Here is a 72,089-nt window from a genome sequence, read left to right as displayed (position 1 = left end):
AGACATTCCCTTACTATCTTAACCCTTTGGGAGGCTGACTGAATCTGTCTTGAGGTAATAATCTATTTTAAGCTTTCATATTTTCATAAGAAAATGCCAACTTTGCTACTCCATACAAATAAAATCTAAACTATATGGGGATTGTTTAATCGACAGCACCAACTGGCTGCACTATAAGCAAAAGTAAAGTAAGTAAATCTTTACTTGATAGTCAGTTGTCCATTGTTCAAGAGGTAGCATTTTATCTATTTCTTCTTTAATTCTTTCAGAGAATTTTTATGCATATACAAACAATCTTCACATGTATGTAGAATCTTCCTTTTATATAACTAGGGTACACTATACATTCTGTTCCTCAATATACCTTTCTAGAATACCTTTTCATACCAACACATAAAGATCTACTTCATACTTTTTAATGGTTATGTAATTTTCCAATGTATATTTGTGTTGGATGGTGTCCATGAACATTTTTTAAAGTAACCCAGTCTACACCTTGATGAGATCTTTAATTATGTGCCAAAGACTTTTGGTCTGAGGTCTAAATGTCATATTTAATCATTCATATGAGTTAAAGAGATATAGAAATCTTCACATGGATTGAGTTTAAGGCAATATCTATAAAAAGGAAAATACTCAATGGTTTGACTGTTGTAGTCACAGGTCATAGAGAGGATTCCCAGATTGACTGGCAATTTGATTTGGTACTAATAATGGCCTAAATATTACATCCTTTGTTTTACCAAAACGTGGCAACTGTTGGGACAATACAAGGTCTTATGCAGGTGTGGACAAGAGCAAACAAAGAAAATCAGTTTACTTCCAAACATAGTGAAAGACTCTAGACACAGGAGTCAGTGTTAACTGATTAACACTGCCAATCAGTTCTTAAGCTTTTGCCCATGTGCAGTACAATGAGAAAAATAAAGATGGGGCAGTGAGTCTTCCATAAAAATCAATTTAGTTATTTAAGTTAATTATTCAACTTGAACTGTTATTTATTCTGAGATTAAGTCCTAAATATATTGGTTAACATATCTCTTCTATCTTCTGTGTAGTAAATTGTACATTTTTAAAAACAAAAATGTGCTTGTAAAATTTAAATACTAGGAACTACTGTTCTGATTATCTTCTATTCCCCCTGCTGGCAAAGGGGAGTTCTTCTACTCTAAATAGGATGAGGTGACTAAATGATGGCCTAAACTGGGCAGATGAGATGGACAAGAGTTTATCAGTCACCCTCATCACCTGGAGGAGGATACTTCATGCTATTCAGGGCCACACAGGGGACCCAAAGAAGCTGTTGGAGCTAGGTTTTGTCGTAACAGGAGGAGGGGCGCCCCCTGATTCCTGAGGGAGGATGCAGTTGGATGTTTGAATCACTCCATGGGCTAGCAGGGAAGTGAAAGCTGTTAGGTTGAAGACTGGGTGGAGTGCAGCTGGTCTGGTGTGGGTGGAGTGCAGCCAGGTGGGAAGCCTTCCCCTTGAGTGAGGAGCATATCTGGGGAGAGTAAGGGAACTTGCATTTAGGGGTTTGGGGCTCTATAAGGCTCAAAAATGTCAAGGCAGCACTTAAGATGTTAGGACTTATAATAAAATCACTGACTGAAGTTGTGACACAATTCAATATACAATGTCAAATAGGTGGTTAAAGAATTTGAACAAAGCAGTCGTACACATTTTGAGTTGTTGAGTCTACACCATTGCCTCGGGTATTGCTTCAGAAGGGTGAGAGAAGGGACTTAACAAGGGTCATGTGTGGGGATCAGAGCATCTCTTAAACAAGGACAATCTGAAGTGGCTTTGTGACACTCAGCAGTTGAGGCTCTAGAGCTGTGGGCAGTGTTGGTGTTTGTTCCAAGTTAATAATCCAAGCTCTGTGAAGCTGTAGGAGGTGTTTTCTTGCCACACACACATAATAAAAGCTGTAGGAGGTGTTTTCTTGCCACACACACACATACTGTCCACTGTCATGCTTAAAGGAGGTGAAGGGGAGGAAAAGAGAAGATACACACACCCCATTGATAACAGAATGGAAAGAAGGGGCAATTTTGTATTTGCAACGGAAATGTACCATAACAGGTATATAACCTGTGTGCTCAATATTGGCAAGTCTCATTTGGATAAGAAAGTTCATGGGCTTTAGAAGCAAGAGCAGTAACTCAACCTCTTTAAGTCTTAGTTTTCTCATGGACAACACTGTGATTGATGCTGTCATCTACCTCATAGTGTTGTCATAAGGAGTGGATCAAACAGATCTGTAAAGTACCCTATGAGGCAGGTTCACAGCAAGTATTCAATAAAAGTGAGATTTAGATAATGTGACCCAGTGGCAAAGTGACACTGATAACTTGGATTGGAAAAGTGCAGCTAAATGTTCAGGAATATTTCTGTTCTAAATTTAGAGGTTATGCCTAAACCTTTTACAAAAAAAAACCCTCTAAAAAGAAGAGGTGACTTAATGAAAACAAGTCACCAAGTATCTATGTATTTATAAAACTGCTCAGATGCTCATTTCAAAATGCGAAATGTAACCAGGGTAATTCAAAACAAACTTTAGAACTTTTCGGACCATAAATTCCCTCGGCCTAGTTAATGACTCTATCACTGTTTGTCTTCCACTTAAACTGGATTTTGCTAAATACATTTTTTAAATAGAACAAAGCATCCCGGCTTATTTTGGAATAAACTTACATATATTTTTAATAAGAATTAAATTGTCAACCATCATTTCCCTATCCCAATAATTTTCTATGGGCACAGAGCAATAGCTACCTAGATGTCACATGTATGCTTTGTTACAGTTATAGAAAATATCTTTGAGTTATACATTCCTTCTAATGTACCCATAAAGAATTTCCAGTTGGAGTTTACATTTTATGGCGTAAATTCAAATGACATTCTGAATTGCATTAGGTCTCCAAACTGTATTTCAAATTCTTTATCTACATGTGTCAAAAAGTGTTGGATGAAAAGATGAAAAGAAATTATGATTTCTATAATAAAAAAACACTATGAGAAACTACTGCACATTATTATTGTAAAGGGGGTTAGTATCCCTAGAAGATACTCCTTCTTTTACACATGATCACAGAAGGGTCAAATGTAAAGGTTGAAATGTAAAGGCTAGACATATTTGGATTTTTATGCTGAGCAAAGAGGAAGTGGAACTAATCTGAGACTAAATACCTGACTCTATGTTAAACTGTACTATGCTTTTTTAATTTTTATTTTTTTTTGAGACGGAGTCTCGCTCTGTTGCCACTGGAGTGCAATGGGCAAGCCGATCTCGGCTCACTGCAATCTCTGCCTCCCAGGGATTCAAGTGATTCTCCTGCCTCAGCCTCCTGAGTAGCTGGGATTATAGGTGTGCACAACCACACCCAGCTAATTTTTATATTTTTAGCAGAAACGGTGTTTCACCATGTTGGCCAGGATGGTCTTGATCTCCTTTCCTCGTGATCCACCCACCTCAGCCTCTCAAAGTGCTGGGATTACAGGCGTGAGCCACTGTGCCCAGACATTTATTTATTTATTTTTTTGAGATGGTGTCTCACTCTGTTGCCAGACTGGAGTGCAATGGTGCGATCTGGACTCACCGCAACCTTCGCCTCCCGGGTTCAAGTGATTCTTCTGACTCAGCCTCCTGAGTAGCTTCGACTATAGGCGCCTGCCACCACACCAGGTTAATTTTGTATTTTTAGTAGAGGTGGGGTTTCTCTATGTTGGTCAGGCTGGTCTTCAACTCCTGACCTCAGGTGATCTGCCTACCTCGGCTTCCCAAAGTGCTGGGATTACAGGCTGAGCCACCGCATCCAGCCTGTACTATGGTTTTTAGAGTCATAAACTTATCTCATACCTCAGTAACTCTCTAAAGTAGGTACTTGTGTTAGTCACTGTAGGCTAACTGACATAACAAATAACCAAATATATTAGTGGCTCAACATAATAAAAATTTTCAGTCATGTCACAGTCCAATATAGGCCAGTGAGGCATGGGTGGTGGGGACCAGAACATTGCAAATTTTGTTTATTAGAGTCATTCAGAATCCAGGTTTCTTTGATCGATGGCTCTACCAACTAAGATCTTGAAGTCCTTCACTGGAAAACTGATTAGCAAGTAAAGAAAGTATGAGAAAGAATGAATTACACATAGGAGGTTTTAAGGATCAGGACCAAGCTGATAAATGGATTATCTGCTTTGTACCACCATTTTATTAGATAATTCAGTCAAATTACTCCAACTATTGCAAAGGAGGCTAGAAAATGTAGTAAGCCAGTCTTCCCAAGATAAAAATGACTCTGATTTTTGTGAACATATTGCCATGTCTTTGCTGCAATGTAATTAAGTTAATTTTATATACTGAGAAAACTGAACCTTGGAGAAGTTAAATAACTTACGTCAGTGTAGCTAGTATGCGAGAGGACTGGTTTGTCTACCTAGAAAGTCAATGTAATTTCACTACTTGAGAAACTTCTTTAGAAAAATATGAGAAAGGTACATTTTCAACCTTAACAACTAATGAAACTGTATAAGGATGTCTTGACAGCCGCAGAAAAAAAACAGAATATTTTATCTTTTAGTGGACAATTCTAGTCAAGTCTAACATACGGTTTAAGTCTAAAGACTGAAATATGTATGATACATACATATCTTAAATTATGTATGTCTTTATCTGGCATTCATTATTTCCCCTAAATCATTGTATGGCTTTTTGGAGACATTATGAATTAGGTTATTAAGGTGCTCAGCCAACTTTCTCACAGTGTTTCCGTTTATGTAGCAATTGGATGGATATATTATCACCATACTTTCTTCCTAATGTCTCATGATAACTCAGGCTAGGTTGTGGGTTTTATGCTGGCATGAAATTCAGATATTATAAATCTGAGCTGTTCACTCAGTAACCTTAATGTGGAGGCAAAGATGCTGACTGATCACTTGTGTAATGATCTACTGCATTCATTCTGCATGATCCATTTGTTTGACTCCTAAAACCAAAATCTTTTTTTTTTTTTTTAAAGGAATCATTTGACACTAGCCAATGTTGAATTTCAGCTTTGCAGTTTTCTGTGACTTGAGACTGTATAAAATATACAATGAAGAGTTATTAAAAATAAATCAAACATCTTGATCTGGAAAACAGTTTTTCTCTTTACATCCCAAGAATGTGAATAATATATTTAGACATCTACAGTCTGTTTTGATAGTATTTTGGCAGAATGGAAAGTACTGTGCAGTTGATTTGAGAAGTCCGAAGTGTGGGTTCTGGCTCTGTGAGCATTGGCTATAGATTTTGGTGGACTGAGTCATTCATTCATTTATGCAAAGCAGTTCGTGCATTAATTCATTCAGAACATGTCAACTGAGTTCCTACAATGGATCAAACACTGTGATGTGCTGCCAGTATACAAAGAACTTAGAAGCAAAGAAAATAAAAAAAGTTTTTTTCTGTTAAAGTAAGCATCTTAAGATCTACAAACATGTAATAGACCAGAGTAGAGCTATGTATATAAACGTTAAGCAAATGTGTTCTCAGGCATATTGATTAGCAGAAAGAATGAAGTGCATACATAAGGAAAAGGTATAATATGCAATTTTATATAACTATTCTTATCTTTAGCATGTTGAATCTGGGCTGAAGGGAAGAGGTATGTGTCAAAACATCTTAAGCCGTTGAATTAAATATGAAGGCCATAAAAGCATATCCTTAAGAAAGAGGAAATTATAAGATGAGAGGACAACATGGACAGATCAATTGTATCCACCTCTATTATCTTGGAGTCCAAAGTTGTAGTTTGGGAAGTTCTGAAGGGTGGGTAATAGTACATGGGAATGACACCCATCAACTTCTAGAGAGTGTCTCCTGGTAATGTAGGCCAGTATGAAAGGATACCATGTTACAATTTAGCTATATTTATAGTTATTTACTTGAAAACCATACTTAAATAAAATACATTTTTATTATCTAATGCCAATGGAGAGGACACACATGTGGTTTATGGGTTTTTTGGAACTTCTATACATATCTGAAGTTTTTCGTAAGTTGAAAAAGTTTATTAAAAAGATTTGACATAAAATGGAATAAAATATTGGCTTTTTAACTGTCTATTTTAGCTTATGTTATGGCTCAAAAGCATATCTTTGCTTCTAGCCAGTTGAAACGTACTGAAGCAACAGAAAAATGGGGACATAACGTGAGGTGTGAGCAATATAAATGAGTGATGTATTTTGGAACAACAAAGTTTGTAATGATTAACATTTAATGAAGATTCCTGCTATTAGATCGTTCCAAGACACCAAGTATGTTTTTCTCAATATCTAGTTTTTCCTTTGTGCTGCCCTTTCTCTTCCTTTCTTCCTTTAATTTATCTCTCTTTCTAGTCCATATTTGTTTTATTCTCCTTTTTTAGGCATGATCTACCCTTATCTTTCTACTTATTTGTGACTGTTCTTGCCCTGTGAGCTTCCTGCTCTTATATTCACTCTCCAAGGTCCTGAAAATCTGTGCCTATACTTCTTTTGATACTGAGCCTTATCCTTCACCTAATATTCAATGGTAATGACAAAACACTGCAGAGCCATGTGGTCAGGAGACGTCATGATTTCTACGAAGAGAGATGAAAAGATGATAATACAGCTTACTCTCTTTAACCCATGAAACATTCACACACTTCCCGCTGGCTCATTTTTCTTAAATTCCAAATTGGAGAGAAACTCTGTTATTTCTCTTCCCGACTTTCAGCCTTTGTAGGAGAATGAAGTGGAAGAGGCATAGAAATGTGATCTAAATAACTTTTCATGTTAGATATATTCAGTAGTACACTCCATTAAAACTCCAGGTGGGAAAATAGTTTCTTAGGACAGCTGTGTCATGAATGCACTATCACACAGTATGCAGATAGGTTCAGTTTTTTTAATGAGTGTTTTGAAGATTGAAAGATTATGTTCACTGTGACCTTCTAAAGAAACACTGTAAATACTTTCTTTAGAATTTTAAATCTCTAATTTTTATCGTACCCTTAAATAAATGGAATATTCACTTATTTAATAGAATGTCTTTTCTTTCCTTATCCTGAGAAGAGGTATGAAACAAAGGAGAGTTGTGCAGAAAATAGAGAACAAAGTAAATGTAAAATGACCTTTCCATATAGAAAGCTGTTTGATGTAGCGAAGAAGCATGGTTACCAGGGTCAGAAACTTGAGTTCAAGTGTCTTCTCTAGCTGTGTAAGGCTGTATAGGTTGCTTGTTGTTTCTTATCTTAGTTTCCTTATATCCTTACATAGAGGTATTTAATAATCCCTATACCTTGGAATGCAGTAATAATTAAATGAGAAAATATACACAAAGCATCTTATATAGGTATTGACTCATTTTAGTTGTTGAACTATGTAAGAATTCTCTCCCTTCTTCAACATTCCCAATTTTACTGCACAGATTGTTGTTGCCAATAGTGGTTTGAAAATTCATTTTTTAGAGACTTACTTTTAGATTGTGTGTTGCACTGCCTTTAATGGCATTGTTTATAGGGCAAATTGTTGTTTTGTGCTTATGCATTCATTTTGGTCACTTATAAAGAAGAAATGCTAAGAATTTTATATGGATGTCTGATTTAGAAAGCCTCAAGTAATAAAATACAAATTATGAGGTGTTAAAATGGTGAGAGATTTAGACACCATCGGTTTAACCATCTAATCTTGAAAATGAAGAGGTGAGGCCTAAAAATAACAAGACATACTCAGGGTAACACAGCTAGTTAGGAAAGAGTTTGGGTATGAACTTGGTTTTTCTGATCTCAGTCATGCTCACTTTCCACCACATCAGTCACCTATTTGAAATGGGAAGTTGAACACCATATGATTTTGTTGCTTCTCCATGAGGGGATGAATCATTGTATTACTGATTCCTAACATGGTAAATGACACAGTGTAGATATTCAATAAATTTAGGCTAAATGAATGATTTCTGAATAATGGTATAAGCTGGTTCCCTTTTACATCTTGACTAGACAGAATATCCCATGTCATGTTCACAATGCTAGTTATAAATATGAGTAGTGATTCTGATAGATAATATCTCCAGTTCCATCCCCATGATCAATCTTATTTCTGGCTCTCAGTCCCATAAGTGATCTATGTTTTCACTTTTTCTCAAGCTCTAGATTAAATTGGGTTAAAGTCCTCCCACCAATTCCATGACTTATTTAATATTTCTGAATATTCAAAGGGACATTTTCATGACTACCTTGGTCTCATGGCTCTTGTTTCTATTCAAGTAAACTTTAATTCTATCAACCCTGATGCAAAATTCTGTTTGCTTTGATATATATTCAAACACGAACCCATATACACAACTTTACTCACAAAAAGTTATTTTTAAGTGAAGTAGCCTTGTTGAATATTTAGAAAGGAGGAAACAGTTCAATAATGCAAATAACTTTTAACAATTTGGCATTATTATCTTGTCCTTAAAAGTCTTTTAGTCATCCTATACCATGGAATTTTACTGGCCCTTCTACTCAATCTGCTTAGCCACTTTCCATCCTAAAGAGCCTATCACCTACAACTTCTCTATTCTCCTTCTACTTCAATTCTAGAATCAAAATTAGCAATACTCAGATTTGTCTTTTCAGTTGACATCTTGAATATTCTATAATTCAAATCCTGGGAGGGTTAGATGAACAGAGGTGGTGCATGTTATCTTCTGTACCAAGTCATGCTTTCTGCTTTCTCATATTTCTATATGAAAGGACTTTTCTGGAGTACCACTCTGTCTCTCTGTCACCCCTATTCATTCCACCCCTTGGAGGAGGAGTGAGTTATCCAATTGGTGTCTCAAAAAATAAACTGAACGTGATTGGCTATTTTTCTTTCTCTTGCATCTCCTAGGGTTGGCTGCAGAGAAAGGAACATATTTAAACATAATTATGAGCATATCACACACTTTTTACTATTCCACCCTTTCATTTAACATAATCGAGGATATATATATATATATATATTTTTTTTTTTTTTTTTTTTGAGACGGAGTCTTGCTCTGTCGCCCAGGTTGGAGTGGGTCACTGCAAGCTCCGCCTCCCAGGTTCACGCTATTCTCCTGCCTCAGCCTCCCGAGTAGCTGGGACTACAGGCGGCTGCCACCACACCCGCTGGTTTTCTTTTTGTTTTTGTTTTTTTTTGTATTTTTTGTAGAGACAGAGTTTCATCGTGTTAGCTAGGATGGTGTCCATCTCCTGACCTCGTGATCTGCTCGCCTCGGCCTCCCAAAGGACATATTTTTTAAAAGGATTCTTTTTAACGTTGACTTTTTGAAATTAATAAAGGATAAAATTGTAAGGAATTGATATTATATCAAACATCATCTTACCTTGAGAAGTGATAAAAATTATTAGCTTCTATAGGATTTAGCATGCTTTCTTTCCTATTACGTGTTGATGAGTCACATGTGCAAATTAATATATACCCATATGCCCATTCCTTTCCTTTGAGAAGGAAATAAACATATTTACTATATACCTTTTTATTTCTACAAATTACATTCTTTCTCTCTTCTTACTTCTGCCTTCTTCCTCTTACATAATATCCCTATGAAGTCAGTCAGATGTAGAATGCCAAGGAGAGACGGCTGTTTACTCTGGGTTAGGAGCAAACTTTTCAACTTTGAAATGATTGACAGACCAAGGCTCAATCAAGCAAGCAAGGAATAGGGTGTAAAATAGTTTAGCATATTGTAACCTAGATAGGCTGTTCCCAAAGGCACAACAGGGAGCTTATCAGGAAATAGGCACTGGGAGTGGGGGACAAGGGCATGTGCAAAGGCAGTCCTGTGCAAGACCATTGCATTATATAGCTGAGAATTCACTGGATTATAGAGCTGGACATAGAGGAAATATCCAGCAGTTCCAACTACTCTGAGGGAAGAAAGTGGTGGGCTCAGACTTGACCTGGATCTATACCTTATCCAGGAGAGTCCAACAGGGCAAATTGTAGTTAGAATAGGAGTTTTCTGATGGTGAAAATAATTGAAGCCAGAAAGGCATCAAGGTTCCTCATAATCTATTTAGTTTGAAACCACTTGCTGGGTAGTAATGAGGGATATGGGATCAAGATCTGCTTTCTAACAGTTCTGTGCTGGGAAGGACTAACAAAGTTGTTGGGATTCCTGTTGAGAGGGCTAAGCTCCATTTAGTCAGAGCACAAATAAGAAACTGAGGTTGAAGTCCAGGTATACCTCATAAGTACCCACTTCACCTTGTTAAGTACAGGCAAGGATAAGGGCCTTGAAAATTTTAATAATGTTCAGTAATTTCTGTGGCCTTGGCACATACACCTAGAATTCACCCTAGGCACATAACATCCCATGATTGAAGAAATACTGTTCCTGTACTCTAGAAATTTAACCTCCAGATATTGAGTTTGCTTATCTCCAAACTCAGTATCTCTTTCTGTTCCATTCTTCTTTGGATTCTCTGAACTTTCTGATTGCTTTTCTTCTAGCCTAAATATTAAAAATAAAGTTAAGTATGGAGGTGTAAACAAGTGTCTTGGATATATGTTACAGGTAAAAATTCAAACATTTTCAAACAAAAAATAAGACATCTTCAAATAAAGTACCAAGCTATCTTCAAAGAAAGTACCCCAAATACAAAGAACTAGGTTGTATGGAAGTAAAATGGAATGTTGTTTTGATCACATTAGTAGAAAAGGGCCTATAGAAGCAGTCTTTTGTGTTAATCTTAGGCATAAATGTCAGGCTCAAACTGTAAATAGTCTATATATCATATGAAAAATACACACATTTGATTTTCTTTTAGTAGTTGGTGTTCATCAGAGAAAATTCCATGTATTTATATTTTGCACCCTTGAGAAGCATGCCATGTGACCATTTCAACCATCTATAGATCTTCTTGTCATTTCCACTCATTCCTTGAGAATTTTGGCAACTGGCTCTTCCAGATTTGAATACCCACAGAGAAGATGCTTCTCATAAACTGATCTCTGAGATTTTTGGAGCACCTCATGTTCAGTAATTTTCTCTAACACTTCACACTAGCTATATTTCTTTCTTTCTCCAGGGTTTATAAATTCCCTATAGGGTCACAAAGAGTAGAGTTTTGGACTGGGAAACAGAAGAATTATTAGTAGCAATGCTACTAACAAGTTGTGTGATCCAGATAAGTTCATTCTACCACTTTGCGTTAGTTTTCTGTTTTTTGTTTTTTTTTGTTTGTTTGTTTTGTTTTTTTCTTGAGACCGAGTCTCCCTCTGTCACCCAGGCTGGAGTGCAGTTGCCGGATCTCGGCTCACTGCAAGCTCTGCCTCCCGGGTTCATGCCATTCTCCTGCCTCAGCCTCCCGAGTAGCTGGGACTACAGGCGCCCGCCACCTCGACCGGCTAGTTTTTTTTGTATTTTTTTAGTAGAGACAGGGTTTCACCGTGTTAGCCAGGATGGTCTCGGTCTCCTGACCTCATGATCCGCCCGTCTCGGCCTCCCAAAGTGCTGGGATTACAGGCGTGAGCCACCACGCCCGGCCTTTGCATTAGTTTTCTAAGCCATCAAATGGGGCTTGAAATATATTCCTCTTTATCCTTTACTAAATTTGACTCCTTGTATATTCTGAGAAACTAAAAAAAGAAAAACATCAAGGTACAGGATAAAATATTATACATCCACTGAGAGATCTTGAAGAAAAGCAATTCCATTTTTCACATTCTTTACTCTGGCTCTGCTTCCCTGTGATTGCACAATTTAGTACCACAATCTGACGTCCAAAAAGTAAACTTGTACAGTGACTATTTATCCTGCCACTCTCAATAGCAAAGTAAAATATAATCCCACCAAGTTAGTGGGCAAGGGGAGACCTGTGCGGGAAAATTGGAGGAGGAGGAGAACTATTTGAAGGATATTCATATCAAAGACTTAATTTTGTCATTTTGCAGAGCTGAGTTAATGGATTAAACTTGTGGCTGTTTTATGTAGTTTTGTCAGAAAGTGATGTGTCAGAATTTTTACATCTGAGATAGTTGCTCTTTTAAGCTGACTGGAAGCATCAATCATAGGTAAAATTTTCCCGCTGATAGTTCTCTTTTCTCTTGTTATCAAAAAAGAGGAATTTGTATGTGATTTTTCAATAGAAATATGAGTAGAAGAAAGCCAGTTCATTTCAAAGACACTTTAAAAAGCCAGAATTTCTATTTAACTTTGAAAGCAAACTTAAACGGATATTCTGAATTCTATTAACAATCATGACTGCACAGGCCCGCATTATCATTCCTTACACCTTGACTTAGGCGATCTAATATAAAACCTTCCAAAGTATGATGCTATGGTTATTTTAGGGCTCAATTCTGCAGATTCTTGGAGAAGGAATGGAAGTTAACATTCTACAGATTCACTAGATGTCAAGAACTATTCTAATTTGGCTCTCTGCATTCATAGTTTATCTCACATATAATCCTTATGATAACCATTTGAAATAGGTGTTACATTTCCCATTTAATAAATGAGGTTATTGGAGCTCAAAAAAAATTAAGTGACTTGTTCAAGGTTATTCAGCTAATAAATAGCAGATTCAGGAATCAAGCTCAGACCTTTTTCTTTCAAAACCTGAACTCTTTGGCATAATATATTTGCTGTTAAGATTGACTTTCTGAAAATTACGAAGTAACTCTAACCTAGATTTAGATATAAATTTGGGGTCATTAGTTTTGAACTGAAACACACGAGTAGAAAAATAAAAGAAAGAGATAGACAAATACAAGAAAAACCTACCCAAATTTTTGTGCCGTAATACAAAATGACTTAAAGTGAGATTCAGAAGACATTCTTTTTGGTCCCACCTTTCTCACTAACTAGCTATGTGACCTGAGGCACCACCTGGGACCTGAGATTTCTCATCTGTAAAATGAGGATGTTGAACTCAATGATCTTTACATCCTTTCCAGCAAAAAAATATTCTGTGTTTCTGAGTGAGAACTAGTTGAAGTGTATTTTCATCTTTTCAAAGTCGTATTAGTAGGGCAATCAAAGGAAAATAAAAATGGGAAAGGGTAACAAAAGTACATGCTATGCATTTATGCCATGTCATGGTTTTCTTTACATAGTCTCGTTAAATTCCCACAACAATCGTGTGTGTTATTCACCCCATTTTACTGAAGGAAAAAGACTCAAAGAAGTCAAACAGTTCACTGAAGTTTGCTAACAAGATACAATATCTAAAAAGTATTTGAAAAGCTTAGCTGGAGGAAAAAAAACCCACTTTTATCGTTCTTTAAAACAAATGCAGTGCTTTGAAAGCTATTTACTTGAACTAGAACATTTGATCACACAAAGTTAGGTAAATATGGACTGTAACATAGCATACCTCAACATTGTATAGTTTTCTTTTCTTTCTTTTCTTTTCTCTCTTTTCTTTTCTCTCTCTCCTTTTCTTTTTCTTTTTTGTTTAGACAGAGTCTCACTCTGTTGCCCAGGCTGGAGTGCAGTGGCGTAATCTCGGCTCACTGCAACCTCCACCTCCCTGGTTCAAGCGATTCTCCTGCCTCAGGCTCCTGAGTTAACTGGGACTACAGGTGTGCACCACCGCTCCCAACTAATTTTTCTGTTTTTTAGTAGAGACGGGTTTCACCGTATTGGCTAGGCTGGTCTCAAACTCCTGACCTCATGATCTGCCTGCCTCAGCCTCCAAAAGTTCTGGGATTGTAGGCATGAGCCACTGCACCCGGCCTAATTGTGTAATTTTCATATGACTAAAATGATTTTATGCTATAATCCTGCAATGAGGAAATGAACTTTTTATACCATATGTTTTATGTTGTTTATGAATACCCAAACTCCGTTCTCCAACCAGTAAATCAAATTTATTATTTTGAATGTTTATTCAAAGTGTGTGCCTTAATTGGCCTACTGCAAAGTAATGTGGACAAAATAAACTTGTTCCTTACAGTGTAAATATACATTATTGTTAAAATCCATACAGAAGGTTAGGAGGGAAATAAAGCCAGATAGAGGATGGACAGGTATGCAGATAGAAATAATAAGGCTTTGAGAGAATTGGCCAAGCTAAGGATTTTTATCTTTTCCTTAAAAAAAAGAGAAGTCTTTAAGAATTGCATGATCCGCATTGTAATCCAAAAAGATCATTTGAGCTGCAGTAAGGAAAATGGATGATTGCAGTGCTGGAGAGGGAAAATAAACTAATTGTGATGGTATCGTAGTAAACCAGGTAGGAGAAAAAGTGACTTATATTAGGATGGTAGCTATGGAGATGGTGTGAAATGGATTGGTTTGACAAATATATAGAAGATAAAACTGACAGGACTTGGTTATAGTGAGAGAGACAGAAAAGATATGAGGAATAACTCCTAGGTTTCTCTTGCATACAACTGGATGGTAGTTTTGGAAATGGCCCATGTAGGGGGTTGACAGTAGTGGGAAATGGATATTGCAATAAATTTATAAGAGAGCATGATGCTTTGCAGCTGAAATTTCTTCTAAAGAATGTTTTCTGATATATCCTCTTGTTCACGATACTATCCTTTTTAGAACAGAAAATTCCCAGGAACAGAATAAGTATAACAAACATAATGATTTATATCTGAAGCAAAAGTATTTTGATAACTGATTATTATTCTCTATTTTAGACTAGCATTTGTACTTTCCCTTTAATAGTCTTGTCACAAAATGTGAAATTTTATTTATTGTGGATAACAGCTGACATTTTTGAGAAATGAGAGAAATACAGGTGACTTTGGCTTTATTAGAAACATTATACAATATTATCTACTTGGTTCTTTGATCAAAGTAGTTACTCAAAAAGAGAAAGTTAGTTATTTGGGGGTTATATATATTTTAATTTCAGGGCAATTTGCTTTTTAGCTTCCAAATTGCCAAAAAAATGTGTTCTCTTCAACAAGTCTATCTTCCTTAACCAATGATGTCTCCTGGATAAAATAACTCATGCAACCATTTTTTGTAGTGAAACTTAGACTTTGTAAGTGAAACTTAGAGCACCTTAGGGATATCCAAAATGAGAAAAAATCTTGTACAGGAATCTTATTTATAATATTACTGTCTAGAGGACATTAAGTTATCAATGGTCCTGCAATTATCTCTGAGAAATTTCCATTTGAAATTTGGACTTCAAGGGGTTGAGCCAAACTTCTTATTGGAAACATACACAAACACATCTCACATTCTGTGAGTGCATCATTCACACTCTATTTAATGGAAATAGTCATTCAGTGACTATTTACTAAAGTCTACTATATGCTAGGTTTTATACTATGTGCCTTTCAAGTATTATCCTATAAGAATGCTCTCCAGCAGGTACTATTGTTGTGACAATTAGACACAATTAGCCATAGAGGCAAAACAGATGTAGATAACTCTAGATCTTTATTTTTATACCCTTTATAGCCAAAATATCTATTTAAGATAGAAAGAAAGAAAAATATGGAGAAAAGGGAGAAAAAGAGGGAAGGATGTTTCCTCAATTATTTCAGAATATGAAGGTGCTTTCTCTTATAAATACTTGCCAAGAATAGTAGCTCTAAATATGTCTGGTCATCATTATTCTCTTTATGATAACCTACTTATGATTTTTGTTCTGGTATTCTGTAGATCTCAGAACAGCATTCCCTATAAGTGATCACAGAAAATCAAAGAACAGAGAACCTGAGCATCTCCAGTCAAATGAATCCACAGATGAATTCATTTAACTCTGAAAGTCTACCTCATATAATCACGAAAGTGAAATATTCTTCTGGGGACACAAAAAATATGTTTAACGTATCCCTAAAACACAATTCTTCTTTTTACTACAGAGTTCTCCCCAAAGCCATGAGAAACTTGGTCATATCTCGGTCTCCTTCCAAAACTCCACTTGTTCTCTGATCTCTTAGCTACTGCCAGATACTTAATGAACGTTGGTGGGCTGCCTGCTTCATTCTGAATACTGTGCTGCAGACAAGGGATACCAAATGAAGGGCATTTTCAAGCTCAAATTAAATGCAAACCTTGAATAAAGAGCCAAAGAAACACTAGGTAGAAAAGGGTAGGAATGGGGTAGTGGGGGTGTGGGGAGGACTTAGTCCATGTTCAGATTTGTCTGATTTTTCTGGTATGTAATTTTTTAAATCATCAAACAAAAATACTTTGTACTTCTTATTTACTCCTTCTTACATTGTGGGGATTAGACCTCATGTATTCCCCAATGTATCATATATTCTAATTTGGTAAATATGGGGCAGGGCCTACAAATCTGCATCTTAGACAAAATCTCCCAAGTAATCTACATATATATACTGAAGTTTGAGACCCAGTTGTCTAAAGAAGTCTCTTTATGTCTCTTTATGTCTGCTATGCATATTTCTTGAGGAACAACAGTCAGCCACACCTCAAAAATACAAGAGGTTTAATTTATATTAAACACAATGCTTGTCTGGATGAGTAGTCCTTGGGGGTGTACAGTCCCAGTGATTTGTACTTGAGGGATGACCTCTTTCACAGTTTTTAGTTAGGATGAAACACTTCATGAAAATAAAAAAAAAGACCGACCCAGTCTTTTTGCTATTCTAGCTGTTAACAATCTGAAGCATATTCTGCCTTCTGAAAGTTAAAATTTATGAGTAGATCAGAAAATGGGGGTGGGGCCTATGATGGGAAATGAAAGCACTTTCATCAGACTGTTCAAGATTTTAACTATTGGAAGGTTATTCACTCAGGTACACTGTTTTATTTTTATCTCCTCCCTGGAATATTTAGATCTGACCGGTATGCCTGACGGCTGCTCTCCTGGTGCTGCCGTGGGCTGCCTCAAAAGAAAAATGCTTATGTAAAGAAGACAAGTGTGGGAAGGCAGGCATCAGCTTAACAGACCAAGGAGCTCAGCAATTCCACCCACCACTTCTTTGCCAGAGCAAACTCCCAAGAGATGCTTTTCTAGCGAGATGTGCTCTACAACGCTTCCCCAGCCCTTTCTGATGTGATGATTTCCTCCTGATAGCTTAATTTTATTAGATCATAGGAGCACAGTCTGTAAATGTGAAAACACTTAAAGGGAAAAAGAAACTTTCAAAGCAGCTGTTTAATGTAGGGATTTTTTTTTTTTTTTTTAAGAACCCATAAAGAGGGGAAAAGAAAACTAAATCTAAAACCTTACAAAATGAAAGCTATTTAGGCAGGCTAGCTTTCCTTTTCCCTCTAAAAGTAAAATATTCATGAATTCTACTGCTATGGTACTGTATGCTAGATGCAATCAAAAACTCTTATGCAGAGCAAAAATCATTGAAAAGTGTACTGATACCTTACAATGCTTCACAGAAAATCCATGAAATCTGCATTGCAAGGCACTGTCTCTTACTGTAGCAACATTGCTTCACAAATTTCCACGAGAGGTAGCAAATATCTTCACTTTCTGTAATGCTATTCCTAATAAGATGCCTGGAGCAGGTAGCTGGCTGCTGTAAGGGCTAAGGATTCTATAAGGCTCTGATAGGAGGATAAAGCATTCAAAGGAGCAGATAATCTTATTTAAGGCCTAGTCAATATCAGTCTCCTATAATTCAAACTAGGGAAACATTTGGTGAACTGGAGAACAGTTGTACCTCTTCATGAAGGAGAAAAACAACTCCAAAGACATGCTCCAAAGGACAGCTCACCCTTCCATGAGTTGATGGATCACCAATCTCCTTGAACACCAAGAAGGTGCCCTCTTTCATGTGTCCATCCATCAATCCATCCATCTGTCTATGCTTCCATTGATCCATGCATTCATTCAGTATTTTAGAGTGTCCACCGTGTTTTGTGTATCATGAATGAGAAACGCAAGGATTAATGAGACATAGTCCCTACTCCCTCACCCCACAAAAACCTCTCATGTTTAAATAGATAAAAACAGATGGACATATTTCTGTTTAAAAACAGTGGATTAAACACATATTTACCTCAGGTAGTCCTCAAAATAAACAGAATAGGAGAGGATGAATGTTAACTAATTTAGAAGGCCTCAGAAAGCTGCCTCCTAAGTGGGCAGTAGGGAGTTCTCGAAAACACCCATTTTATATGAAGGGAGCATCGAGGGACTTGGGTGAAACCCAAATCATCAAAAGTAATGATGAAAATCTGTTTAAGATGCAATGCCAACACCAACATTTCTTTTTTTCACATCCCCCAGCCAAGAGAAAATAAATCTCTAGAGAGAATAAACAGGAGATTTATTTTCTAGGAAGTGAGATCACAGACTCTGCACTTATAAAACACAAGGAACAGGGAAGAGCAGGGATCCTGTGCTGAAAACATGGGGGATTTACTGAAAATTACATATTGAGTGTTGAGGACCTCCCATCCTGCTGTTTTCCTTGGTCATCTCCACACCCATTGCTCAGTATACACCTTCCAGCCAGATCTTGGAAGAATGTTTTCTACTGCATCTAACAACCTGAAGGAACTGACATGGGATTCTCAATTTAAGAAATAAACAAGCAAAGCCTATTTCTGTCACTTCAATGTGCAGCAAAGACCATCACCCACAAGCCCTACTCAGAAGCACAGACTTCCATTCGGTTGTTAATTTTCATACTCTTCTATATGAAGAAAAAAAAAAAGCCAAGGACGGACCAGTAGGTACTTAAGGAAAATCTTTAATATGAAAAAGAACAAAACAAAGAAATAGAAAAAGCATATTTGTGAAACAGAGTCTGTGTGGGAGAAAAAATATTCTAAAATAAAGTCGTTTATTGACAAAACTGAGAAAGGAGGTATTTCAGCCATGGGGAGGGTGAGGCATAGTGTTTCCCAACTGGTCCTGAGAGTAGACAGGAGTGTTATTCTGAATCTACGCTGTGCAGTAGAGTAGCTGCTAGCCACTTGCAGCTATTTAAACTAAAATTAATTGGAATTAGACTAAATTACAAGTTCATTTCCTCATTTGCACTAACCATATTTCAAGGGCTTAATAGTCACATGTGTACTATATTGGGCAGTGCAGACAGAACATTTCATCATTGCAGAATGTTCTACTGGGAAGTGCTGCTTTGAAGGGGAACTTGGGCTATAAACAACAGTGGAAAACATATTAATATTTCTTCTTAAATGTTTGATTAATAATGACAGCATAAACAAAATGATGAAAGAATATGGAAGACAGTATTAGTAGCGTTTACTCAAGGAGTTGATAAGGTGACATTTCACCTGAGTCATGTTTTGACACATTGGAAATGGGGTAGGAAAAAGTCTTGGGTTTAAGACCAGCCTGGCTTTATGTGCTATGGCCCTTCCTGTGCCTGCTTCTGCAATTTCAGTCAGAAGAAGCTACAAAAGCAGAAATAAGTGTTCTAAGGACCAAATGCAAACATATGAAATCTAAGAAGACAAGGGGGCATTTAATGTTGAAAAAATCTCTGAGCAGTTGGGTCAGTGGAAGCAGAGTGAAATTTTGTTAAATGGACATTGAAGAAGAGCATAAAGACCATAGTGAATGTGAATAGTATGACCAGTTTTGGAAAGGTGGATCAAAATGTCTTTGGTTTACTTTTCACAGAACCATGTTCCCCCCAGCTCCCTCTATTATATATTTAGAATTCCATTAAAACAAATTTTACACCTGCACACTAGAGGTACAGTTTTTAAAGAACAGGAAAAAAAAGGGGGAAAATGTGTTTCCCCTGTCACTACATTCAAAGCCATCAGTAAAATCTTATGTTATTTTTTGTTCAGCCACCATTTTCTGACCAATGATTTACAAAAAAAGAGCATAGCTTCGAAGAAGCAGGAGGGAAGATGTCCGATGGAACTGAAATAATTAACTTGAAGGTAGAAAAGAGATGAAGAGGAACACATGAGTCAGCACAAAGTTTCAAAAATCAAACAGAAGTTGAGGTCTTTCTGAACTCTTGCTTATCCTAATTAGGTATCATTTCTTATTCATAACCATTGTAAATAAGAACAAGTCAAAGACATGAAGGTAGAAAGGCATTCACAATCTTATTTCCAACACAATAGAAATGTTATTGATAATGGCAATGGCTTAAATACTGGTTTTATGATATTAATAAATTTACCACATTTGCAATTCATATTAGCACCATTCAGGATCTAGGCATTGTTATTTTATAACTGTAAGATGTGTCGTTGGTCTATTAGAGAATGTCTCTTGCAGGTTTCATTATTTAATTTCTTAAGCCCACATTTTTTGAGCATTTATCAAGAGCTATGTTTCTAGGTTGTAAAGACACAGATGCCTAAAACAAAGTTTTTTTTTTTTTTTCTGTCATTGAACACAGCGAGGTATTTTACCATTAAGAAAGTGTGTGTGGAGCTGGTAGAGAGGAAGAGTTCAGCTGTGCCTTGTAGTAAAGATAAAATTTACCAAATGACTTTTCAATTGCAGGCACTATATTGTTATTTAATCATGGTGAATATCTTGCAAAAGAACTGTGATTTCTCCTTTGAGAGTTAGGGAAGGTGAAACTATGTATTCAGTGAAGAATATTCTACCCAAGTAAAATGTAGATGTACTGAAAATATATTTTGAACTATTATTATTATAATAGTTCAGGTTGGGCACTCCTATAATCCCAGCACTGTGGGTGGCTGAGATGGGAAGATCACTTGAGCCCAGGATTTCAAGGCTATGTTTCCACCACTGCACTCCAGCCTGGGTGACAGATCGAGACCTTGTTTCAAAAAAAATTTTTTAAATTCAATTTTTCTGAAAGCAATACACTTAATAAATATTGATGAACATTTACTAAGTGCCCAGCTCCCTTCTAGAAGCTGCAAAACAAAATAAACTAAATATAAGCTAAGAATAGCTAAATATGAGCTATTTTCATATTATAATGGGAGAATTAAGGTAACAAAGAAAGGGATAGTATGTGAGGTGGTATATTGATGAAAAATAAGGGAGGCCAATGAACTTCCCCAGAGATTCGGAGAAAAAAGCAGAGTGAGCCTCCATCCATATTTTTTGCATATCCAACCCAATTGGATTATCTAGTCAGCAAGTGTTACTGGTTTTCCTCCAACATTTCTGTGCTACTGGACAACACTCTTAGCTCACCTCTGAGTGGCAGTTCACAACAGTGTGGCAGATTCCTCTCTTGAACTTAGTCCTCTTAGGGTAATAGGTAGTAACAGGTGAAAGTATCATACTTTTGTTTGTCTCTTCAGTTTTCCTTTGCCATATCCTGTAGGGGCTGTACTAAAGTTATGTGACCCTGATTCATCACAGCAAAAACTGCTCCAGCTACCCCAGCCCCCAGGAATTCCCTGGATCAGTTAATTCCATCAGGCCCCTGAACTTCACATGTTTCCCCTGTGGATGCAGAGGCACCTGTGCCCATTGAGTCAAAGAAATACACCTAGGTAGCTTATATTTCTTTTTCTTTTTCTTTTTTTCTTTTTTCAGATGTAGTCTCACTCTCTTGCCTAGGTCGGAGTGCAGTGGTGCGATCTCGGCTCACTGCAACTTCTGTCTCCCGAGTTCAAGTGATCCTCCTGCCTTAGCCTTCCAAGTAGCTGGGACTACAGGCATGGACCACCACGCCCGGCTAATTTTTGTATTATCAGTAGAGATGGGGTTTCACCATGTTGGCCAGGCTGGTCTTGATCTCCTGACCTCGTGATCCAACTGCCTCGGCCTCTCAAAGTACTGGGATTACAGGTGTGAGCCACCGCGCTCAGCCAGGTAGCTTATATTTCTTCATGATAAAAATGTAAATAGATGTTTTTGATGTATGTGTTATGTTCACATGGATTTTGTGTCTCCAAAAGTAAGTGGGAGCCCTTCAGGGGCATTGGACAGTGTTTATTGTTTAGTTTTTTATACTATTTTTCCATTCCCTCTTCCATCTAGCTTGTGCTTTGAGTGCAGTAGATTCTCAAACCACATTGCAAACCTGTTTCCATTCAAAGAGGTCTATTCATCCATTCAGCAAAGCTTTACTAAGTATGTACTGCAACACTCTCCATAGTTTAGTGGCTTTAGAGGCACCAAGAAGTGGACATGTTGGTTATTGCCCTTGAAATGTTCTTAATCTGTTTGTGGAGATGAATGCAATCCATGCATGGATAGCTATAGGACATCTAAAGGCAGCATATGGACAGGATAATAACTGTGGTAAGAGTTTAAAATCAATATACACTCAGGCTCAGGGAAATTAGGGCAGAAATTAATTTGTGAATCTTGAACTAAGACTTAATGAAAACAAAGAATTTGAATTAAGGAGGCTATTCCCAATGTGGAGAATGTCATGAACAGACATAACTTCTGGAAAGAGCTAAACATAAGTGAAACATAGAATTTATATTAGCCTTGCTAAGTAAGAGAGTTCTATGAGTGGGGAGAGACAAGGTCAGATAGGCTAATTGGGACTAATTAATAGCAGACTTGGAACTCAAAAAGAGGGATATAGCTTTATTCTAATAAGTAACACAAGTTACTATTTATTTTTAAACTGGAGACTCATTAAAAAAATGAGAACATGAAAACATTAGAAAGTATTCACAGCAAGCTGGGCGTGGTGGCTCATGCCTGTAATCCTGGTACTTTGAAAGGCCAAGGTGGGTGGATCACCTGAAGTCAGGAGTTTGAGACCAGCCTGACCAATATGGTGAAACCCTATCTCTACTAAAAATACAAAATAAGCTGAGGGTGGTGGCGTGTGCCTGTAATCCCAGCTACTCGGGAGACTGAGACAGGAGAATTGCTTCAACCTGGGTGGCAGAGGTTGCAGTGAGCGGAGGTCGCACCACTGCATTCCAGCCTGGGCAACAAGAGTGAAACTCCATCTCAAAAAAAAAAAAAAAAAAAAATTTACAATGACTGGTCATTAATGTGTCATCCTAAAAATGAAAAACAATAGTATGTTTTTGTGCATATGTAACTAAGATGCCACTATGGCCAACCTATCAACTTAAGCCTGCATAAGGGTGGCTCAGTTGTCTATTCCACACCAGGAACAAGTCAGTCTACCCGCCCCTCTCCATCCAACACACATACACACACACACACACATTTCTACTCAAACAGGACCTTCTTTATGTAAAACATCCTTTTCAAGGTTGAGGAGATGGAGAGCTTTAGGTAACAGGTATACAAACCACTAAGCATTGAATATTACCTATACCTGGATACTTCTTATTTAGTGATCTTCTTTTATTCCCTCTTCTACTAGAATCTCTGGACTCTCCGAGAAACAAAAATCAAGTAGGAATTAAAAACAGGTACTAGTACAACACTCCCATTTTATTAATAGAGGTATTAACTTTTTCTAGCTTATTTTCTGGCCCCTTTCAGAATTCTGGGTCACCCTGCAATGGGTGGGACCACTTTGCCAGGTGAGAGGGGAAGTGGATTGCTTATATGGGTGCATTCTCTTCCTGGCCCTGCATGCTCTTCAGGTCTTCCTACCAACTTTGCAGTATTTAGTAAATACGATGAAGGAAGAGCATGTCCATCCCACAAATTATTCCCTGGAAAGCTCTTCCTGAAGCCAGATTTATAGTAATTAAATAATGTCATACATTGAGCTCCAGAGGCCACCAGGTAAAAGCAGATTTTATATTTTATTCTTTTTGTCAGCAAAACCATTATCTATTTTCCCTCTATACAAACTTTCATTAATTTATGAGGACAGCCCTTGCCCATGTTTTTATTTTGAATGTCACATTAATAAATTGAAACCCCTTTTGGTATCTTAATGAAGTGAGTGATTCAAACAAATTATCTCTATTTCAGAATCACAAATTCTGCCTCATTGTTCAGGAAATTTCTAAACATTATCTCTGGACAGTCTATAGTGCTTAATTTCAATAACAGAGTCTTTTCGTAGAAGGGCTTTTGTGTGCTTCCAGAACAATTTTTGTTGGCTCTTCGATTTCAGTTACACAATTTGTGTGCTGATTTTCTCCCTCTCTGATTTGTAGAACTCAGCATTCTAAAAAAGACAGATGTTGGCAGAGGGTTTGAGGATAGTCCGTGATATCTGGACTGTGGTTGGACTGCCTCCCTCCCTGGTTGGAGGGAAGGGGGAGAAGGTAGAATTCTTTTCTCCCTCTGACTGAGGGGTGGGTCCTAATGTTCATTGCTGCTGATGCAGAACTCAGCTTAAATGATATAGGACGTGAGGGGGTGGTGGCAAGTACAAAACAGTGAAATAAATTACCATATATATCATGTTCTGGTGGGTGAGATAGAAGTGATGTGTGTAATGAATCAAAGCTGGAAGTAGTTCTGGTGCATGGTGATAGTGAGGGAGACAGAGTTCTCCGTGGCTCAGCCTCAGCTTCAGAGGGCTCTGTGCGAGGAATATGTGAGTAAGCAGAAACCAGTCACTGTAATGTGACAAGGGAGGACATTTGTGAGGGCACAGGAGACCTTTCAGTATTGTAGTAGGGATCTGTTGTTTCGCCAGCCCGGCACTCTGATTTTCCTGTGGGGAACTTCTCTTCCCCTGCTGCATGCAGCCTTGCATGCACTCAATTAGGGAGCCTTCCCCTCCCCTGCTGTGGTACACACATGTGACCCAGGCTGGACCAGTCTTTCTCTCTTTCGGAATCTGAAGCTTGAGCAGAGTGATACAAATGTGGAAATAATCTGCAGCTGATTCATTTTGACAGTGGAGCCCTGAAGAGATGACCCATTTGTTTCTGCTCCCCAGAGTTAACCTGTTTGCCCTCTTTCTTTTAGCCATGGCTGTTCTGGTTCTCTTTGATTATGTAAGCTACTGCATATGCCTAAAAGAATTTTTTTTTCTTGTTCAAGTTAGCCAGAGTCAGTTTCTTTTGCTTGCAATAAAATATGTCAGTTGTTGAAATTTTGAGCACTAAGTGTCTCGGTTGTGTGTCGTGTTAACATGCAGACTGTTTACTTAAAGATTATTTGCATGAATCTCATGTAGTCAGAGTGGAAAAGAGAGATGGTGAAACTGAAAGAGTAAAAACAAGATTAGAGTTAGAGTTAGGGAATTGTTCTAAGACTCCTGTGGGAAGTATCTAAACTCTGAACCCCACTTCCTCATCTGTTGCAGAGCGATAATCATTCTTTCACCCCCGTAGAAGTGAGAATTATGTCAGATAACATTGGTAGGTACCTAGGTACATTGAATGTGCCTAATTAATTCTTGATGCTGTTCTTCCCTCTATATGAGCTCCCTTTCAGTTTCCCTGTGAAAATTCTAGCGAGGCTGGCAGATTAAACAATGCACTGAAATGATATACATTTTGTTTCAGGCTTCTTTATTATGATTGCTTTCCACAGGGATGATGATGTGCAGTATCTGGACACAGGTATGTGTGTCTTCTTTTGGAAACTTTTCATTAGTATGAAATATTTTGTTGACAGCAGGCACAAGAAGTTTTAAGAAACTCAATGGTTTAAGGACAATGAAAGCCAACATGTTACATACATTTCATGGCCTAGGCTTGACTAGGTAGTAAGTACAAATTCTATTCCATTAACATATCTTCATTTCAATAATTCTAAAACTTCCTTTGCTAATGATCAATTAATCCCTCACTTGTGTCTTTTCCAGGACTCAGTGAGGGATCTGGCTTGGGCCACCACTCTATTGCATCATGTGGACACTGCTACTGTTGTGCTGATGCTTTGAGGTTGTGGTCTGATTCTGCTGCTGCTTGGTCCTGACATGAGGAGAATATCTGCCTGTCCCCTCTTGTTCAACACTCATCTCATGCTGAACTCTATTTCACTTGCTCCTTGTGCTCCAAGGCAATCCTGATTGTCATCAGTCATTTGCCTCTTCATTTTTGACCTCTCTTCCTTCTTTTTCAGGCTCAAGCCTAGTCTATTAGTGCGAACTGAGGGTGAGAGTGTGGATAGACAGAGGCCATGCCATTGTTTGCATCATTCTCATATTCATATATCCTTGGATCCTTTGCATAACTCTATTCTTTTCTAAAAATAAATAAATATATTTGTTTTATATATTTATGTAAATATATAAATATATTTAAATTAATACATAAATTTTTATTATACATATATATAAATTAAGCAAGCAGATACTTATAAGAATAATATCATCCAGCTCCACTCTTCATATTTCAGACATATCCAGTCTCAAACCTGGACTAGCTAGGACACCATATTAAAAGAAGCTAAATCAGGGGATATTTTCTCAGTAACTAAACTATTTTGCTCTCAACCATGATTTGATTGAAATGTCTATACTATGATTGAGGAGTACTATTTTAACTATTATCCTTTAAAGAGCAAAATAAGTAATGATAGCACATTTTCCATCTTTGGAGAGAGGTTTTGTTAATGTTAACAAACCATAATCTTGGGGTATTGATAAGACAACTTGAAAGCAAGACTGTCAATTATATTCTCAAAAGAAGTAACATTCTTTAAAATAGAGAAAGGTAAAGAAATTGCAGTTGCTATGACTAACTTCTATCCAACATAATTTATAAAATTTGGCACTTAGATAAAAACTTAAGAAGTAAACACTAATTGTTTCCCACTATATTGAGATAAATCGTTGATTATAAATTTTAGTGTTTTGTTTTTTTCTTTAATTTAAGGCAAACATCTGATCATTGCTTAATCTCAGGAAAACAAACTGAAATATTCTATGAAAATATTGTGGATTTATTAAGATTTTTTCTGTGAAGCAAAGCAAATTAGCCTGGCTGGGAGGATGTTTTTATTTATTTATTTATTTCTGAGATTAGAAAAGGAAGCATTGGCAAATAAAGCTGTTCATTTTGCACTCCTATATGCCTTCATCTTGCTTCCTTTCTCTATTCATTTAGTCTAAGTTCTGGAAATTCTCTATGAATTCTTTCTCAAATCTGCTGCCATCTTTTCATTCAGTTAGCAGTTCTTGCATTTCCTACTGTGTCCTTCTTTTCTTCTAGTAATTATGAAACCACAAGTAATATGACATCAATGCATTTCAAAGCAAGAAGCAGAAATTATAGCCCATAGTTATTGTCTACACAATGCATACTACTGTAATAAAGAGAACAGGGATTTTGAAATCTGGGAGTGATGAGTTCAAATCCTGGATCTGCCATTGACTCGCTTTTTGATCCCCCACTCCCACCCTAGTGCTTCAGTTTCTTTAGATGTAAAAAGGCAATACCTGCCTGAAAAATTTATTATAAAAATTAAAAAGAATATTCTTTCCTCTAATATAAGAAAAGAAAATCTTTTCCTTTGCCGTCATCTTGGAGACTCACTTACTTTTCCAAGACACCCAACTGCCATTTGGAAAATGGTTTCTTCTTCTTATTAGAGGAGCTATAGGCCATTCCAATCTAGAGCACTTTTATCCATTCACAGAAGGAATGGCCCTACTTGTCAGAAGATGGGACATAGATGCTTCATATTTCTATACAATGAACAGTTGGTCAGTTTAGCTCCTAAGGAGCTCAATTCTGAAATCAGGATTTGATGGTGGAGATCTGAACATTACTTTTTCTCAGCATTTGGTCTGTTGCTGAATGCATACAGCTGGTTACTGAATACATTTGTTACATACATTTTAAATGATCAGAGGTACACTGTGTGTTTGTATTGTTTTCAATGTATGCATGTATACTTATTTGCAGGCAATATTTGGTATTTTTCTCTTTGTTGTAAAGAGAACACTGTCACATTTTATTGGTAAAAATAAAAGTGCTTGGATGTCTTATTCATAAGAATGTATATTGTAACATTATTTATAATTAGATAGTTTTTTAAAATGTCCAATAATGGGAGATAGGGAAATTGTTCTACATTTTAATGACAGAATCTCATAAGATTTTAAAAATTATGTGTAGTCGTAAGAAGAAATACAAATTAAAAACAAGAGGCTTAATGCTCCTTGTTGAAAATAATTGATTTCCCTCTGCTGCTTTTTTAGAGCATTTATTTTAGAAAACTTATCATTGCAAATACGTTCTTCTCTCTTTGAAATATATATAAATCCCTTTGAAAACCAGATAGGACTTTTGTTAGCTTTATGACCCAGAAATGTCCTTCTCAGGGATCTTGAAGCCATCTTTTCAGAATATAAACATTAAGGAAGATAGTACCCTTATCTGCCAGTTTCTGGGTAAGAGTAGAAGTCTAATTTTGGTGGGCACCTTGCTCCAAGTTGCAGGTGAATTTAGGATGAACTCTGTGTGACAAATAGTGATGTCAAGTTCACTTACTTGAAGACTAGTTATTGTTTATTTTGAAAACATGCATGTAATGAATTGTATCTGCTTGGCTATTTAAAAGGGTGAGTTTTTTTTTTTTCCTGTTTTCGCAATCTCTTAGCAGATTGCCTATGATATACATCAGATTTTGGTTTAATACTTATTCAAAAATAAAATTACTTTCTTTCTCTTCTACCTTTGTGAAGAGGTTTTCTGGGTTGGAAGATTTTGTTTTTAATTGTGCTTCCCCAACAATATTAAAATTCTATTAATGTGAAAAATATGTATGAAATAGCAAGTAAAAAATTTATACAAAATTATATATACTTAAAAAAATATATAGCACACACATTTTTAATATATAAATAAAGAGTAGAAAGACATCCATACAAAACAGTTGCTGGTATTATGGGTAATTATAATTTGTATTCTTTTTAATTGTTTTAAGTATTTTTCTATAATTTCACATAGTACTTCTAAGGCTGGAAAATAAATTACTTAGAAAATAATTTGTCCTCTTTCAATGACATTCTAGAACTTGACAACAATAATCGAATTAGTGAGAATAAACTGCAACTCTATTTTTTTCTTCCAAACATGTATGTTTCATAAAGTTATTCATGAATGCTGGAGGAAGACTTGTCTTTAGAACTGAGAAAAAGCAGTCATGGGTATGAGGGAAGCATCAGTAAGCCATTGAACTATCTCATCTTGTGATGGCACATATACACTGTGGAATACTATGCAGCCATGAAAAAGGATGAGCTCACATCCTTTGCAGGGACATGGATGAAGCTGGAAACCATCATTCTCAGCAAACTAACACAGTAACAGAAAACCGAACACTGTGTGTTCTCACTCATAAGTGGGAGATAAACAGTGAGACCACATGGACACAGGGAGGGGAACATCACACACCAGGGCCTGTCAGAGGGTGAGGGGCTAGGGGAGGGATAGCATTAGGAGAAATACCTAATGTAGATGATGGGTTGATGGGTGCAGCAAACCACCATGGCATGTGTATACCTATGCAACAAACCTGCACATTCTGCACATGTATCCCAGATCTTAAAGTATAATACAAAAAATTTAAAAAAAAAAGAAGAAAGTAGTTGGAAAATGTCTTTTGGCCGTTAGGTGTCATGTTATCTTACTTATTTAACTTCTCTCTAGAAGTGACCACATCTAAATTTAAAATGATGACGATTGAGAATAGGGACTAATATGACTGTGCCAATGACGGCAATGAGTTAAAAGCAGAAAAAAGAACATGGATTCTGGCATAAGAGAAAATCCAGTAGCAATTCTCCACAGGCAGCAAATAATTTGTTTGAGTGCATAATTAATAGATTTGTCAGAAAGTACTTAGATTGTGAAATATTGCGCATAGCCTTCTTTCCAGATGGATTAAGATGAATGGGTCCTCCAGCAGCATATGAAACCTCATTGCTCAGCGGCTGGAGAATTGCTGCATCTAGAGTTGTTTGAGTCTCTGCCTCTTTGTGTTCTCCTTACTCTTTCCCTGGCTGCAGGGGGAAAAATGAATAGAATGATTCTAATTCTGATATTGAATGGTGTCCTTTACCTAAAGGGCATCCAAGCAGACAAAATTAAATCAGATGCTCAATGGGGAAACTTTCCACTAAGCAGGAATTTAAAACAGGAAAATGTATTAACATGTTGAAAAATGGTTAAATTAAGCCGATTTGTGGATCAGAGGTGTGCCTTTTCAGCAACAAGCCACAGTTGTATTTCATGTGCAATTGCCCGCACATTGAGAGGTGACACTTGCCTTCTTTACCCTTGGAAATAGCCGTGTAATGCATACCTAGAGGACTCTGATATAAATTGGCTGGTTTGAAACAGTATGATGAGAATCCAGTTTCTCTTTCTTTTTAGAATACAACTGATGTGGAAAAAAACTTTCCTATCAATAATTTTCACCTGAAAATTCTTGCTAAAGATAAGGACTATGGGCCTTCATTAGTGGGGAAAGAGGACTGTTAGCGCCAGTAGTAGCCTCCAGTATTTAGGTGCTCGGACCAGTTAAAATACTAATGAATAAGATAATTACATTTACTAAATTTTCACCTATGGTAAACTATGCTGTATTTGGGGGGAAATAAGTGATGTTTTAAATTGTGTTTTTTTGTTTTGTTTCATTTTTATTATACGAGGAGATGAGGTGGAGACATGGCTCAGGATCTCATTAGGGCCTGTTGTGATGTCCTCACATTACTTTTTAGTTCTTTCTCCTGAGCAGATACTTAGCAGAACCATGAAGTTCAAAGCTGTTGTAGCATTGAGGGGAGACGATGATAAAACTGGTAGTCATTGGTGACTTACATAAATTATTTTCCAGAGTAAACAATTGAGGATGATACTAGTAAGCACTTAATAAGTCATTGTTATTTTATCTTCCAGTTGAAAGCCCTGGCCTACCCAATAAAGCTGAAGCAGTGGAGCCTAACTAGGGCTGGCATTCATCAAGTTTCATTCGTTCACTCAGCATATGTCGAGTATCCATTTCATTGCTTTTCAAAATGTGATTCTGAGACTATCTAAATTCAAATTGCTTGAGATATTATTTAAAAATGTCGATTTCTATGTTCTATCTCTAAATCACTGAATCAGAATTGCTACATATTAGGCCTGGGAATCAGAATTTACCAAGTTTGGAAGCATGTTCACATACTAAAAGCTTAGATAGACTCTTTGGTTTTAAGCTAGGTGAAATGCTCTCTTGCTTCAGCCCTTGCTGTGGCACTGCATTTGACCTTGAATGAGGAAATCGGAAATAAAAGGAAAGGATGAATATTGTGAGATGGTTTTAGGATTTAGCCGGATCTTTTAAATTACTTATAGTTTGCTGCTTTAGTTTTCATTTTTTCATTTAGTCATTCTTTTCTATTTCAACAAATATTTATTGAAAATTTTTCCTGTATCAGGTACACATGAAGTTCTAGGGATATGAAGGAAATATAGCATCGTGTTCCTTGTACCTTTTGCGCTGAAATCCATTCAGTTATAAGTCCTATAAGGCTTAGAAGGCAGACTTGGCTTTCAAATCTGACCAGATTGTATTTCAGAGCTCTTGCTTCTTATCTTGTTTTAGAAATTTTCCCAGACTCTCCTGGAGTTTTTGAACCTCAGATTTGCTACAGGTTTTTACTTTTATTTTGGTTCCTTCTATTTTTAAAAACTATTTTTTCAAACCCAAAGCCTCAGAGGTTGAGGACTGCAGACTTGACAGGGAGGCAGAGAGGAAATTATATGTTATCAGAAAATTCAATAAATGAAACTAAAGTTTCATAAAAAATTTTGTTTCAGACCAGAAATTCTTTTATTTAAATCAGAAATCCAATCTAAAAAGAATTTTCATGTAAGAAAATTCGTTTTAGATCAGAAATTTTCAATAACTTGAATTAAGAGTAGGTTAGAATGAAAATTAAAACTGAACACCTTTAATCTTCTTGGTCTGTTCAGTGTAAGGAAAAATACAACAACTTACTTTATGATGAATTAGAGTTGTTCAACATTACCATTTCTGTTTCTCTGACTTTGTTGGTTAGAATCAGATGAAATTCTGGATTTATTCAAATAAATATAACTATGATGCTAAAATCATAAGCATGTAGTCAAATACATTACTTTGACACAAAGATTGCTGATAGATGAAGTGAAAATATTCTAGAAATAGAAATGTGGGCATTAGATGACCTTTTAAAGTCACTTTGGTAGAAAAATTAAGTGGCAAATGAATTCTAATTCTTATCTCTCTCAATATATCACAGCAAACTATATGGAAATATATTCCCATGGTAAGCTAGAAGGAATGGCTTAATGATTTAAAACATCAGGTTTGCAATGATTAGAAACCATGGAACAGTCGGTTTGAATCTCAAACATGTAGCTTAATCTTCTTTCCTTCTAAAACATGTCAATAGAATATCTAATTCAGACTCTGTGTGTGTGTGTGTGTGTGTGTGTGTATGCGCTTTATGAAGGAAGCAACAATATCCAAAGATTTTCAGAAAAGTAAAAGTTTCATAACACTATTTTCTTCTAGAAACATTTGGTCTCATAGTCTTCATTCTAAGATTTGTGCAAAGTACTTATTAAAACTGGGGAAATTCATTGTTTATTTATCCTCCATTGCAGGAAAGCAAGCTTAGCATTCTCTGCATAATGTTACACTGACCATTTTTAATTAACCCCAAGAAATCTTGAGAATATGCAGTCAGTCTAAAGGGCTTGCTTGCTGCCTAAGCCCGTTGCACATGATAAAATTGTATTTTCTCAGTCTTGGAGATGAGATCCTGAGGGTGACAGTTCTTAAAAGTGTCAAGAAAGTCCTTGGAAAAAAATCAATAACCATCCTGTGTTATATTCAATGCCTGTGGAGCAAATGTTATTTTTTGATATGACTGTTACAAAAAAATTCCTAAAAGTATAACTAATTTAGGTGTAAATTGTGTCAAATAAGCATGACTGGGCACTAAAAAAGATATGGATGCACCGCTATGCTTTCTGCTGATCAAAAATCTATTCTTCTTTGACAGGTTGAGTTTGGTATTTTTACTCAGTATGAAAGTTTTACCATTAAAAAAATCAGAATCTATCAATCTAAGAGTCTAATGTCATGAAGAACACTTATGAAAGTCCTCCCTATAACTCCAGGCAAACAAGTATCACTCAAAACCAGTTAGGAGACATTGATCTGATTTTAGCAAGCCAAACTGCCGAAATTATGTATTCCTAGTAATCTTTAGATATGAAAAGAGAAAAAGGCACACTGAATTTGGACATTTACATTTTTTTGGAGAAGTTTTACTCTCCAGGGACTTAAATTTCAGTACGAAGAACTCATCCTGCCCCAATGATTCTGATGATAATCAGCCTTAGCATCCATGTCAGCATTTAACACAGTAAAGGCAGCTCTCACAATGGGATTGAAAGGAATCCAAAAAATACTTCAGTTAACTTTTCAAAGAAATGATACCCTCTCAAGCTGTATCACCTTCAGTGTGATGGCAGCTTAGTTTCAGAAAAAGTCTTCAGAGAAGAGCCCTAGGGATGTTTTCTTTTTAAATAAAATGAATTTTGTTCTAATAATAAAAGCAAAACTTTCCAGAAAAATTCTAAAATATTATATCTAGAAGATGTATAAAACAAATCTATGATTACTTCCCTTATAAATCACCACTAAAAACATTTCGATGTACTTCCTTTTACCAAATGAAACCCTTGTTTTATTTTTAAAATAGTGTTTTAAAATTGTGGACAATTTCTAATGAACAAAATATATATAATAGCACAACACAACTCTAGTATTCATAATTCCGATGAACCAAAGGTAAACATTTTACTATATTTGATTCAGATCCTTTTTAAAAAGTTTCAAAATTTTGAATATAATTGAAACCTTCAGAACACACTGTCACATCATTCATTCTGAGACATAGCCACTACCTTGAGGTTTGTGCATATAATTTAATCACTGATTTATCTATCCATGAGCAAACAATGTAGAATTCTTATTTGTGTGTATTTATGCTTTATATAAATGATACGTTGCACCTATATTTCTATATTTTTTTAACTCAACACTGTTTTCTATATTCATATATTTATTCAGGTTAATACAACTCATTCATTTTAACTGATCTAAAGTATTCTACTATATAAATATTTCACAGTTATCCATTCTCCTACTGATGAATCCTTAGATTGTTCCTTTTAGTTTTATGACAAAAAAATGCTTTAATGGCTATCATTGTTCAAACATGCACAAAGAGACTATTTTCAACTTGAATATTCCAAATTGTTCTCAATAACAGTTATAAAATATATACTTATTCCTGCTGTATAAGACAATGTGTGTTTCTCCATGTCCTTGACAGAAGGAGGTATTTTCAGATTTTATTTATTTATTTTTGGCTATGTGCAGTGACATAATAGCTCATTGTTTTAATTTGCATGTCTCAGATTACTGGCAAGGTAAATATCTCTTTGTAAATATAATGCCACTTTTGCTGCTTCTTTTTTGACTTCTTTGTCCATACCTTTGCAATTTTCTTCTTCAGTATTCCCTGATTTTCACAGTGATTTGAATGTATATACAAATCAATTAATTTTGACAGTTTTATTCATTACAAATATCATCTCCCAGTCTGCTGTTAATGTTTAAAAATTGATATATGGGGTACCTTAATAACAGTATAGGCAAATATATAAACATTTTAATTTATTTTTGTCTTCTTTGAGAAATTCATTTCTGTTCCATTACATAAAGATATTCTTCAATATTGTTTTCTGAGAGTTTCAAATTCATGCTGCTTTTTTCACATTAACTGATGAGTATATCTTTGAATTTATTGTTTTAGTTGTTGTGAGGTAGAGACCTATATTTAAACATATATATTGATTATAGCACAGTATCCTGTATTGATTAGACAATGATTACATATATGTTTGTTAGGCAATAAATTTCTCTATAAATTCAGACAATTACTGGATGCAAAGCATTTTCATTGTTTTAAATACATCATTATTTTAATTGTGAATTCTTTAGCACATTAAACATTTAAAATTGTTTTTTAATTTCTAAGGTATTTTTGGTTAACGTTATTCTCCTCCAATTTTTTGTTGTTAATTTCTAAGGGATAACATTAACATCAAATAACCTATTTTGTGAGAGAGTTATTCTTCATTATCGTTAAGACTCTGTTGTGTAGTTCATGCTCAAATTTTAGACGTGATTCTATATGCTTGAAAAGATTGTAACTGCTTTTTATGTGGTATAAATTTCAGTATATCTGCATTAGATCAAGTTTCATATTTTATACAATTTGACTTAACCAAATCTCTTATTGAGAACAGCTATTTGTGGTGACTAATAGAAGTAACAGATAAAATTAGTAAAGATATAGAAATTTTGAATTTCAAGGTAATAAGCTTGATTTTATGCATGTATCTAAAACCCTGGAACTGACCTTCAGAACAGATTTGCTCTTATTAAAACACAAGTGACAGTCACAAAAAGTGTCCATATATAAGGCCAAAATGAAGATTTCGTCTATACCAAAGAACAGATGTCACATAGTTTTAGAAATTAGGCAGAAATTCAGTAGTTATAAGATGAAGGAGAATTACATGGAACAAATAGTATGCCTTTAATATCTCCTTAAAAGGAAATAGTATTACTTCCTCCCATAAGGCTTGGTCTAATCAAGTGGGAAATTAGAAGACACTCATGTAATATGAATCTCACCAAATAACTCTTATGACAGAAATAGAACAGGCTTTGGAACTAGAGAGTCAAGGCAGAAGATTTCAACAGCCTTGGATCTTCCTGAATATTCTCAAACCAGTTGAGAAGAGAGGTCCACATAGCAGATGCAGGGAAGATCAGCAGAAGGGAAACCGAAGTCTGAAATAGTGCTCTGCAGGCTGAACTGACAGATATTTCATCTTCTGCATCTGATGGGTTGCAAATTAAGAATTAAATCTTGTTCTGATATCTTTTGTTTGCTTCACAGTGAAGAGTTTCCATTATCACTACTCCCTCCAGGAACCTAATTTCTGAATCATACATTAATTCCACTCTTTAAGCACTTAATAAAGCATGCCAACATTGTTATCAATAACAATGTTCCTTTTGCAAATACATTTTCCTACTGAATACATAACACACTTCTTAATAACCATGGTTTTAAATGTGAAATGAAGAAGTAAACGAAAGAGGCTGAGGCCCCCAGAAGAGATTTTTCTCTCATATCATTTGTCCTACAATGATATTCTATTGTATTTTCCTTTTTTTGCCAACATGTCTTGAATTCTGGTGGAAACTGTGAAAGTTTGGACACATTAAATATCATGATCAATTTTTTCTATTGTGGTAAAATATGTATTTACTCTCCATGTTTTAAGTGTACAGTTTCAGTGGTTATAAGTACACTTATATATTTGTACAATCATCCCTACCATCCACCTTCAAGACTCTTTTCTTCTTAGGCTAGTGAAACTCTATATCCTAAATCCCATTCTTCCCTCTCCCCAGCCCCTGGCAACTACCACTCTATTTTCTATCACTATGATTTTGACTATTCTAAGTACTCTGTGTAAGTGGAATAATGCAATGTTTGTATTTTTGTGACTGGTTTATTTCACATAGCAAAACAGAAAGTTCAGCCACATTGTAGTAAATGTCAGAAATTTCTTCCTTTTTTAGTGCTGAATAGTATTCCATTGTATATATATACACCACATTTTGCTTATCTATTCATTTATTGATGGACACTTTGCTTGCTTCTGTGTTTTAGTTATTGTGAATAATGCTGCTAGGAACATGGATATACAAATATCTTTTTGTTTGAGACTCTGCTTTTAATTCTTTTGAGTATATACACAAAAGTGGAATTGTCAGATCATATAGTAATTCTATTTTAAACTTTTTAAGAGGCAATGACACTGTTACTCATGGTGGCTATATATTATTTTTCCTTCCCACCAACAGTCCACAGGGTTCCAATGTCTACATATTTTCATCAACAATTGAATATTCTGTTCTTTTTTAGTAGCCTTTCTAATGGGTATTAGGTATTATCTCATTGTAATGTTGATTTGCATTTTCATGATAATGAGTGATGTCATCATTTTCCATGTGCTTATTGGCCATTTGTGTATCTTCTTTGGAAAAATGTCTGTTCAAGTCCTTTGCCCATTTTTGAATTGGGTAATTCGTTTTCCATTGTTGTTGGGATTTAGGAGTTCTTTATATATTCTGGGTATTAATCCCTTATCATATATGATATGCAAATATTTTCTGTCATTCTGTGGGTTTCCTTTTTACTCGGTTGATAGCGTAATCCCAGATGCATATAATTTAAAATTTTTCATGAAGTCCAATTTGTCCATTATTTTTGTTGCCTATATCTTTGGTATCATTTCCAAGAAATCATTGTCACGTCCAAAGTCATAAAAGTTCTGCTCTATGTTTTCTTCTAAGAATTTTAAAGTTTTGAGGTCTTATTTTTAAGCTGCAAATCCTTTTTAAGTTAGTTTTTGTATGTGGTATTAGTGAGGGTGCAACATCATGGTTTTGCATGTGAACATTCTGTTTTTGTAGCACCATTTGTTGAAAAGATGGCCTTTTCCCCATTGAATGGTCTTGGCACCCCTATCAAAAACCATTTGATCATATATGTAAGGTTTATTTCTGAGTTCTCTTTTCCATTCCAGTGTTCTATCTGTCAGTTTTTATGTCAGTACTACATCGTTTTGATTACTTCAACTTTGTAGTAAGCTTCGAAATCAGAAAGTGTGAGTCTTCCTGTTTTTTCTTTTTTCTTTCAAGATTGTTTGATACTCCATGCCCATTAACCTTCATTACATATTTTCCATCTTATTCTCCTGAACTGCACTCTGGATGATATTCTCATATCAGCCCAACAGCCCACAAATTATCTTTACTGTTTTATTTAATTCTTTTATTTTATATATCTTTCTAAAATTTCTATTTGTACCTTCCAAATCTGCCCATTAGTTTTTATGAGCAATGTTTTATTTTCTTATGGATTTTAGACCTACTTACTCATTTCAGTAATTTTAAACATACTATTTTTATTGTCTCATATTGTTATTTTTTGTACTTTGACTGCCAATTCCATTTCAGTATTTGTTGAGTCTCCTTTATGAAGTTATTTGTGTGTTTTCTTTTTTCTTTGTACTTTTCACTGTGTACTCTACTTCAGCTGTGGTTGTTTACTCTCGCTAAGTTGTATACACCATGAGCAAAAAAGAATACCTACCTGGCCTTATGTTATTTCCCTCTGCTGAATCCCCAGGTATATCTTTGGTCTTAGATCAGAATTTCCACACTTTCTTGGTAATATAAACTTTGATTCTTCATAGAAACACGGGAAGGTACTCTTCACCTTCCTCTACCCACCCCAAGCCCAGAGCAGTTAGCATGTTTTTTTTTTCTGTTTCTTTGAGACTTTTACAATGATTTTTTTGTTAAAAAAAAGACTCAATGTGAGATTTCCTTTTTTTAAGAGTCCTAGTTTTATGGAGAACCCATAGTTTCATCTCCATGATTTAAATAGACCTGCAGTTAGGTACCTGTAAATCTATCGTAGCTTTATAAGCATTGAAGACTTAGCTCTTTATTCCCAGCGCCTACATCCAGTGGCACTGTTCTTCTGGATCCATCAATATCAGCTAGAATTGATTACTTTGGCTTTGAGTTTACTTTCCGTTTTAGCATCTGGAACTTTTGTCTTTTTGTTACATTTTATTTTTAATTTAAATTATTTATCTTTGTTTTTAATATATTTTTATCCTGCCTTCCTAAGTGTTTATAGTGGAGGAGATTGTTTGTATTAAATTATTCCTCCAGTTTACTGGAATTGCTCCACCATTTTTTTCTATGAAGTTTTCCCCATAGTTACAATCGTATTTTGTGTGCAACTTAAAGCCTTGGTTTTCCATTTAATATTATAATAGTAAGATATTCCTGTGTTACTACAAACTACTGAAAGTGTTACTCAAATTTTTGCGTGGATGTATCATATATTACTTCACCATTTTACTGTATTTTGGCATTTAAGTTGTTTATAAGTTATGTAGTCTTGTAAATAATGCTATAGTAAATATTTTCATCTCTCTTTCGGCTTTTTAGATTATTTCCTGAGGACTGAGTCTAGGAGTGAAAATTCTAAGCATTTTATAACAATTTTTAATAAGTACTATTGATGGAATAGGCATGTTTTTATATAAACATGCTTACATTGAGCCTTTTAGAATTACTAAGATTTCAAGTAATGCGAAGAGAATGGCCTAGATATATACCACAGATGATGGCCAGAAGACATAATTATCTCTAAAACATCATTTCCCAACAGGTGGTCGTTTCTGCCTTGAGTACCTCTAGTGACAGTGATTGTACAACTTTTCTTGGTAGCTCGTTTCATTACTTAATTTTCCAACATTACTGTTATAAAGATTTTCATAATACTTAATATAAATGACCTCCAAGCTATAAATATGTATCTGTGTCCTCTCACCTGCTTAATAATTAAGAGCTAATTGGTATCTGTGTTAAAAAGTGTAGCTCATAGACACAAAAAAAGTGTTCAAATTTGTTCGTATATAGAAATGAAAGCTTCAACAAATGAAACAGAAAATGTAACCCAGAAATAGTATCAGAGAACCTCAAAGAGAAATAAATTATCTAGCTGCCCAGCTATAGGCCAAAACTGGTGAAAGATCAATAGTAGTTACAAAACATTAAGTCTTCTGCCTTCAGGGAAGCAACTAAAATCTCTACCAACAGTTAAATAGCCCAAAGCAAGAATGTGAATCAATTGATCAAAGTTATAGGGAGGACAATTTTGGCTTAGCATAAAACTTTCTAAAAGTTGGAGCTATCCAAGCAGGCAATGAGGTGGTGAATTGCTTGGCATTTAAGGTCCTTCTGCAGAAGCTGGGTTATTTCTTATCAGTATGTTAAAGAGGAGATTCTCACATTCTTGTCCTTCAAACATTTTTTTAGAATCATTTCTTCAGACAAAATCTTATGGTGAAGACTCATTTTATAAAATAGGGCAACTCTAGTTATAGTGTGAACTGAGCCCACCCACATGGCTACCTTCTAAAAACTCAAGTAGACCCTCAGGCAACACAGAATGTAGTTTGAAAATCCTTTGATGAAAATAGATGAGCTATGAAGACATGAAAAGACATGAAAGAAATTTAAATGCATTTTACTAAGTGAAAGAAGCCAATCCATAAAGGGCAATCTGTAAGAAGCCAAACTGTAAAAAGCCAATTGCAGACTGTGTAATTCCGACCATGTAACATTATGGAAAAGACAAACTATGGAGATAGTAAAAAAAAAAAAAAAAAAAAAAAAAAAAAGGTTGTAGGGGTTGTGGGAGGGAGGGATGAACAGACAGCACAGGTTTTTGGGCAGTGAAAATACCCTGGTTGATACTATAATGGTAGATACATGTCATTATATTGTCAGAACCCATAGAACATACAACACCAAGAGTGAACCCTCATGTGAACTACAAAGTTTGAATGATAATATGTCAACATAAGTTGATCACTTTCAAAAAATGTACCACTCTGATGAAGGATGTTGATTTTGGGGAAGTCTATACATTTGTGGGGCAGGAAAACATTTATATCTCCTTCTTAACTTTGCCATGAGCATGTAACCTTCCTTAAAAAGTCTTTACAACGTCCTTTGATACAGAAAACTAAACCAGATAACTTTCAAAATTTCTCCATAAGCTGAGATTCTGTGAAATTCTCTCATGTGTAGGTTTGTGTGTATGTGTGTTTGTGTGGGTTGGAGAAAAGTGAGGAGCTGTTTTGTAGAAACGCCATAATATTTTTAACATCATAATCTATACTATTTAATCATAATCTATACCAGCTTTTCCCAACTTTTGGGCACCAGGGACCAGTTTCATGGAAGACAATTTTTCCACTGACTGGTGTGAGCGGGTGGGGAGAGAGAGTGGAGATCATTTCAGGATGAAACTGTTCCACCTCACATCATCAGGCATTAGATTGTTTCTCATAAGGAGTGCACAACTTAGATCCCTCTCATGCACAGTTCACAATAGGTTCGAGCTCCTGTAAGAATCCAATGCCGCTGCTGATATAACAGGAGGTGGAGCTCAGGCAGTAATATTCTCTTGCTTGCTGCTCACTTTTTGCTGGGTGGCCTGCTTCCTAACAGGCCATGGACCAGTGCTGATCAGTGGCCAATTTGACTCTGAGAACCCATTTATTGGTTTACAAACAGACACCTTCTTCTTGTGTCCTCATATGGTGGAGAGAGATACTCTGTCTCATATATCTGCTTAGAAAGGCACTAGTTCCATTCATGAAGGCTTCCTACCCTCATGGACTAATTATCCCCTAAAGGTTCCACCTCCAACTATCATCACATTGAGGATTAGAGCATTAACACGTGAATATTGGGAGACACAAAATTCACCCCACAGCAATTTTTCACATTGTTTTGCACTGGATTTTTTTTAACTTAAAAATGTATTTAATAATTTATTTTATACTGACACATACAGCACAACTTTTACATCTAAAACTAGATCTACAGTTCTCTAGATACACACACATACACCTCTAATCCCATGTCACAACACATTATTTCCTGAGAACATTAGTTCTTGGCTCTCTAATACTACTATTGTTTCAATTCATTTCAATAAATTTCTCCAACACCCTGGTTTGTTGGTTCATTGATTTTTTCTCCTCAATGATATTTACATTTCTACCTCAGATACACATCTTATGTTTATCCTTTAGATCAGGAGTCCTCAAAGTTGTGTGCACCTTTAGCATCATCCAAGAAATTATCTTTCATAGAAATCCAAAATCTTGGACCTCTTGAGTCAGAAGACATTGAGTGAGAAACTCTGGGCATCGAGCACAGCAATCCATATTTAACAGGTTTTTCAGGTGTTGCTGACACAAACACATTTGATAACAAATACTCTAGATCTTATCATTATTGGCAACTGCTAGACAGTCAGTTTCATGTAACCACTGTCTAACTAACTTCGTATCTTTCCAGATTCTTCCCTCCAGAACCGAGTTCCTTTTTTCGAATTCTTTGATCCTTCCTCCATTCCATTACCTGCATAATGCCACTATTTTTACCTTTCCCAATTTAAAGTCTACAATTAGGCATAATAAATATTCCTATGCATGTATCAATGTCATAGGTTCTCTATTACTTTTTTTCTTGTTGAACTTTCTTGGCAAAGCGAATATCCTTTTTTTAAATCGAATACTGCAGCTGTCCTAAACTGGTACATTTTGAAGTTGAATGGGGCTACAGAATAATTTACAGTCCCACCAATTGGTCTCTCTTTAAATTCAGTGAACCTCTTGAGGGTCCTTATGCTGCCTGGAAGTCATACTTCTCATCTTTAGTCCATTTATTTTTCTTTTTTCTTTCTAGGCAAGAAATGTATTCCTTCTCCTCCTCCTTGCTCCTCAAACAACAAACACCTCTATATGCTAGGGCTGCCATAACAAATTATCATGGACTGGGTGGCTTAAACAACAGAAATTTATTTTCTCACAATTCTGAGGGCTAGAGGTCTGAGATCAAAGAGTCAGCAGGAAAAATGTCTTCTGAGGCTTCTCTCCTTGGCTTGTAGACAGCTGTCTTCTCCCTATATCTTCACACTGTCATCTCTCAGTGTATGTCTGTGACTTAATCTCCTCATAAGGACACCAGTCATATTGGATTTGGCTGCATCCTGATAACTTATTTTAATATAATTACATCTTTAAAGACCTTATGTCCAAGTACAGTTCCATTCTGAGATACTAGGGGTTAGCACTTAAATGTATGAGTTTTGAGGGGGACATAATTCAGCACCCCACAGTTTCCTTTTTTCTCATCTGATTATCTTGCTTTCTTTTACAGTGAGAAAATTGAAGTGATCAGAGGATTCTGATTAATCACCTTGAAATTTTATTTCTGTAGCTTCCAGGACACTACCCTCTCTTGCTTTCCTCTTTACTTTACTACATGCTTCTTTTTTATCTCTTTTGTTGGTTTCTCCTCTTTTCTCAGTTTTTCAATGATAGAAATACCCAGTGGCTGAGCTATTTGGTATTTCCTCTTCTCTCTGTATACTCCCCATCTCTTTGTTTTGCTGATCTCATCCAGTTTCTGGGGTTAAATATCATCTAAAATACAAATCCAAAATTCATATATTGTCTTAAATTATTTGGGCTGCTATAACAAAATACCATAAACTGGATGGCTTATAAATGACAGAAATTTATTTCTCATAGTCTGGAGGTTGAAAAATCCAAGATTAAGGCTCTGGTAGATTCAGTGTCTGGTGAGTGCTGGCTCTCTGGGTCACAGAGGACACCCCCCAGCTGTGTCCTTACATAGTGGCAGGGACAAGGCAGCTCTCTGGGGCATCTTTAATAAGATCACTATTCCCATTCATGAGGACTTCACCATGATGACCTAATCACCTCCCAAAGGCCTCACTTCTTATCATCATCAGCTTAGTGACTGTGATTTGATATGTGAATTTTTGGAGAACACAACTTTCAGGTCATTGTATATATCTACCATCCCCTCTTGCTGTAGTCTAAATATTTGTGATTCTCCAAAACTTCTACATGTTGAAATCGTAACTCCTAAAGTGATGGTATTAGGAGGTGGTGCCTTTGAAAGGTGATTAGTTCATGAAGGCAGAGCCCTCTTGAATGGAATTTGTGCCTTATAAAAGAGGACCTAGAGAGCTCCCTTGCCCTTCTGTCATGTGAGGATAGAGTGAGAAGATAGCTCCCTGTGAACCAGGAAGTAAACCTCACCAGACACTGAATTTTTCAGCCTTTCCTCTGATTTTCATTTCGTACTATTGTGGTCTGAAAAGATACTTGATACGATTTCAGTCTTCTTAAATTTGTTAAGACTTGTTTTGTTACCTAACATAATCTATAAGTGGGGTACTAAAGTTTCCTACTATTATTGTATTATAGTCTATCTCTCCCTTCAGCTCTATTATTATTTGCCTTATATATTTAGGTACTCTGATTTGGGTGCATATATATTTACAATTGTTCTTTTGATGAATTGACCACTATTATTACATAATGACCTTCTTTGTCTCATTTTATAGTTTTTTAGACTAAAAAGTCTTTTTTGTCTGATATAAAAATAGCTACTCCTGCTCCCTTTCAGTTTCTATTTTCATGGAATATTTTCTTTAGTTTCTTCACTTTTCACTCTGTATATGTCCTTAAAGGTAAAGTGAGTCTCTTGAAGGCAGCATATAGTTGTGTCTTGGTTTTTCTATATCCATTTAGTATTGACTGGAGAATTTAATCAACTTACATTCAAGGTATTAGGTTTTTGCTATTACTTTCAATGGCAAAAACCACAATTACTTTTGCTCCAACCTAGTAGTTATTGATAAGGAGTTACTACTGCCATTTTGTTGTTTTCTAGTTGTATTGTAGCTCTTTTGTTTCTTTTTTCCTCTTTTACTGTCTTCCCTTATGATTGGGTTATTTTCTCTAGTGGTATGCTTTGATTTCTTGCTTTTTGCCTTTTGTGTATCTACTATAGATTTTTATTTTGTGGTTACCATGATGATTACTTAAAGCATCTTATAGCAGGCTATTTCAAACTAATAATTAATTAACTTTGATGACACAAAAATCCACTACAGTTTTATTCCACCTTCCCCACATTTTATAATTTTGATGTCATAATTTGCATTTTCTATTGTATATCCCTTAACAAATTTTGTAGGTATTATTATTGTAATAAGTTTGTTTCTTAAACTTCATGCTGAAGCTGTGATTAACACACCATGATTACAGTGTTAAAGTATTCTAAATTTGACTGTGTGTTTATTTTTACTGAGCTTCATACTTTCATAGGTTTTTGTTACAAATTAGCATCATTGTCTTTTACCTTGAAGGACTCCCTTTAATTTTTTTTTTTTTTTTTCCAAGACAGGACTTGTGATGAACTTTCTCAGTGTTTGCCTGGGAAAGGCTTTAAATCTCATTTCTGAAGGATGACATTGCTGAGTATAATATTTTTAGTTGCCAGTTATTTTTTTTCTCCTTAGCACTTTAAATATATAATTCCACTCTTACCCGGCTGTAAAATTTCTGTTGAGAAATCCACTGGCAGCCATATTAAAACTTTCTTATATGTGATTTTTTGATTTTACTGCTTTCAGAATCCTCTCTTTGTAAATTTTTGACAGTTTGATTATAATATGTCTTGATGTATTCTTGTTCAGATTAAATCTGGTTGTTCGAGAGCTTGGACTTCACCTGTATGTTTATATCATTCCCTATATTTGGAAAATTTTCTGCATTATTAAAAAAAACCTTTCAGTTCATATGTCTCTCTCTTCTACTTTTTAATTTGCTATAACTTGAAAAGGTTGTTGTTTTGATGCTGTCTTATAAATCCCATACACCTTCTCAATTCCTTTTTATTTTTTTACTCTGATTGCATATTTTCAAGTAACCTGTCTGAATCCACAGATTCTTTTTCTTGATCATTTCCATTGTCTGTGCTCTCTATAGTATTTTTAATTTCATTCATTTTTCTACCCCCTAATATTTAAATATAATATTTTTTAATTTCAATTTTTCTGTTAAATTACCCATTTTGGTCATACATTGTTTTCCTACTTTTCATGAATTGTTTCTCTACATTTTTCTGGAAGTTTGCTGAGCTTCTTTAAAACAATTATTTTGAATTATTTGCCAAATGGCTCGTAAATATCTATTTCTTTAGGTTGGTTACTGGCTCTTCATTTTGTTCCTTTAGTGGTACCATGTTTTCCTGATTGTCCACAATCCTTGTGGCTTTGCATTGGTGTCTGCATATTTGAAAAACTAGGAACTTACTCCAGTCTTTGCAAACTGGGTTTGTCCAAGAAAGCCCTTCAACATTCAGCTCATCCAGAGATTCTGGGCAGGCAATCTGGTGTGGTCTGTGAGTGGCTTTGCTGCTAGAGTTCTCAGGCAGGCTGACCTGGTACCTGGGTCAGCAGGTGGGCAGGTCTGGTGCCTGAGTCTGTAGAATTGAGCCCAAATCCTGGATACACTGTAGTGGACTTGTTGATTGGGTCCCCAGTGTTGGCCCTGGAGCCTGGGTGTATAAAGGTGTCCTGAATCCTTTATCCATGGGGACTGATCTGGTACTGGAGTGGGCCAACAGCCTTAGTCCATGGGGAAAGCCTGGGTCATGGGTCTTGTGTCCACAGAGGCTGGCCTGGATTTGTAGGAGTGCTGCCAGAGCCTCAGTCCATCGGGGCCAACCTGGCACCAAGGTCTACTGGCATGGGCCTGGACTATGGGTCCGGACTATGGGTCCACTGGAATCTGGGGCCATAGGGACTATCCTAGAGCCTGGAATTGGCCTGGTTTTGGAGCAAACATGGGGCCTGGGTCCATGGGGACTAGTCTGGAGCCTGGTGTCATGCATATTGTAGTAGTGCCTGGAGAAATGGGGGCTGCCCTGGAGCATGGGGCCTTGGGGTCTTGTCTGGAGCCTATGTGTATAGGTATTGACCTGAAGGCTAGATCTCTGAGGACTGCCCTGGATCCTAGGGTTGCAGGGACAGAACTGGAATCTGGGTCCACAGGAGTGGTCCAAGAGCTTAGATCCATGGGGCCAGGCCCAGTGCTGGGGTCTACTGGAAAGGGCCTGGACCTTGGGTTTGCCTAAGGACATATGGGTTGGCCTGGAGGGTGGAGTGGCAGAAACCAGCTTGGCACTGGGCAGGTCTGGAGCCTATGTTCACAGGTGCCAGCCTGGTCCCTGTGGCATAGTGCTGACCTAGTACTAGAGTGGGCCTGAAGTCTGAAGCTATGTGGATACCTACCTGACTCTGGGCAGTTCTGAAACCTGAAGTGAACCTAGAGCCTGGGGTCACAGGGGATGTCCTAGTCCTGGGTGGCTCCAGAGTCTGTATCCACATGAAGCTGTGTTCATGAGTGCCACTTGATGACTAGGGCAGTGAAGGTCAGGATGATGCTGGTTTGGGCCTTAGCCTGGGACTGCAGGGCCAGCCAAGTTCTAGGGGCAGACTGGAGCCTGGGGCCACCAGATAGCGTGATAGCCCTGGAGCAGGCCTGAAGTCTGAGTGTGTGGGGGTGGGTCCTGGCACTGGGGTGGCCTGAAGCCCAGAACCACTGCTGTGGTCAGCCTGGTGTTGTAATGAGCCCAGAGACTCAGTTCACAAGTATTGATCTGGAGTTTGGGGCTATGGGGGGACTGCCTGGTGCTGAGTTTTACTAGAATTGGACCATTTTTAGAGTCCAAGGCGATGTCCATTGCTCACTTCTCCATCCCCTATGTGGACAGTGTCTCTTTCCACACTGTGGTTGGGAAAGGGGTGAAGTGTATAATGTAAACTCTCCTTCTTGAACCTGCTTCAATTCATCTTTTCTTATTTATGTTCCACACCAGGTGCTGTAATCTGTCACTTGGTTTCCTTAGTTCTTGTGAAGGTATTTTCACTAGTGGGTAGATATTCACATGGATATTTCTGTGGGGAGGGAGATGAATGTTGGAAGGTCCTAGTCTGCCATCTTGTTGATATTTATCCTTTGCAAATAAGACCACTTAAGATTTGTCCTCTTAGCAATTTTCAAATATAAATTAGACCATTTACTAGTGTCATCATGCTTTTTGTTTTGGCAAAGATTATCTTAATTTTTCCCTCAGATTGACTCAATTTTAGACAGATTTCTTCCTGTGTTAAGGATTTTGATCCACCACTCACCCCAGCCTTTATAGAGTCTTGATGGTCTAACCACAAAACTCCTTTCCCTAGGTTTTTGGAACATTTACCCTAGAAAACCTAGAATAATAATCATGTTGTCTTCACATTTGAGATGTAAATCATTTAAAAAGCTTTTTGTCACTTTTGTAACCCAAGAGTGTTTAAGGAACTGAAAGCCATCCCTTTGAAATGTAATCATAGCACAATATAGATACTCTATTTCCCAGTCTCTGTAGGATGGTAGAGACCTAAACTCAGGAGGCAAGCACCTTGCTTTAAGTTATAAAATTAATTTTTCCTTTGGGTAATGTCAAAGGAAACAGAGATAGCCTGTGATCCTTTTAATCCCAGCTCCTAAAAATTCTCCTGCCCTTTGTATAAGCAGAGTTGAGCTCAGACTGAGTTCTGATCTCTCTCTCAGAGATCAGAAGATTGCAGCAGCCTTGAATAAAGTCTTCCTTGCTTGTTTATTTTGTTACAATGCAATTTTTGCTTTGACAGTTTTCCTTGTAATTTTTTATGATGTTTTCCAAGAACCTAGAATAGTGCTTGCCTACCTATTAGGTGCTAAAAAATAGGTATTGAATGAAGGAATGAGTAAATGAATTATTTTTCTTTTTACTCATGGCCAGATTTCTAAATTGTTGACACAAGACTTTCTAAAGCATTCTTTCCTTCAATCTTGAAATCCTAAAATATTCAAAATAGTAATTGCTTAATCAGTCTCAGAGCAAAACCCTTGGCCTATCCAGGGTAAGTGGATAGCATGAATAATAAGCTATTGATTTTGGAAGCCACTGAGATTTGGGTGTTATTTGTTATTATAGCATAACTTCGCATATTATGATTGTATTGGGCCTCTAAAATCACATTGTAGAAGGAAATTATGGACAATTAAAATAAAAAATTGATAACTTTTCTTAACATTCCAGTGAATTTAATTAAATAAAACTTTCCAATGAGTGGAAAGAAAAAAAAATCTCTCTTCTCTTCATCAACTGAAAATACAATATATTTGATTCTGTAATTTGTTTTTTTTTTTGACGGAGTCTCGCTCTATCACCCAGGCTGGAGTGCTGTGGCGATCTTGGCTCATTGCAACCTCTGCCTCCCAGGTTCAAGCAATTCTTCTGCCTCAGCCTCCCGAGTAGCTGGGACTACAGGCACGTGTCACCATGCCGGGCTAATTTTTTGTATTTTTTGTAGAGACAGGGTTTCACCATGTTATCCAGGATGGTCTCGATCTCCTGAGCTCATGATCTGCCCTCCTTGGCCTCCCAAAATGTTGGGATTACAGGTGTGAGCCACTGCGCCTGGTCGATTCTGTAATTTTAATGTGATCTCTAATTAATAACAAATAATGGGCAAAGTAAATATTGTTTTCTCTGAATGGATTATATCAAAAACTCGACCCAAGAATGATAATTTTCTCAGTTTGGTTTTTAGGTTTAACCCTCTCAACTCTCAAATTCTAAAGAAATAGACTGTTAACTTTACCTAGTAAGAAATAAAAAGTGTTTCTACATTTCTGTTGTGATTTGAAAATATAACACAAACTTTTGTAATCTTTTCAAGAGTATTTTGAGGAGGGTATTCAAAATAACTCCAATAAAGAAGGTTTTCTCTCCTTTCACTGCTCATTTCAGCTGAGGGTTTCCAGTTGTCACCCGCAAGCCTGTGGCCAGTTACCCTGATGGATTTATGGGTTCTTCAGAGAAAATAGATAAAAACCAGAATAAGATAATTATTTATTTCAGTTTCTAAAGTTATTTCTCTTTACCAATGTCTCCCTTCTGTTCTTCCAAATGTTTCTGTTTATTTCTTCATTATCTAATACCATTATGACAGTTTCTATTTGGTTATACTCTACCCCCTATTTTCCTTTGCTGAGTTCTTCCTTGTGAGATAAATTCTGATGCTAAAGTTGAAGTGTAGCATGAAGCACAGGGTAATATGCAAAAACAACTGCACCTAAAAAAAGCTGTCAAGAATTAGGGATAGAAAAGGAATTCTATGTAAGCCAGTTTAATAGGAGGATAATGACCTGGGCTCAGAAAAAGAAACAGAGATGAAAGAGAGAGGGAAGGAGAGAAGAAAGCATGTGAATAAGGGAAATGAGACAGAGAAAAGATGTTTCTACTGGATTTAGAAAAAGGAAAACATTTAGGATAAGGCCATGAAAGGCAACTCAATCTAGTCAGGCATTTGAAACTTAGAGTAAGGAATAAAGGGTTCTCTGGGAAGGACATGAAAGCTGCCAAAAATGAATTTGGTGTGCAATATAGTTCTCTCGTAGTTAGCTATATACTTGAGGTTTAAATGTTTGATTTTTTTTTTTTTTTTTTTTTTACCACAGTAATTCCCTCACTTACTAGGGGTTGATATTGTTAGTACTGTCAATAACCTAGGAAAAATATGAAAAGGAATGAAGGGACAAACAAAAAAGCTGGATGGAATAATAGGGGGTGAAAGTGGTCACAGGGTAATAAGTAGAGTGGTCATGAGCAGGTCCTTGGATACCATGTAAACACTGCAGTGTTAAGAACTTCCAGGATGTTGTGAAGGTTATATAGTATCACATGTGTGAATGCTCCTTGTACAGTGTCAGGTACATAGTAAGAACTCAATATCCCTTCCGAAAGAGGCCAGTCATTTTATCAAGGTATGAAAGCAGTGTGGGGGCCAACAATAACCGCATCAGTATTTGTCATGTAACAATCATCTCTAGGATATTTGATTGCACCTGGAACATTGGGAAAAAGAGCTGCATTATAGTGCAGCAAAAGGAAACTGATGTTTAGTGATGTTTGCAACATGCTACTTGGCATCTAAATCTATAAACAATTCCATCAGTTAGATACTATATATATCAGTTAGATATTTTATATGTATTCTTCTCACTGTAGAGTACATATAAAAATACATTTTATATATTAAATTATATATTGAACTTCAGAGACTTGAGGGATCTTGCTTGATATGTCCAGTAAATTTCCAGTTGAACTCCAATGTAAGACCAAATCTGTGTCCAAAGTTCAAACTATTTTTCATCAAACTTCCATTTTATATGAAATTATGAAAACACTGATAAATGTATCAAAAAAGGCAACATCAGAATACATCTGTTTATCGTACTAAACGTCTATTTGGGAGTTACATTTCCATCCAAAAGTTAATACTTTATTTGGATAGGCTTCCTAGAACTTTTGAAAATTTTGCATCAAGTATAGAATGGAAATGGCCCCTGGGTTTGCATGAATATATTTCTTGCAGATAAATATATTTTTATGTAGATAATTTTTTTAGTCCAAAATTTCACTCTCATTTTTCTAACACTTACAAAAACTGCTTTTTCAGTAGAATGTGTTAATCTACCTTGAACATTTCTACATGTCTTTTGGAATAACAGACAAAAACATTTATAAAACAGATTTGTCTAGTTTATAATGTGCTTTAAGTTCATAGTATCAGAAATCGCTAGATCTGAAAGGGACATTAGAAAGGATTTATTCTAGCCAGAACACCTAGAAAATAGACTCAGATAAACTTTCTTGCCCAAGGTGAGGCAACTAGTTAATCATAGAACAAAATGAACTACATTGTATTAGCATATAAATTTGAAGTTTTCTTACCTAAAAAAGTGAAAATACAAAGTGAGGAAGGTGGTTCTGAACTATTTTCCCTGAGATGTGCAAATTTAGGTTCCTAACTGTATATAATTGCCACAAAGTAATTTGTCTCACTCTGACACAGTGCTACTACTGTATCTCTGTTCCTTTGAGGGAGAGGACCAAGTACTCAGTGACTCAGGGGGAGCAAAAGCAGGCTCTCAAATGCCAAAATGTGCTCACGAGGGGCTGATACTTCAGACAGGCTTTTCTTCTTCTGAGGGTACCTCAACCATCGTCTTGAGTTAATAAGACTCCAGTGGAATGAAATCACATACTCAAGTTAGCATGTATGAAACAGTAAAAGGAACTCACAAACACGATGAAAGGAACCACTACCGACTTTCTTTAGATTATATTTTCTTCTAGTGAATATAAAATAAGAAGTTGATTTTCGATATTTAGCCCAGTCTTAAAGATACGAACTCCATTCAAAGACTAGTGGATGAAGCACGAGGCGAAGAGTCAGAATCCTTGGGACCCAGCTGGGTATATTTGAGACCCTGGTGGGCAAATCCCTTTACCTAATGGGGACCTCAACACTCATTATTAAAAAAAGAAAAATCAACATGGGGTATAAAGCATGGTTTTTATGTTGAAAAGGAAAACAAACTCATAAAGGAAAAAGCAATTTATTCACTTGTTTTATTAATATAATGAAAACCCCAAGGATAATGTGTTTTACACTTGATCTTAGCCGAAATACTGAGAAGTGGTTGGGATAATGTGTTTTAGAGCTGGCTTTAGACAAAGCCTGTTTTTCCAGGTTGGGCACCATTCTTAGAAAGGTGTTTTCCGGCAGCTTCAGGCTCAATTCTCTCTTCTTAGTAATCCTAATGGATGAGGCTATCTCTGTCCTGAGAGCTCCCAATTAAAATCCTCTCAGTCTTTCTGGCTTTAATTGGTCAGCCTTGATCACCTACTTTCTCTACTAGTTATTGTGGCCAGAATGACTGATTAAAAAAAAAAAGATCAGCTATCTTTACTGCTGTAGCCAATGGTAGGGACAGTTCTTCCTGAGTTACAGACAATGCAGGAATTGTGGTGCCCGCAGGCAAATCAGGGACCTAAAGAAAGGAAAATAGATTTTGGGAAAGCAAAGCAACAGATATTCATCACAAATGACCAATCATCTTTCTTTCTTTCTTTCTTCTTCTTCTTCTTCTTTTTTTTTTTTTTTTTTTTGAGATAAGGTCTCACTGTGTTGCCCAGGCTGGAGTGCAATGGCATGATCATAGCTCCCTGCAGCCTCGACCTCCCAGGCTCAAATGATCCTCCCGCCTCAGCCTTCCCAGTAGCTGGGACTACAGATGCACACCACCACACCCAGATAATTTTCCTGTGTTTTTTTTTGTAGAGACAGGGTTTTGCCATGTTGCCCAGGCTGGTCTTGAACACCCGGGCTCACGGGATCCTCCTGCTGTGGCCTCCCAAGCACTTACTGGGATTACAGGTGTGAACCACTGTGCCTGGCCACCAACTATTTTCTTAAAAGGCCTTCCATGTTTATAGTCAGTGGGCCCAACACAAAAGGAGATGTCTTAAAGAAATACAATGTGTAAGCCATATCAGAGTAGAGTCTGTTTACAGCTGGAGCAGTGATGGAGACATTCCTGCTGAGCTGGTTTTTCTTCATCTCCCATGGTAGTGCCTCTGAGTGAGTCTTCTAGGATTTACAGGAAGAGAATTTGAAAGGCATCAGACCAGATGATCTCTCAGGAGACTTGTAAACAGAACGTTCTATTATTACCATCTCTTCTTGACTAGGTCATAAGCTCCCTGTGGGAAAGTACTCAGTCTTTGCTTTTGAGCTCCATGTTCCCTTGTTACTGATCTCAGTATACACTCATAAAGGTGTCAGTTATTTTCATGGGTATACACCTGTTTTTCCACAATATTAACCCCTAAATATTTTTTCCAGTCGAATCTATCCCTCTTTGGAACCCAAAGTGCTCGTAAAGCTGTAAGATAGATGCAATCAGCTTTTTTTTCTCCTATTCAACAGGCACAAATTACTCCTTGCTCTAGAGGAATATGCAATTTAGCAGACTGCTCTATCGAGTTATGTGTGTGTGTGTGTGTGGAGTGGGAGTGTGTGTGCATGTGTGCGTGTTTTTGCAAATGGTAATAACATTAAATCTCTTTGCCTAGACGCTCCATTCCATTTTAGCAAAATGTGGAGTGAAGACTGGGGAGAGTTTTAGTTAGATCTGGCCCTTGAGATAGTAATAAAAGTCAACTGCCTAAGCATTAAACAGCCTTGTGAAGCTCTCCTTGCAAATCTCTACCAAACTTGTGCAATGACTTTCTCTTTCCACCCCACAACTTAGCTTTAATACTGTAGTTGCTAATGATAATGCCTTTTTTTTTTTTTTTTTTAAAGATAGTGCTGGTGGTCTTGATTTTTTTCTAACTCTTTCGGGATATTTTAATGTTTAACCAGCATGAACTACTTGTTCTTCAGTATTTCAGCAAGTGAGGCTGTGCTTTAGTTCTGTATCAGCTACAGGCTATAAACACTTCACACTGCAAAGTATTGTGGAAAAGGAAAGAGAAGTTCATCTAGATAACTCCCATAGTAAATACTAACTTTTTGTTTGCCAGAATTTTCTATACAAACACTCATTTTTGTGTATTATTATATATTCCAAAAAGTCACATTGTCATTCTGTTGAGTCTAAAGATGAGGTAGTTCAACAGCTTTAAAAGGAAGTGAATTTTGTTTATTTATACAGTCAGGACTGGTGCCTCAGATGTGCTCCCAGAAAACAGAACTATGGCATATCTGCACGATACCATGTACCACAAATGCTATATAGGTATAGTACCAAGTATAGATATAGAGTTATGAAAAGAAAAGAAGAAAAACAAAGGTGTGGTTTGTTTTTTGCTTTTTTGCTTAAAGAGCTCATAGTCTAATAGAGGAGAAAAAGCAGAGTTATATCACTGGATATGTTTTCTTGGTCTTGTATACTGTTGTGACTGAGTTGAGCTTTGAAATTAGATTCTCATTCATTGAGAAAAGCCTGAGGAAACATATTAATAGAAACATATTTCTGTGTAAGGTATTAACTGGAGAGATGTGGGGATCATAGTGTCCTCAGTGGCAATTCCTTAAGGAAAATTATTTTCATAATTCTATGACATAAATAATCTTGTTTCTCTGTACAATTGAAATATATCCTTCCCACTGCCAATGAGAAATATGTGTCAGACATTTCTTGTTTTTCTTTACCTCTCTGGAAGCTCAGAATCAAATTCAACTTAATAACTATGTAGCATTAATTTAACAATTTCTTCATGATTTGTTACGTTTATTCTACTTTAATTTTTCTCTGATCCTGGATTTTTTTCATACTTTTATAGAGTGTGGAATATATTACTTGTGAGTCACTTTAAATATTTGTAGAATAAGATTTATCTATAAAGAAATGCCTACATATTAGATTGTGTCTTTACCATTTAACACCTACTCAAACACTTGTATCAGGAGTGTTTTACTTCATGTGAATATTTTCTATTTGGAAGTATATAGTGAAGTCACATTTTAGGAGAAGTTGAGGTTCTGATGTAAGGGTCTAAGGCAAGAAGGTTACCCATGAAAATCTTGTAAGGAAATACCGTGTAAGAAAATGCCTTTTCTCAATGAATACAACACAGTTAGGATTAAACAGGAAGCTATTTCTTTGGTCGAATATCACATTAAGTAGTTGGTTTGTGTTTGTGATCATATTGTGACTGTATATATAATCTTTAAACATTTGAATAACATTCAACAGGTGAATTGTTCTGGCATTAAGAGGCAGAATTATATCTCCGTTTTATTTTCATCCCAGAACATTCACTATTTAAACTGATCTTGTTTCCCTTCTCCCTTTTCCCCACTTCTGGTTATTCACTGCTGCATAATAAATTGCTGTGTCACTAGTCCAGAGTCAAAGGTAGGGAAATTAGACTTCAGCTCTCAATCGGAAGAATGTGAAGTATTTGTTATCACCCCTAAACTACCACATTCTGCTTTCCATTTCTTCTACCTGCCTTTCCTCCATTTATTTATCCTCAACTTAGTAGCTTAAAACATCACTTACTTTGTTCACTATTTTCATGGTCAGAAATTCGAGAAAGGTTTTGCTGGACCAGTTGACACTTATATATTATGTCCAGAAATCTCCCCAAATTCATGATGCAAACTTTTTTTGTTCCCATGCTATGGCAAGCAACCATGTTGCCAAAATTTTGTTACTACATAATCAGGATTCCTTTTTCTTTGGTATACAATAATATTTTCCTCATTGTCCTTCAGGTCTTCACCAGCAGACTCTTTGGAGTCCTTCCAATTTCTACCAGCTACCTAATCTCAAAGCCAAGGCTACATATTTTAGTTTTCTATTATGGTAACCATTCACTTCCAAGTATTGGATTCTGTACCATTTATTTATGGCCATGTAACAAATTACTCCCAAACTAAGTAGCTTCAAACAACAATTGTATTTTGCTTCCAATTTTGTGGATCAGGAATTCAAGAAGGTGTTGTCTGGGCAGATTATCTTGTATCTACAGGGTGTCAGGTTCCAAGACTACTTTTTGACTCACAACTTGTTGCCTCAACTGGGATGTCTGGCAGCTGATGCTGGCTGTTGACCAGGAGCTCAGGTAGGGCTGCTGCCCAGAGTGTTCACATGTAAACTCTCCATGTGGCTTATGATTCAAGATGGAGCGTGGATTCCCACAGGGAGCATCCTAAGAAGAAATGCACTTGTTTCCTATGGTTACCATAACACATTTCCAAAAACTGGGCAGTGTAAAATGACACGAATTTATTCTCTTACAGTTTTGGAGGCTAGAAGTCTGAAATCAAGGTGTCTATGGAGCCATGCTCCCTTTGAAGTCCCTAGGAAAGAATTCTTTCTTGTCTCTTCCTAACTTTGGTGGCTCCTGAAAATCTTTAGCAGTGCTTGGCTTGTGGCTGAAACACTCTAATTTCTGCCACTGTCTTCAAATTCCTGTCTCCCCTCTGTGTGTATCTTTGTGTATCCAAAGGTCTCTCCCCATATAAGGATATCAGTCATTGAATTTAGGGCCCTCCTTAATCCATTATAACTTCATCTTAACTTGATTATAATTGCAAAAACCCAGCTTTCCAATAAGTTTACATTCACAGGGACTGGGGGTTAAAACTTCAACATATTGGCTGGGCGCAGTGGCTCATGCCTGTAATCCCAGCACTTTGGGAGGCTGATATGGGCGGATCACAAGGTTAGGAGATTGAGACCATCCTGGCCAACATGGTGAAACCCCACCTCTACTAAAATACAAAAAATAAGCCAGGCGTGGTGGTGCGCATCTGTAGTCCCAGCTACTTGGGAGGCTGAGGCAGGGGGATTGCTTGAACCTGGGTGGTGGAGGTTGCAGTGAGCTGAGACTGTGCCACTGCACTCCAGCCTGGGCAACAGAGCAAGACTCCTTCTAAAAAAAAAATAAAAAAACTTCAACATATCTTTGGGGAAAACAAGTTTACCCACAAAACTAAATGATATAAAAGGCCTGAACCAAAGCTGCAAGGCTTTAATATAACCAACTACCCTTAGAAGGTCTACAGTGTCACTTCTGCTACATTCTATTTATCAAAAAAAGTCACTACTTTTAGTTCAAATTCAAGTGTAAGAAAATTAGATTTTATGTCTCCCTGAGAGGAGGGCTAAAGAATTACCACTGTCTTACTCCTGTTGTGCTCCCTTTTTACTTTTTCCTATTCTTTTTTTTTCCTTTTTTCTCTCTCTCTCTCGTGTACTTTAATTCTTTAAATTAAATGCATTCATTATGCAGCTCCACTAAAAGACTGATAAAAACATTTGAAGAAATCCTTGTTGTTTTAGAATATTTCTATGATTTTTAATCAAGAGTTTTCCTGAGAGATTGTGAGGTATATTACTATGTGTGTGAGAGAGGAGGTGGGAGGAAGGGAGAAGGAAAGAGAGAGAGACAGAGGAAGGTTAGGTAGAATGGGGAAAGAAAAGTTTGTGTAGTAAAAGCATTAGAATGAATAGTCTGTGTTGGATCCTCTTACAGATCCCCATGATTGATGAAATGCCTTCTCACCAAATACCAAGTACAAACATTCTTTCTATTCCTAGAAGTTGATCTGCTCTTTACTCAAAATAGCCTAGATCAGGTAGAAATTGAATAGTTTCTAGAGCTCCCATTTAAGAGATCATGGAACAGATGTATTGAAAAGGAAAGGAACCTGTGCTGTCTCCGGAAGAAATCCTGTTAGGAAAAAACTGGGACACTCCCTGCATTTACCTTGTGAGGTCTCTGATATGTTGCTGTTTTGAGGTTCTAACATATTGAATGTGTAACTCTTTTGTTTCTGGCACTTGGAAGCCACATTAGGATTTCTTTCTCAAACAGGTACCTCCAGAGAACATACAGTTATGGGCATTTTGAATAAAAAGCTATTTGTCTTTCATGTGACAGATGAATCACTTGGATCACTTTTCATTGTAACTGTAAAAAGGTAGAATTATTTTTCAAAAATGTTTATTGTTTTTCCCACCAGGATGCTCTTTCCCTGGCCCTTCTCTGCTTGGCTTCTTCCTGAAGAAGGGCTATCTTTTCTGCCCACTGATGTCACACTTGGCCATTTGACTTGCTTCAACCATATAAATTGAGTGCAAGGGGTCTGTGTCACTCCTGAGTGCACACTGCAGGAGCCATCATATGGTTCTGTTACCACTCTGCCACAGACTGGCATGTCCCAACAGGATGATCTGCATCTTGGGATGAGAGAGCAGAGCCCATGTCACTTCACAATGACAGTACGATGTGAGCCAGAAAAAAACTTTGAGTGTTTTAAGTCCCTGAAATACTCATATTGTCTATGGCTATACCATAATTCAAAATGGCTGACACATTGTCTATGAATGTAAAATCTTCCCTGGGAAATGGAATATGTGCTTTCTTAAAGGGGCAGAGCCTGTCCATTTCAGATGGCACTGAGAATATGTCTATGGATACACAGAACTTGATATTCCATTCACCTGGGTCTTGGAGTGATGTAGTTGGATTCAATGATTATATTATTAAGATCTGCAGTTTATTTGATTTCCACTTTTTATCTGTGCAACATTGAGCAAATCAAGCAAATTACCAAATGTCTTAAGCATCTGTCAGCTCACCTAGAAAATAGAGATGGTAATGCATTGCCTCATGGGATTATTGAGAGACATGGGATTATTGAGAGAATTTAATAATTAAAGCAGTGGTCCTCAATGGAGGCAATTTTGCCACAGGGGAAATGCGAAAATGTCAAGAGGCATTTCTGGTTGCTTCTATGGAGCAGAGAGTGCTACTGGCATCTAGAGGGTAGAGGCCTGGGATGCTGTAAAACATTCCACAATCCACAGGACTGTCCCCCACAATAAATCATTTTCTGGCTCCAGATATTAAGAGTGCTGCAATTGAGAAACCCTGAGCTAAAGCAAAGTACTTACATACCTCCAGTTTGGGCACTCGGTGAGAGAAAATAAATGTTTGTCATATACAATATTATTAAATGGGCTTAAATAACAGCCTGAACATATTTTGCCATTATTAATCAACCCCAATTTTGTAAGTTTACCATCCATATCTGTGTTTGACGACAAATATATATTTATAGAAAAATGATCAGTCTTTCAGGTGTTTGACAATGGCATTCTGTAAATCCAGCAGTGGTTATACCAGTAGTAAAACAGAAGATGCTTATAATTTTCTGAAGTTTCATAGAATTTTTTATGATATACTTCAATTTCTGATCATTATTGTCAGCATACAATGTATTTTAGACAGGGTTTACAAAACATATGCATTTGAATATTATATAAATATGTAATGCATAGAAATAAACTGCCTGAATAATAAATATATTTACCCAAAAAGTAAATAAAACAGCTCATAAGAAGCTGTTGCAATTATTTAGGTAAATACTACCTTCTGTGTTTGACTTTCTTTCATTGCTTTGAGTCATGGGAATAAAACCAAAATATTTTCTTGCAATGAAATTGGGAAATGACATCATCTAAAGCATCCCAAAAATCTAATATAAAAGTGTCATTATCCTAACTCTCTCCCTTTGTCAGTGCCCAATGGCATTCCAGAACTGCTTCAGAAGTCTGATTTTCCTCACAGGAAACTCTACTGTAGCTGATAATGAAGAACAGGAATGAATTGTATGGAAAGCTGTTGGTCTTCACAGAAAGACTGGCAGATACTTGGGTTCTAGTGTTGGTAACTAACCATCTAGTGATCTTGAAATACTCATTTTCTAGCCAGATGCAGTGGCTCAAGCCTGTAATACCAGCACATTGGGAGGCCAAGGCAGGTGGATCACTTGAGGCCAGGAGTTCTAGACCAGCCTGGCCAATGTGGTAAAACCCTGTCTTTACTAAAAATACAAAAATTAGTTGGGTGTGATGATGTGTACCTGTTATCCCAGCTACTCTGGAGGCTGAGGCAGGAGAATCGCTTGAACCCGGGAGGCAGGGGCTGCAGTGAGCTGAGATTGTCCCACTGCACTCCAGCCTGGGCAACAGAGCAAGACTCTGTCTCAAAATAAATAAATAAATAAATAAATAAATAAATAAATAAATAAATAAATAAAAATAAATAAATGAAAATAAGGCCAGGTGCGGTGGCTCATGCCTGTAATCCTAGCACTTTGGGAGCCTGAGGCGGGCTGATCACGAGGTCAAGAGATCAAGACTGTCCTGACCAACATGGTGAAACCCCGTCTCTACTAAAAATAAAAAAAATTAGCCAGGCGTGGTGGCGAACAAATAAAGAAACACTCATTTTCTAGGCATGAATTTGCTTATTTCAAAGATGAGTGTATAGAATTAGATCTTGTCTGTTTCTTTCCAGCAATAAATTATATGAATTCATGTCTCCACTTGCTCTATTTTACATACATATCTTTTAAACTTCATAAGAACACTGTCCTTGTTTTGAATGGCATTTAAATGAAAACAAGCCTTCTAAAGAGAGTCTTAAAATCATTACCAATTCATTGCTTTCCCCCTTTGAGCATTGTTTTGCTTTTAGGTTGTAGCTGGCTGGGGTTTGTTTTTGTTTAGTTTTAATTTAAAAATGTAGCAGACGGCTAGTCTTTAGCATTGAGAAATTTAAAAAAAATACTATTCTCAAATATTTTAATTAGCAAACAACAATAGCAATAATAATAGCTACCACATTCTGGTAACATGCTATGTGCCAAGCTTTGTGCTATATTTTACATACGTTATCTCAGTTACTTATAAAAATAACCCAGAGATAGAGACATTATTACATATTTTATCTGTGAGTAAACTAAGATTTAGAAAAAAATTCAAGATCACATAGTATGTGTGACTCTCATAAAGACTGTCAAGCGAAAGCATGCTTTTAACCTCCATGTCTTAAATCTGAAACACCGTTAATTGACATCTCTCACCGAAAATAACAACAACATTGACTTCTTAGAAAGATAAGATACTTTTCTTTCCAGAATATGTGATTTGCTTTTGCTGTTTTGTGGAGATGTTCCTTGCTTTTTGCATGTGTCTTCTCACGTGTGTCTCTGTACTCACATTGCTAGCTGTGTGGTCTTTGTCTCCCTTCCTCTCATGCCAGCTGAGTGGCAAGGATGGAGAGACTGTGGTCTAGACCGAGGATTATGACAGCATACAAAATAGGTTCAACACTTTCAGGGAAATAAAATGAGCAGTGGTTTCCTTTATTTATTTCTGTTATCCACCACATAGATTGCATGTGGATTTAAGAAATTCAACTTCAAGTAGAAATATCTATTAATGGTTATTAACCAATCATGCCTCTCATGTCTTAGGAGATTCCCGTAGATAAAATGAGGAAATCATTTATTGACTACCTTTTTGGGAAATAAGTCTATGGTCTCTAGAAGACATCTTTGTTTATTTCAAGTGCCATGGCTTTGAGTTTCATTCAGGAAGTTGGCCCAAAATTTGAGAATGTGTTTATTCTTTTAAGATATGTAAATTGTTTATATCAATATCAACTTATCCTTTTCTGAGAAATACATAAGTAGTACTTCACTTTCATTAGTTATTTAACATTCAAAATCTCTAAATTCATTTAACCAGGTGCAGTGGCTCATGCCTATAATCCCAGCACTTTAGGAGGCTGAGGCAGGAGTATTGCTTGGGCCCAGGGGTTCAAGGCCATCCTAGGCACACAGTGAGACCTCAATCTCTACAAACAAGGAAAAAAAAACAAACAAACAAACAAAAAAAACATTAGCCTGATGTGATGGCATGTGCTTATTGTCCAGCTACTTAGAAGGCTGAGTGGGAAGGATCTCTTGAGCCCAGGAAGTTGAGGCTACAGTGAGCAGTGATCGTACCACTGCACTCCAGCCTGGGCAACAGAGTGAGACCCTGTCTCAAAAAAAAAAAAAAAAGTTATTTAGAGCATCCCAAATATATTCGAGACTGTTTCTATTTATACCTTATAAACAACTTACCATGTTCCACTTTTTCATGAATTATGTTGTTTAAACTACATAACAGCTCTCTGACTTGAGTACTACTGTTCTTACTGTCTTACAGATGAGAAGACCAAGGCTTAGAAAGTTTAATAACTTCCCCAGTGTCCCACTAGTACATACATCCAGGACTCAGGGTTAGGGAGCATGACTGTACTGCCCATGCCCTTGACTGTTATATCACTTTACTAGGCAAAAGGAAATCAGATTAAACCACCACCCCAAATTCTTCCATCCTGAAAATTCTAAAGTCTTGCCAAGAAGAAATTTGTTACTCAAAATTTTGTATAGTTTTCAGAGTTCAAATCTGTGTAACTTATAGAAAATTATTTGAATAATACTTAGTTGTAAATCTGTATCTGTGTGTAAAGGCTAGATTCATGGCAATGATTTCTACTATTCCATATAGGGATCTCCGTGACGTCCATGAACACTTTTTGCTATAAGTTAAATATGCAACTTAACTGGATTTGAAAATGCAGCTCTGATCTGACTGTCATTATTATGAGTTGTAGCCATTTTGCCAATTAGAACAGAGCAGATAGACTGTGCCTGCTGGACTAATAAAAGGTGAGTCAGGTTTTCATAGGCTGGCTTGGAACTGGAACAGACTGTAGTCCTGGCACAGCTCAAATTAGATATCATCAGAACTCCTATTGTGTGTCCATTGCTCTTACCTAGTTTCTTAAATTGCAGTGAGAAGGAATTAGTTACATTGTTCTTAAAAAAAAAAAAAAAAAAAAAAAAAACCTTAAAGAAGAAATTAACCAACAATTGTGCAGAAATATCATGAAGGCAAGATGGAATCTGTTTACTATGCAGTGTTGGGCGGCTTAAACTTTGTAATTTGTATCCCTTTGTCTTGTTGAATTTATAGCTGAGTTTCTGGATTTTTTTCTGTCTTATGGTGTCTATACATATATTTTGTTCTGTGATTAATATGTTTTCTTTCAGTTTCTGTTATTTAATTTAGTAAAGTCCTTTTGGATATGGTTTATATGTTGGCCATTTTTATCCTTCAAAAGTGGGAACATTTCTGTTGAATCTTAGTAAATTTTGGTTTACTTCCATTCCTATAAAAGGAAGAGAATTTGCCAAAGTAATAATTCAATTTATAAACGCGGAGAACATTTCTTTTTGCCTTGCTCCATTCCTTTTAACTCTTACCTCATTTTTGCTGCTTCCCTTCTCTCCATTTATCCTTAAAATCAGAATATTCCTGAAATTTGCATAGAAGAAGGAGACTAGAAGGAAGAAAAAACAAAGGGTGGGGAGGGACTGCTTCCCGGGATTTTTTTCTAAAATCTAATTTAGGAATATTCCCTGAGCACAGCTAGAGAGGAAAGCAATAAAATATAATATATAATTGAAGATCAATCTTGAGCAAAATTTTTAAGTAGTAAAAACATGTCTTTGAGATTCTCAGTCTTTTCTGTCTGTGTTCCACATCTGCTTCTATTTTCCACCGTCCTCAGTCTATCACTCCATCACCCTATCACCCTGAAAAGGTTCTTAGGATCCACCCAAAGTCTCATTCCTATGAAGCAGGAATGAGAATTTCCCACTTGTAGGAAAATATGTCACTCTGTGTATTTGTTCCTTTAAACAACTAGTGAATAAACGGATTCTGGATCTGGGTATTGGGATGTGAATTCTGGAAGAGAGTAGAATAAAACTTAGTTCCATAGTTCCAGGATAGTGAGGAGGATAGCAGAGTCAAGAAGGGAGAGAAATCATTGTACTACTTTAATTGTACATGTAAGTTCTTTGAAATGCTTATAACAGGAAGGAAGTTATATATTTACATCTCTATCCTCTTTCCCAGTGATTTTTGTATTTTAAAATTTGTATTAGAGGTTTTGTTCTGTGTTCAAGAAATTCTAAGAATAAAAATATGTGAAAGAGGCTTAAAATTAAGTATATATATACACACACACACACTCAAGGCATTACTTTTTTAAAAATTAGTCTTTACCAATTGGGTCAGTCACTGAGATTTTAACAAAAATCTACTTAACTAACCAGTAAACTAAAATCACCCTTGAAGTGTTACGGTATAAGTCCTGGCAGGAAACCAGATTTAGAAAAAAATAAGAGGAAAGTACTGATCAAATAGTTGATTGACCAAGTTCACAAACAGATCCCTGTAGGAAGCATAGACACATGAAGTTAGTTATTTTGTCCTGAAGGCGTTAAATATGCAAATCAGCCAGCAATCCTCTTGTCTTTGAGTCCTGTTTTCCAAGCATTTTCATGATTATGATTCAGTATCCAATGTAGATTTGTTCAAAAGAAACGGACTATTCTAGCCATATGATTTTGTATGATTGTTACAGTTTTCATTGTTGATTAATGAATTGATCATTTTACATGCAATTCGATTAATATGGACTGCCCTCTTCTCTCCAGATTTGATAATTTAGTTTTCTGAGCCTATGTAACTTAAGGACAGACCTTGGACAGGATGAATTCAATAAAGGAAATGTTCTCTTCCAAGCCTCCTGGAAGCCAGCCTGCCTGCTTCTCTGGGGACACTGTCTCTTTACTGTGTTCTTTTAGTTTGAAATTCCACATTTATAATTAGAAGAGAGAACTCAACACATAAAAATGTGATTTGTTGCAGGACGTTTGTCTCCTTCCAGCTAAATACACAGAGATGGATTTTTTCTTTTCTTTCTCCTCTCAGTTTTCTTTTATGTAAATCTTGCTTCTGGAGTTCCCTGGGGTTAAGCAATGTTTATACTAATACATTGAAAACTGTGAGAAGATTGTGCAGGGCTCACTTTAGCGTCGGGGGCGGGGAGAATGACAGAAGTTTTGTCATCGCATTTTATATTTTACAAACCAGCTCTTTTCTGTGTTGTTAAAAGATGTGTAATTGTTGCTATTCATGCTGATGTCAAAGAAGGCAAAGACAACTTAAGTACCTGGTTAATTTGTATATTTGAAGCAAAGAACAAATAAACATAACTTCATGAATAGATAATGTTGCTGATGGCAGCTGAAAGTATTTCTGGTCATCAGTATGGTCTTTTTCTAAGGTCATCGCTGCCTGTTTGCTGGTGAAATTGGTGAAAGGTTTTATTATTCTGCTCAACCTTTGTCAAAGCAGCCACTTGATTTCTGAATCACCTGTTCTGGATTCTGTGCTGAGTCACTTTATTTGCTGGTGTCTCACAGAATTCCAGCACTTGGAAGGACTGACTGGGAAACATTATATCTTGTCCTTTTCCTATCTCTGGATAGAATCCTCTGTCACATTCCCAGCTATGGTGGCTTGATTTCGAAATAAAAAAGAAACTCTCGTGGAGGTGTGTTGAGGACATTTCTCAGGACACTGATCAGAGTTTTATGAATTCATACAGGGAGGAAAGATAACTCGTAGAAATGGTAGAATACTAATAGAAACTAATGGCACTGTCATAGCAGTCTACATAGTGTTCTCCTTTTTTTGTTCTCTTTAAAAATGTATTTTTTCTCACTATAAATGCAAACCCATTCACTCTAGAGAAAATTTGGAAATATTTTCATCCAGTATTTTTTCTAGGCATAAGAATATTTTTCTACAGTTTATTGAACACACTCCTTGAATTAGTACTTAAAGGAAGAGCAAATGCATGTTTCCAGGGTAAACATTCTTAATTTCACGATGATAAAGATTAGCATTAATAAACTACCTAGATTTTTGTAGCATTTTATGATTTATCAAACATTTTCACATATTACTAGCAGGGAAATGTAACATTATTTATCCCAGATTAAAACGAAGAACTAAGATTAATTAGATGGCTAATGGCAAGACCCAAATCATATAGCTTATAAATACTAGTGGCCAATGCAGGTCTTTGGCTGTATAGGATGTCATGAAGTACACAGGTCCAAAAAATCTTCACATTTAGAATGTAATATTCTCATTATAGTATACTCCACTGTATTAATGTAAGAACACTAAAAAAATTAAAGTGAGAAAAGCATAAAGTCATTATACTGTACTGAAATGTTAAAATAAATGAGCTCATCACAGTAGCCAGCAGAAGATAATGGTGGAAGAATAAAAACTGAAAGGAATATCCAAAATCCATATTGCATTCATTAATTCATTTTTTTCACTTTTTCAACAAATAATTAGGCTTTATTTGCCAGTCATTATTATATTAAATTTCAAGTTACCGTCATAAACAAAACAGATATGATCCCAGCCATCATTGAGATTTTAGTTTAATGAGGGAAATAGACATTAATTTTGTGAGTATGTGGTTATAAACTGTTCTAGAAGCAAAGAAAGAAAAGCATTGAGAACCTATGAAAGTGGAGAACAGAGGTACCTGATGTAGTCAGAGCTATTAAGGTAGCTTCTCTGAGGAAGGATAGGGTAGGATATGTGAAGTGTGAACTTGAATCTGCAAGGTGAAGGGAATTAGGAGGGATTCATTCATTCCTGGCAGAGGAAAAGCATATGAAAATGATCTGAGTTAGTAGGAAATATGCTAGTTTGAAGAACTGAAAGTAGAGAAGTGCACAGAGTGCAGAGATCAGGTAAGAGCATTTTTTTTCTTTTGCTGAGGGAGAGAGAGTAGGAGCCATAGGGGATACTGTTGGTTAATTATAGCTTTTGGATTTTAGTCTAAGAATGGTAGAAAACTACTGAGTGAGTTAAATGAGAGACATAAATTGATTAAGTATGTGTTCTGAAGGTCTGGTTTTAGTAAGGCAGTTACCTTATAGGAAGCTGATCCTCCTACATATTGCAATAATAAATCAGAATAGCATTTATGTCTCTTAAGGACATGGAATTAGTCATTAAAACTCTCTCCTCAAAAAAATCTCCAGGCCCAGATGGCTTCATTGGTGAATTCCATCAAAGATTTAATGAAGAAAAATTACCAATGGTACAAAAAAACTTTCAGAAAAAAAGATGAAGAAGAAACATTTTCCAACTTGTTTTGTGAAGTCAGTGTAATTCTGATACCAAAACCAGATGGATTCATTCCAAAACATACAGCCCAATATCCCTCATGATCATAGGTGCAAAAGTCTTTAAGGAAGTATAAACAAATCAAATCTAGCAATACTATATATAACACTTGAATACTTCATTCCAAGTGAGATTTATCCCATGAGTGCAAAATTGTTTTAATAATTTAAATACAATCTAATCAGTCATACTAACAAGTTAAAGAGGAAAAAGTCACATGACTATCTCAAGGCAGAAAAATCATTTGGCAAAATTCAATACCCATTCATAATAAAACCTATCAAAATCTAGGGAAAAATGAAATTTCTTCAATCTGATTTTTAAAATCTATCAAAATCGGGCTGAGTGCGGTGGTTCACGCCTGTAATCCCAGTACTTTGGGAGGCTGAGGCGGGAGGTTCATAGGTCAGGAGATCGAGACCATCCTGGCTAACACGGTGAAACCTGGCCTCTACTAAAAATAACAACTATTAGCCGGGCATGGCGGTGGGTGCCTGTAGTCCCAGATACTCGGGAGGCTGAGGCAGGAGCATTGCTTGAACCCAGGAGGCGGAGGTTGCAGTGAGCCGAGATTGTGCCATTGCACTCCAGCCTAGGCGACAGGGTGAGACTCCGTCTCAAAAAAAAAAAAAAAAAAAAAAAAAAAAAAAAAAAAAAAAAAATCAAAATCTACACCTTGAATTAGGTGTATTTTTAAATTTAATAATATCATTACAGCGAAGAGTAAGAAAACCTGATGCTATGCCCAGGTCTGCCATTTACTAGTGTGGCACTTTTATTAGCTACTCATCAGACTTCCTGGAAATTCTTTTGTTCATATCTATATCTATATATATATATAATGGGGATATGAATAATATTGATCTCAACCAGTGTTTGAGAGGCTCAAATAATTTAAGAATTATAAACTGCTAATTAAGCTTGATTTCATGGAGATCTAACCAGTACTCTGAAAACCCTAGAATAGAATTTCCCCTAACTTTATATTACCTTGAAGTAGTTCCATTACTTAAGGCCTAGAAAGCCATTTAGACATTTTAAAATTCTTTGCTTGTCCAGTGTCTCCTTTTGAGTTGTCTGACTTCTCATTAGCTTTCCCATCATAGTTGTGTGGACAGTTTCTCAACATGAAGGTCAATCAGATAATGGGGCCACTTCCTTGAGCCCCTCGTGGACGATATTGTAAAAGAAAATAGGGAAATAATGGATTAAATTATTACTTGTTAATTTATTGGCAGATTTTAATTTTTTCATTTATCCCTAACCTCCACCATCAAGGACAGTTTATACTCACACTCTAGCTCTTTCTTTTGTAAAGTAAGTCATGTTCTTCTTATAATGAATCCACCACAGGAGAGAATCACTTCCTAAAGAGGTCTGCACAATATAGAAAGTGATCTTAATGCTTTCTTATGTTTCTAACTTCTTGCACTATACTAATTGCAAAACTTAAAAGTGTCCTTGGTGCTAGATAGAACTTTATAGCAGGGGAAACTGGAAAGTACATGATATTTATGCAGAAATTGGCAAGGTCATTATTTTTTCAGACTTTTTCTATTATTGATAACATATAAATCTTAATGAGGTTTTCCCCCCTTAGGGCTCAGGTACTTCTAAATCAGATGAAAAAAATGGAAGAAATTATAATTTCACAATAATAATGAAACAATAGTTCTTTTTTCACATGACTCAAAGAAATTAACAAATTTTATGTTAATCCATTGATTGTCACAGGTCCTGCATTGTAGTTCAAACATATTTCTCTCTTTCTGTTATACTTTTGTTTTAGCCAAAGGAGAGTCTAGATCTGGGACTGTAATAATGAAACCATTATTTTTACTGGAACCCAAAATTGTGAGAAGTCAGTGGTTGTCTGAGTGAACTGTTGACATCTGGTATCACAATAGGCTCTGAGATTTGCAAGGACTTTAGAAATCATTTCTTTCAAATCTCTGATTGTAGAGAGGAGAAGATATTATTCATCTAGAATTAAGGCCCCAAGGGTCAGTGACTAAATTTCAGACCCCAGAAGAATTTAGGTTAGGTTAGAATTAGGTGTAGGATTCAAAGATATTGTCAAATGGGGCAAGAATGGCTAGACCTAGGCTCAACAGGCCTAAACAATAACCTAAGAACTGGAGATGAGTTGTAAGGCAGGATGTTGGCCTCAATGAACAAGGCTAGAGCACAGGTGCTGGGATCTGTTATGTGATCATAAAGAATCCACAGCAAGATTGTCTTCCAGTGAGTCGGAATGTGATGGCCTAAGATCTTTTACTCCTTCTCTCTGATGAAGGGGTATCCCCAGATTCTGAATTGACACTGGGACTTCAGTGTCCCAAGGGGAAGATTTGAGGCCAGAGGGTCTGAGTCTAACAAGTGGGGCGCTATAGTGCATGGGGTTAAGAATGATGAAGACTCAGGCTGTTCTTTCCTATCTATGCCCTACCCCAACCCTCTATACTTCTTGTCCCTTTTTCCACTAATTCCCCTAATACTTTAAGGGCCATTCATCTGGAATAATATCTCAGTTACACAGTAGTATAATACATTGAAATCATAGAATTCTTAGAGTATGGATTAACTTGTCATTCTAGAAGAATGAAAAAAAATCACATATGACAGTAGATATCATGATAGTGATGTCATCATTTGGGGTCATCATAGGGACTGAATATCAGCTAGGGCCCAGGTAGATCAGATTTTCAGTATTATCACATTCAAAGAAGTCTATTTCAGCAACTAAAAAGCAAACTGTTTCTAAACTTTAATTGCATATCCTAAAGTTCATAAAGGAGAACTGATTTATAAGCCACAGCACCAATTCTTAAAGTCTCTGTTTTCTCCTTCCCAATTCTCTCATGATCCAAAACTGCAGCAGAGGCTGTCAACCTCTGAATCCTAAATATTTACCTCAACACAGTGAAAGTGCCTATCCAGTTCACTTACCCTTTCCCTACCCTACTTTGCACTCTTTGCTTCTTACCTGGAAGAGGCTGCCAGGTTTTCAGCAACTTACTGCTGGTAGTATTGAATCACTCTAGGATGATCAAAGGATACAGAGAATTCATTTACTCCCCCAAACCATAATGCACAGAAATCCTAGTGAGATGAGAGAGTTCCCTTGGCCTTTTTGCAGGCAGAACTGGAGGGCACTGGCTCAGGGTCCACGTGGCAACTTTGGTGCCAGCAGGGATGAATTTCACTCACTGAAACCCACTGGGCTCAACCCTTCATAGGAGGGAGTACAAAGGTGAGCAGGTGCTGGGGCCAGGGTGAGCGCTTTTGGGCTCTAGCCCCATGGCAGCATCTAGGGGTGTGTTACCATTAATGCTCTTTCAGCAATTGCCATCTGTAGACAGTTAAGGTGTTAACCAGCTTTGTGGAGGGTCAGGGTGACAGTCTTTTATACCCTGCCTTCTTGGTACCTGGGTCCTTGTCTGGTGTCCAGGAAAAATCAGGTCACATGAACTTGAGGGAAGGTATATGCAGCGATTTTATTGAAGGTGGCTTTTGGCAGGACAGGGAACTAGAGAGGGGATGGAGTGGGAAGATAGTCTACCCCTGGAGTTCCACTGTCCCAGGTTGAACTCCTCTCTGACTGTCCCCAGCCAAACTCCTTTCATCCTTCAGATGCTTCTTTTCTCTCCTTTTCTGCCATGTGGCTCGCTTCACTACTAGTGGAGTTTAGGGTTTTTACGGGTACAGGATAGGAGTCTTGGCAGGCCAGGGTGGTTTTGGAAAAAGCAACATTTGGGTGGGAAAACAGGGATAACTTTTCTCATTTAGGGCCGTGGTTTCCAGGCTTGAGGGTGGGGTCTTTGCCCTCTTCTACCCAGTATTTCCCTGCCTCCTGTCTGTATCACTAGGTAGTTTTTTCTGCTTACTTTTTTTTTTTTTTTTTCACAAAATGTTTTGCAAGTAATTTCTAGATAATTAAAATTCTCCACCTTATTAACAGTGAAATGAAAGTCAGGAACTCTGAGAAGTGTTCTAAATTTGAAATTGAATGCATGAACACGGAATGGAAAATTACACACAAGTTTAAATTTGAAATATTGAAGGACTACAGCATGAATGATACTCTCAGTCATGTTTGAACTCATCAAAACTAGCAGGTCCTGTCAGTGAGTGATTCCATTTGGAGAATTTTCTAGTTTAATTCTAGCTAAACTGGCAAGTAAACCTGTGACCTTGAGCCAGTTACTTAAACTCTCTGGTCCTCCTTTGTAGCCTAAGTAAAACAGAGCGAATTAGCCTAGGTTAATCTCAGACTTTCCTATAAAGTGTACAAATTCATGAAAATAACAAGGGATGACATGATAAAATCTTAGGGTTTTGGCTTTAGAACTTTCTGTATGAATTTCTTATAACCCCACTCGCTATCCATTAATGTGACATCACCCATATTTCATTGAAACAGTTCTCAAAATTTCAATACAAAATGCTTTCAAAAGGTCCCTTTATGTTATGGTTATCAAAATGAGGAATTTTTGATAAATTACTATAAGGTAATTAATTAAAATGAATGAATAATGCATACCATTTCTACTATAAATGACAAATAATAGCCCACTTTTAGGATCTTTTTGGTATTGCTTTTAGTTTGTAATGCATTTTTTTAGATATGTAGTTTTTATCTCATTTATATTTTTCGTGGAAATAAACTTCACTTGACATTTATGCTTTTAATAATTTAATCCAATTCAAGTGTTTCGCATAAAGCAAGTTTATTTTTGATTTATTGTTTTCAATTTAAGGCCTAAAGTATCAATACAAAGGTAACATTTTCCAAGTATTTTTAGTTATTAAGGCCAGAAAAGAAAGGAACTAGCTAATTTTTGAATGAGAATTTACTGTTGCTGCCAATGTAATATGCTTTATTTTCTAAGGACCAGTAAATTAGACCTTTGGAATTTCATGTCTACAACTAGAAGAATATAGACATGAAACTGTTTCAAGTTTTATCATTTATTAGTTGTGTGATCTTTGCAAAATCATTCAAAATTTCTAGGCTCAGTTTCTACAACTAGTAAAATGTGAAAAATGTTAGCTATCTCAATGGATTATTTAAGGATAGAGCTAATACATATAAAACACTGGTGAATGCTAAATAATAAATAGTGTTGTTTCTTTAGAGGATTTTTTTTCCTATGAGTTGTTAAGAAACTGAAAATCAAAAGATTCTCAGAAATGAGATAAATAATGGGGTCAAGGTAAGGTGATGTGAGAATCATTTCTATTGTGCCCTGAGTAGTTTAATTACAACTGTGTTTTTTTCAGAAGAACCCATAAAGACAACGAATTAATGTAGGCATAATTCACCCTTCTATAAACTAAACGGTCTAAAAGGTGTTCAGTTAGCATGAATTGCCTAACTCTAAAAAATTGATGCATGAAGTAGATGTAATTA

At 36.4% G+C, this 72,089-nt stretch overlaps 1 long non-coding RNA gene across 1 annotated transcript; it reads right to left on the bottom strand.

The window, feature by feature from the left end:
- Nucleotides 1-57,655: 57,655 nt before the first annotated feature.
- LOC139358148 (uncharacterized) lies at nucleotides 57,656-68,228 on the bottom strand. The gene is made up of 3 exons (XR_011612663.1): nucleotides 67,667-68,228; nucleotides 62,869-62,945; nucleotides 57,656-57,940 (listed from the first exon to the last, which is right to left on the bottom strand). It is a non-coding gene; the product is annotated as an uncharacterized lncRNA (long non-coding RNA).
- Between the last annotated feature and the right edge of the window lie 3,861 nt (nucleotides 68,229-72,089).

The sequence above is a fragment of the Macaca nemestrina genome, chromosome 14, assembly GCF_043159975.1.
Source record: "Macaca nemestrina isolate mMacNem1 chromosome 14, mMacNem.hap1, whole genome shotgun sequence".
In the NCBI taxonomy this organism is placed as follows: Eukaryota; Metazoa; Chordata; class Mammalia; order Primates; family Cercopithecidae; genus Macaca; species Macaca nemestrina.
This window is presented reverse-complemented; position numbering and strand designations above follow the sequence as displayed.